The sequence below is a fragment of the Eulemur rufifrons genome, chromosome 7, assembly GCF_041146395.1.
Source record: "Eulemur rufifrons isolate Redbay chromosome 7, OSU_ERuf_1, whole genome shotgun sequence".
In the NCBI taxonomy this organism is placed as follows: domain Eukaryota; kingdom Metazoa; phylum Chordata; class Mammalia; order Primates; family Lemuridae; genus Eulemur; species Eulemur rufifrons.
The window spans coordinates 207,798,175-207,870,263 of NC_090989.1; the positions used below are offsets into that span (position 1 = coordinate 207,798,175).

The 72,089-nt window shown below is 41.9% G+C and overlaps 1 protein-coding gene across 1 annotated transcript; it reads right to left on the reverse strand.

Moving 5' to 3' along the window:
* Positions 1-847: 847 nt before the first annotated feature.
* PRXL2C (peroxiredoxin like 2C) lies at positions 848-32,461 on the reverse strand. The gene is given in 8 exon segments (XM_069472105.1): positions 848-972; positions 3,231-3,362; positions 7,176-7,268; positions 7,271-7,277; positions 7,435-7,488; positions 9,862-9,930; positions 10,312-10,785; positions 32,321-32,461. Coding segments are annotated over 8 exon segments (1,095 nt in total).
* Positions 32,462-72,089: the final 39,628 nt, after the last annotated feature.

The window sequence follows — 72,089 nt, forward strand, 5'->3', positions numbered from 1 at the left end:
GTGTTTTGGACATTGGCTAAATGTGAGAGGGCTAAATGTGAGAAGTTTGGTTTGTCATACTTCCTGAATAAAGTAATTAGATCAGAAACACGAACTGCAGCCTATATAATTTGCCCTTTTGTAGAGGTTGTTATGACATACAATTGTCATATCATGTTTAAAGACCTTTTCCTCGCTCCAAATTCTCAATCATGCTCATTGCAGAGCAGGTGGGAAATATAGAAAAGTATGGAAAAGAAAATAAAAACACCTGTAATCTTACCACATAGAGATACCTACTAATAATATTCTTGTGTGTTTATTTTCTTTCTTCTAAGTACATAAAAATATATACACATATAAAAATATAGTTATATTGTTTATAGAATTTGGTATCTTGCTTTATTCACTGAATAAAATGGTCTTGAGTTGCTCTCTCTTCCCTTTACATATTCTTCACAAGAATTTATATTAATTGCCAAATAAAAAAATCTTTCATTGAATGGTAATATACTATAATGTAAAATAATTTAAAGAATGGTATTTATAATTTTATAGCTATTACTTATATTTTGTATATTTAGTTTGTATTTTTAGTTTTATTTTGCACATTTTATATATTTATATTTATTTTGTTATTTTGTACACAATTTTAAAAGCTTTAAAATTACAAATATATACCACATTTTTGAAAACTGATGCCTCTCAGCACACAGTTCAGCTGGTACCTGGTCTCGTTATGTTTTCATAACCCCTCAATGGCTAGGAAGGGCCTCCAAGTTAGACATTGTATACAATGATACTATAACCCAGCAGTTAGGGTTACATTCCTGAGGCTGCATTTGAAAGCAACAGATTCCCTATTAAGTCACACATGGATAACTGAAGGTCTGCTTGTAAAGTTCACATACTGAACTCCTACAAGCTGTAAAACAGAGTTTATGGGTCTGTGATCCAACCTATTCCTATTGTATATAAAATGGACATTGTTACCTACAAGAGTAAGAATGAAAGGCTGAAGCGTATTAAGTATTAGTCATTAGATTTATTGCTTACTAGAATCAAGGAAGCTTTCCAACTTTCAATTAGTCCAAAGGGAAAAATTAATTACCTCAAGTACATTATATTCCCTCTATAATGCCATAATAATTTTTAATCAACTAAACCATGACAGGACTTATGGTTAAATAAGAGTGATACTTAATGTTTTATGAGATCCAAGGGGCAAGATTCTTAAATTGTAACCTTCTGTTAGGTTTTATTAAATATAATTAAATAAAACATCCTGTCAGAAAGGCAGAATACGGAACTAAGATAGATATGAAGTTGGAAAATCACATCTGTTTCATAAATATAATAATGGAATAAATCACTTGGTTCAAAAAAATTCATTCCCAAATATTGATTTAACAGGCTATCTGTATCATAATCATAGCCCCAAAGAGGCTCAAAACTAAAGTATTAAGACAATCAGTTACAATACACTTGGATGTCCACAATCTTTTATCTGCTCAAATAAAATATGTCATAATTTATCTGGTTTCTGTTTACTTTGATTCTTGGACTTGAGTGCAGAATTTTAGCTTAAAACATTAGACAAAGTAAGTATTACAAGAAGCATGTTTTCTGCATTGTAGTCATCTGCCATCTACAGTAATCACCAGGTTTAATATCATAAATTAGCTCAGTATCAATAAGGCAAAATGAAATACTGGGTTAACCATGATGTGTGTAAATAAGTACACCGAGCTCTTTTCCTTAGCAGAGCTATATTTTTTTCCAGTGGGTACTATCAAACTGTTCTCCCTAATAAGTACAGCTGGCCCTCGGTACCTGCAGGTCCACATCAGCAGATTCAACCAACCAGATCAAAAACATTCAGGAAAAAAAAGGATGGTTATGTCTGTACTGAACTCGTACAGACATTTTTAATCATTATTCCCTAGATAGTAGTAGTATAGTACAACAAATACATAGCATTTACATTGTGTTAGATATTGTAAGTAACCTATAGATGATTTAAAGTATATGGGCAGATGTGCATAGGTTATATGCAAATATATCATTTAACATAAAGGATTTGAGGATCACAGATTTTAGTATCTGCAGCAGGGGCAGGCGTGTCCTGGAAGCAATTCCCCATGGATACTGAGGGACAACTGTATGTTCCCAACCTGGCACACAAATGATGCTCTCCATGTGTTCTTTATTCTTATACAACTGGAGGTGTGGCCAAAGGATTCAGAGACATGGAGATGAGGAACTCAAAAAACAACCCTTCTAGGTCTGAGGATGGAAACAGTCATTCAAAAACATGGCCCAATGTCATTCTTGGCTGATTTCTAGGACTCACTCTCCTAAAACAGGGCTTCTTTTTTAGCTGATCTAACTGGTGTAAATTCATGACAGAGAGGGAAAACAAGATCTTAGCTACAGTGTTCCAACTGCAAAAAGCCAAAAAGTCATGACATTTGGTCAAAATCCTCCTTCTAAAGATTTCCTTTTAAAAATCTGGAATTTATGAAAGTAAATATTAATTTTATAGCTCTTCTAAGAGCTATGTTTACTCGAATGTGGACAATTTTGAAGAAGAAGAAGAGCCAAGAAAAATGAGCTTACAGCATAGTGATTTAGGCTTTTTGGCACTGTCTCACGTGGGTATCTGTCTCTTCCTGCAATACTTGAGCATGGCAGAGATCTAATGCTCACCGTGTAGCACAGTGGAGCCAGAGGAATCTCAGGCAGTCCAGACTGATCAATAATGCTGCCAACAGTATGTGACTTACAGCTGGCCCTCGATCTCATTCTCACTGAATGAGCTGTCCCTGGCACTGGCTTACTTTCTGACACTGAACAAGTCTCCTAGTTTTGTTAGGTATAAAAACTAGATAATCTTATTGACAAAAGAAAAGCACGTGATGATTTTCCCCTATTCAGAAATGTTCATCTCCACTGAACTTTTTAAGGAGTGTTATAACGATATACAAATCAACAATCTACGGTTGACTTTCCCTATCCCAAATACCTGAAAAATCACTCAGGCTCAGAATGACAGGTACATTCATCAGATAGACATCAACATACACAAAGGCCTTTGAAAACAAAAGGTGCCCCCCACAAAGCACAGTATCCTGACTGCTGTGTTGAGTTATCCATTTGTACATGGTCTCTATTTTATGAAGACAGTGGTGGACTCTGGACTCGTAAAAGGTACAAAAATTGTACAGCTGAACCTGGGCTTTGATGTTTACCTGGGCCTAAAATGAGGGTTCCGCCTTGCTGAGCTGGGTCTCCTTGAAAATCAAAGAGAGGGCCAGTCGCTGCCCGCCACAGGCTCCAAAGGCTTCCTGAGAGTAGATTTGACTTTATGTAGGGGCTCTGTCCTGAAATATTGAAAATTGTCTTTATTTTTTTGAGACAGGGTCTCACTCTGTTGCCCAGGCTAGAGTGCAGTGGCATCATCATAGCTTACTGTAGCCTCGAATTCCTGGGCTCAAGGGATCTTCCTACCTCAGCCTCTTGAGTGGCTGGGACTACAGGTGTGTGCCACCATGTCGGGCTAATTTTTCTGTTTTTTTGCAAAGACATGTTCTTGCCGTTGCCCAAGCTGGTCTCGAACTCCTGCGCTCAAGCAATCCTCCCAACTCAGCCTTCCTGAGTGCTAGGATTACTAGTGTGAGCCACTGCGCCTGGCCAAAAATTGTCTTTAGATGTTATCATTTTATATTTCTTGAGATACTAAGAAGATAATGTATTTCTAGAAAACATTATCTTTCTTGTGTCTCACCTTACTTTCTACTTGTCCTTTTTTTTTTTTTTTTCTTTGAAGAATGATTTCTCAACCTTTCACTATTGACATTTTGGCCTAGATCATTTTTTTATCCTGTGCAGTGGGGGTGTTCAGCAGCATCCTTGCCTTCTACACCAACTAAATACCAGCAGTACCATTTACCAAATGTCTCCAGACAATGCCCAATGTCCTCTGGGAGAAGAGGGTAAATATCCCAGTTGAGAACTACTGCTTTAAAGGAAGTGATGATAGACTCATTAATTTCTGCCACAGAAAAATGTCAGATATAGACTTCTCAAATTAGTAGTGCTTTCCATTTTAATTCCCCACTTAGGCTCTTTAGTCTCTTACCTACTAATAGGTAGCTATACTCCTTTTCAAGACACATGGTGGCACAGACTATTACATATTGGTCAAAACCTGTTTCCTCTTTCTGGGCCCAAATCTAAACTGTATTATCCAGTCTTCCCTGCAGTTGGGTAAGGCACGAGACTGTGTGCTGAATGATGAGTGAAACTATGTATGCTGCTTCCAGGCAAGCTCCTAAAACCCTCCCACAGTGATTCTCCATGTTCCTTCCACATTCTTGGAAGGCTTGGGTTGAAAATGGCAAGGGCCTGGGTCCCAGAATTGCTGCCGGGAGAAAAGGCACCCAAACAGATATACCCTTCTTGAAATTTAAAGTAAAAAGAGATCCACTTCTACCACATCATGCTTCTGAGACCTTGGGGTTTAGCTGTAACAACAGGTATCACAGCGACCTTTCCATATTTCCTTGGCTGTCAGTTTTCTGTTTCTGTTCTCACAGTGACTGATCCTTCACTTCCACTCCCTTTAAGCAAAGAAGCTCAGTCTCTTTACTCTTCTTGTAACTTATTTTTCTCCTATCCCCACCTTTTATGTCTTGCTTTTAGCTTTTTATTTCAATGACTGTGCAGCCTGTGACTTGCCGGATTTCCTAATATTTCCAAATACCTATTATTTCCCTTCATCTCTCCAGCTCTTCTATTTCTCTCAGGTTTACATTATAATGAATATGCATCTTACCAAGAAACAAATACAGGCTCACTAGCTTAGAGACATGAGTAAAGTATTCAATTTTACTGTGTTATAGGATTCTACATCTAAAATACATGTTCAGAAATCCAAACTATCTCCATATGTCCAAAGAAAGGGTCAGTTAATATTTCAGAAATTTTAGAAATTCAACTGAAGAAGATTCCACAGCCTAGAACTGAATAATTTTTGTTGTCAAGAACAATCTAATTTTGAATTTAGTTCTTATGTGTAAAACTCATGTTGTTTTTCAGTCTTCTACAAGCCCATTACTCCCCTGCACCTAACAGCTTTATTTTCTTATTCTTTGTCTATATAAAATGGGTACCACCGATTTTAAATTACAATTGTACAATATATTTTTAGTGCCTTAGTTTTGTATTCTGAGACTGATTCTGAAATTTATGCTATTTTATGCTTGATGCCTTTTCAGGGAGGAACCTTAAAAAAACTATTCTATGAGAATATAATATTTTGTTTGGCAATACAGTGCTTTTACACAGGTCAAAGCAGTTAAAAAGATTTGAATATATCCTCTCATAATTATAAGTATATATTCGGTTTAGAAGTCATCTGTTTTCTTTGCAATTCTGAATTTTTTTTTTTTCGTGGCAATGAATGGTGAGGTGTTACTAAACTGAAACTCACAGTTTATATCTAAGGTGCTAAATGAAAATAGACCTTATATATGCTGAAACTCTGTTATAGCACATGAAAATAGTGTACCAAAAAGTAAGGTTCACCATCTGTACTGCTGCAATCTCCCATACTGAAGAGAGAGAGAGAAAAAAGAGCAAACTATGTTAATGCCAGCTCATCATTAGTTCTAATTAGGTTTAGATTGTTTTCTTTAAAAACATCAGTAAAAGGATCATGGAAGTCTCCCTCATGAACAGCTCCCTGATCCATGCCCTCCTCTCCATCTCCACCTGAGGCTGTGTCATTTCTTTCTGTCCTATTACTGTCCTACTACCCTGCCGTGAGCATCCCTGGCTCTGGTCTAACCAATCCCTCCTCTACACAGGTTAGACGACTGTCTCACTTCTCTGCTTCAAACACTTGTATGACTTGTATGACTCCCTTCTGAATCAATCCCAACTCCTTGGCATGTCACCCCAGGCTTGACATGAACTGGCCACAACCTATCCCTGGCTCATACCAATTCCCCAACTGGCTCCTAGACTCTAGCCAGGGACCTGCACTTTTCTAGAGGAGTCACATTTTTTCATGCCTCTGTACTTTTGCACATGCTACTTTCTGTCCCAAGCATCCTTCCCCACCCTCACTTCACCCAGCTAACTGCTGTAAGAGTGAGCTAAGACTTCATCTCCTCTGAGAAGCCTTTCCAGATCCTTCTCTCCACTTGCATTTTTAACATAGGTGTTCCCAGTACATGTTCTCCTCCACCATAAGCTGTTCAACTGTATTGTAATTGGCTGTTCCTGTCTGTCTCTCAGAGTAGATTATGGGCTCTGCATGGCAGGGACTGTGTATTGTATCACTGTCCTCCCAGGAGCACCCAACACAGTGAGTGTCACAGGCAAGAACTTGATAATATTTGTTGAGAATGACTGATTTGAGTTTGAGTGGAATTCTCTTATCTGGCATTTCAGAAACACACACACATACACAGTGCAACTAACGTTTTGTAAGCTCTATTAATTACAAGGAATTATGGTAAGGGCAGGGAACATAGACAGTATAAAGATGAAATATCAAACTCTTCAACTAACTATAGTACCTGGCCACGTTAAGTGCAGTAATAGAGTATATAATGAAGTACAAGGTGCTATTAAAGTAAATGACGAAAGCATTTACTTCTGCTTGAAGAGAGATTAGGAGCCCCTTTGAGTTGGGTGATTTCAAATAAGTTGGATTTCCTCAATTGATGGAGATGGAGGATTTAAAGCCATGGGGTTGAGGTATAAAAATACATAAACTTAATATTGTTTTCCTTTTAATTACAAAAGTGAAATGTACTCATGAAAAATACAAAAGCCAATTTTCTCACTCCCATCCTTAGGGTAAACACTATAGTATCTTTTAAAACCTTTTTCATTACACACACACACACACTGTAGGTCTTTACGAAAATTGTGTTTGTTTTCATAAAAATTGTATACTGAAAACATTGTTCTGCAATGTGTTTTTTCCTTCAATAGTACTTTGCCAACAGCCTTTCACGTCATTACACTTAGAAAATGAATCTTCTGGAGTCTAGTCTACCTGGAACACTTATTAGAATCATAAAAAGCAGACTGATTTATGAATTTACCATGTTTCCCTATGAATATATATGCAAATGTGAAAATAGACCAGCATTTTCTACTTGAGACATATTATATCTTACCTGAGGAGGCAATTTCTTCACCTTTTTTCATTCCCAATCTTTTATAAATTTATCTCTCAAGATCAACATAGATGTCATGAAAATACCCAGTTTGCAAAAAGGCTGAAAAGAGAGAATAGTTGTAATTTTTATAAGAACAAATGAGAGAAAAGCAATGATCATGTAACTTTCACCAATTTAGCCTACATTTAGTGGTTCAAATAATGCAATTTTTACATATAAAACATTCCACTAATTTCCCAACTTACTAGGTATTTACCTCAATATAATGACAGGATGACTGTCTAATCACTATAAGGGTGACATTTGCTCCCTTAGGAGAAAAAAAAGGATATGAACAAATTATTAGAAATTATGTATGTTTATACAACTGCTCCTGTTCCAACTTTTCTGTTTTATTCTAATGCCACCTACAGGCTTCTAGAAGAATGGAATAAACAGCAAAATTGTCAAAGCAAAAAAATGTATATTAAAATGTTTGATTAATTCAGATGATTTTTTTACTAAGTAAGAATTTCAAGACTAAAACACAAGACCTAAAACTATGAAACTACTAAAAGAAAACATAGAGGAAAATCTACCTGACATTTGTGTGGGCAATGATTTCTTGGTATGGCCTTAAAAGCATAAGCAACAAAAGCAAAAATAGACAAATGGGACTACATCAAACCCAAAAGCTCCTGCACAGCCAAGGAAACAGTCAACAGAGTGAAGAGACAACCCACAGATTCGGAGAAAATATTTGCAAACTGTGTATCTGATAAGGGACAAATATCCAAAATACATAAGGAATTCAACTCAATAGCAAGAAAATAACCTGATTAAAAAATGAACAAAGGACATGAATAGACATTTTTCAAAAGACATAAAAATGGCCAACAGATAGATGAGAAAATGCTCAACATCCCTAACCATCAGCAAAATGCAAATTAAAACCACAATGAGATATCACCTCACACCTGTTAAAATGGCAATTATCAAAAGATGACAGATAACAAGTGTTGGTGAGGATGTGAAGAAACGGGAACCCTTGTACACTGTTGGTGGGAATGTAAATTAGTACAGCCATTATAGAGAATAGTATGGTAGTTCCTCAAAAAATTAAAAAATAGAACTACCATATGATCCAGCAATCCTACTACTGGAATTTATCCAAAGGAAATTAAATCAGTATATTGAAGAGATATGTGCACTCCCATGTTTATTGTAGCATTATCCACAATAGCCAAGGTACAGAAGCAAACTAAGTGTCCACTAATGGATGAATGGACAAAGAAAATGTGGTATCACAATGAAATATTATTCAGCTGTAAAAAATCTGGGGTTATTTGTGACAACCTGGATGAACCTGGATGAACCTGGAGGACATTATGCTAGATGAAATTAGCCAGGCACAGAAAGACAAATACTGCATGATCTCACAGGTAGAATATAAAAAAGTGTAACTGACTGAAATAGAAAAATGATGGTTACCAGAGTCTGGGGGAGGAAAGAAGGGGAATGAGGAGATGTTGTTTAAATTGTACAAAGTTTCCATTAGAAAAGAGGAATGACTTCTAGAGATCTATTATTGCACAGCATAGTAACTACAATTAATAATGTATATTTCAAAATTGCTAAAAGATGAAATTTTACATCTTCTCACCACAAAAAAGTATGTGAGGTGATGGATATATTAGCTTGACTTAATCATTCTACAATGTAAATGTATATAAAACATTACATTGTACTCTATAAATATATAATTTATTATCTGGCCATTTTAAAAAAGAGAATAAAAGAACATGCAGAAGAACAGTCAAAAAATTTTTTTTCAAAATGACATAGTCAATAATTCTCAGCTGAGCTCGGTGGCTCATGCCTGTGATCCCAGCACTTTGCGAGGCTGAGGGGGAAGGATTGCTTGAGCCCGGGAGTTGGAGGCTATGGTGAGCTATGACCACGCCAATGTAGTGGAGCCTGGGTGAGAGATCCAGACCTTGTTTCTAAAAATTAAACAAAACCAAACCAAATACCTCTGTATATTTCCCCCAAAGGTATACATTAAAAAAACTATAAACGATAAAAGTAGGGTTACTTATTCAGTCACCAATTTTTTTTCTTCACATCTCAATTTATAAGGACTGCTGAAAACAGATCTTAATTTTACAAAAGCTGCTCAATGCCTTCACTGAAAAAGCTCACCTGGGGACAACCCTATCTATGCCTGAAGAAAAAAACATATGTGGATGTCCTAGGGACATGAAACTTGAAGCGTATTAACAAAGGCAAAATTGTACCTTTAAGATATATCAGTATTTTCCTACAATGAATAAATATTTGGAATGTAACAAAAAATAAAGGGAAGAAAATATCAATAATTTCCAGCATTTGCTTTTGGGCATTATCATCCAACATTTGAGAATTGGCAAGTTACCCGGCAACATCAAAATTATTATTATGGTTGTCAGTACATTTGCAAACAAGCAGCGACGAATAAATGAGGGCAGAAACAGATCTCTAACGTGTGTCTACCTTTTTGGAGATGGTGGAGAGACGTGCCGGGGGGTAATTTAGGTGTGCGAGTGCCAGTGCTGGAAGCCCTGTACGGGGCACCTCACTCCCTGCACTTCTTACAAATGACAAGCCACTCTCACACGGTCACCCCGAAGAGGGGCACTCTGCTGCTGGCTCTCAGGAAACTTACTTGCATGAAACTCTTGGGGATTTTGGCCAGATCTCCCACGTATTCCTTGCAGATGTAACACAGGAAATGCTGAAATCCAACGAGGCAAAAACCGGCAAGTTAGCAACGTAGCACCTTCAGGGTCCAGAAGCAACCACGTACTCCCATATGCGTGGGGCGAATAAACTCAACACCCAAGGAGGTGGGAAAAGGTAGCGGGCGGCACCCCGTCCTTGCCACGCCGCCTCGCCAGCTGGGAAAACCGCCTTGGCTAGGAGGGTTGTTTTCCCATTCCGGTTAAAGGAAGCCAAAGGAGCGGCTCACATTCCAGAAGCCTTTCGTGGAGAAGGAAGGGCCAGGCCGGGCCAACACCCATTCTCGGGCCAGACCCTCCAGGGGACCCGAAGTGCTCCTGGAGCCCAGGCTGTGGCAGCAAGCTCTAGCCCAGCAAGCTCCAGGCGGCCCGGCCACCCGCGCGAACACCATGGTGGCCCAGCGCTCCCGCAACAGCGCGCCGAACGGCACCTGCTTCCCGGAGGCGTCCTGCACCGGCAGCTCGGCCACGGCGGCTGCCAAAGGCTGCCCCTGCTCAGCGTTGAGACTGGGGCCGCAAGGCCGCAGACCTGCTCGGCGACCATCGCAGAGTCCATTCCTGCCGGGCCCAGGTGTTGGGGGGGGCCCCCACTCACCCCCGACCCCCGCACGGAGGGGCGGGGCTATGGGCGGGGCCGCGCAGATGGGGGGAGGGGGTATCCGGGGCCTGGCGCGCGTCTGTCTCCCGTGGTCTGCGCCGGCCTCAGCGGGGCTGGAGCGAGGACTCCGCGGGTTCCGGGACTCGGCTCTCAGGGCTGCGGGGAGAGAGGGGTCTGTCCAGGACGAGAAAGGGGTTATTGAAGAAAGCAGCCCCCGCCCTCCACAGCCGCCTGGACCAGCGTTAGCTCTTACCTGTTCAAGAGAAGCAGTTACCAAGCAAATGAAAAGGACTTTTCTACCCAGAACAGCCACATCTATGATCCAGTAAATTTGTTTTTCCTTCTACCTTCTATTCTGTTCTCATCCTTAATTCTAGTACTCAATTTTTTTGGAGGTATCATTAGCATACACTGTAACATACAGATCTTACTGTAGAGTTCAATTAAAATTTTCCAACACTTTATCATTAAAAGTTTTAAACGTGTAAAAAGTTGCAAGGATTTTACAGTGAACATTGTTTTAACTACCACCTAGATTTCACCATTAATATTTTTCTGTACTTCATCACGTTATCTGTCCTGCTGTCCACAGATGAAGTTTAGCTGATTGCTCACCTCTGTCATTCACACCCCAGTCAGAATATGGAGCGTTTTCATCACTTGAGAAAATTCCCACAGTTCTGCTTTTAAACAGTGGGAACAATCAATCTATTTTAGAAACGTACTTCAGGTGCTTCACGAGTCCATGTTTACTTTCAAAACGTTTCCAGCTAAGACTGTCAGGCTCTTCAAGTGAGACCCTCCAGCAGGCGGAGGTGTGTACGTGTAAAAGCGGGGCTGGGAACCATGTCTATGGAATTAGGTGGCTTAGCATCTGTTCTGTGGAAATCCCATGCTTCCTATTCCAACTCTTTTTTTCCTAGGGCAGCCCGTAGAAATAGGAAAATTTGGGAATTTTCTCAGCTTTTGAGAGACTCAACTGGCCCTGGATTTGGAAGTTGGTCTTTCACCTGGGTATCTCATGGGTGGTGACCCTGTGTCCAAGATTTTCCAGGGCAGGATCAGATAACATTGATAAGTTCTTTGTCTTCATGAGTTCATGTGCCCTTGAATCTCCATTTGGGGTTTAGAAAATACGATCCTTTGTCTATGGCGTTTGTCTAGATGAGGCAGAGTGCTAGTCAGGTATATGTGACCCATGTGACTCTACCACAAGGTGCAGGAGAGGCTGATCCTGCATGATCTGGCTTCCAATTGTGTGAAGGTTACTGCGCATGCATTAAATGCTCGAAGTTTGAGAAGCCCTGCAATGGGTTTAGAAACTTTTAAGGATAGTTTCTAATCAAAATAGTTTCTGAATCAAGATACCCTCTAGGTGCCCTGGGCTGACACAGTGAACTCACAGGGGGTATTTTAAATATTTGAAGAAAACAGAGGGTTATCTGACAGATATATCTTGCATGTGAGCTAGAGGAAGTTCACAGTTTCAACATTAGACTCCACTACATTTCTCTGGATGACATATCTTTGCAAAGCTGGATTTTCAACAGATGTGAAAAGCTGGAACCACATAAAAAATCAATATGGAAGAAGAAATGAGGGTGGGGTGTCCAGTCTGATTCCAAGGTTTGAGTTGTACAGTGTCCAATCAGCACATGCATTCATCAGTAAGTAATTAGGGTTATTTAGGATTGAAATACAAATAATTTTTCTTTTAATTTATAAATACAGTCACATGTTGTCTAATCATGGGGAAACTTCCTGAGAAATGGGTCATTAGGTTATTTCATTGTTGCACTAACATCAAAGAGGATTCAAACAAGTCTAAATAGTATAGCCTAGCCTATGTGGTGTGGCCTATTGCTCTTCGGCTACAAACCTGTACAGCATGTGACTGTCCTGAATACTGTAGGCGACTGTAACACAGTGGTAAGTATTTGTGTATCTAAACATAGAAAAGGTACAGTAAAAATATGGTATCTATGATCATATGTGGACAACTGTTGCCCAAATGTCATTATACAGTGCATGACTGTACTATATTTTCAAATAGCTACTAAGTTGTTAGAATATAAATACTTATTGTTTGGACCTAACTTCTTAATAAAGGAAACTGATAGGTACTTCTTTTGGCCTAGGGGTACTGTGAATGAACTACTGAGACACTAAGGGCATTAGGAAGCAAGAAAGTTTGGGAACCTCTGAATTAGACGGTAAGCTCCTGCCTTCTGAATCAGTGTAATGTCTTCACAGACTGGCACAGGCCGGTCACACGACAGGCAGCCTGCGTGAGTAGTGTTGGTTGGTGAATGCGTGGAACGGGAGAGGAATGGTGGTGCTAAGACAGCCCTTACCAGCCAGTGTGAATGGAGTATGAACAGACAGGGAGTCACAGTGTCTCCACAGGACTGTCATTTCCCTCTGGCTGAAAAAAGCAGGGCAGAGCCCACAGGACACATTCAATGTGCTGGCCGGCCAGCGACGCGGGCTCACGGCGCACTGGTTACTACCTCATCAGGAGTCCAGTGAGACAGAACACCCGCACGCACAGAAAGTTACATGGAGGGGATTTATTACATATGGACAGACAGCAAGGCGCAACAGAAGCCTAGGGTGCATCATGAGTGGGTCCCTCTAGGCTCGGGAAAGCAGCCGAGGGTGGATGGAGTCTCATCTGTGTGTGCCCCACTTGCACTGCAGCTGAGGGAGCCTGGACAGCAGCCTGTCCTGAGCTTTATAGGGCTTATATCCGGGGGTATGTGGCACACTGAGCCAAAGCACTGAAGGACATCCTCTTTCTAGGGAACTGGATCAGAGCCTGGGCTATTCTGGCCGGTCCCTCCCCATCTCAGGATGTTGCATTCCCAGCACATTCTATGGTTCGTTCTTTCTTTCTTTCTTATCTTTTCTTTTCTTTTCTTTCTTTTTTTTGGAGACAGGGTCTTGCTGTATCACTCAGCCTGAGGTGCAATCATAGCTCACTGCAACCTCAAGCTCCTGGGCTCAAGCAATCCTCCTGTCTCAGCCTCCCGGGTAGCTGGGACAACAGGTGCATGCCACCACAGCTGGCTAAATTTTCTATTTTTAGTAGAGATGGGGTCTCACTCTTGCTCGGCTAGTCTCGAGCTCCTGAACTCAAGCAATCCTCCCACCTTGGCCTCCCAAAGTGCTAGGATTACAGGGGTGAGCCACTGCGCTGGGCCTGTTAATTCTTGACAACTACAAGTGAGAAAGGGGAGAGAACTGGGTTGGTCCAAGGCCTCTCACAGAACTGTCTGGCACAACCTACCACCCACCCTATTTCAGTCAAATTGCTCTAGACAGGAGCCTTACCCAACTGTGGATGCCCAGATTTCCCTGGCTTTGTTGACAGCCCCTGACTCTGACCCCACTTTCACACTGGCCTCCCAACAGCTGGTCACAGCTCCCCAAAGCTTCCTGGTTGAACCTGGGAGCAACCAGGCCGGCTCCCATCTCTTATATGCTCCTCTCTGAGATCTGGAGAGAAGGACCTAGGTATACAGCTGGTCCTTCTTTTTTTTTTTTTTTCTTTTTTTTTATTATTTTTTTATCATTAATAACAATTTAATTTTACAGAATCAAAGAGTCTAACAGTATATCTTGTTAGATACAGTATGTCCTCATAATGTATACATTATTTCTTGTACAATGATATGAAATAATATGGGAAATATTCATGATAAATTATTAAGTGAACAATGCAAGTTAAAAACAACAGTTTCATATTTTTTCCCCACCCCCCCTTTCCCGAGTCAGCACCTTCAAGTGTTACCACTCCCCAAACGGTGCACAATGCACTCATTGTGTAGGCATACCCCCATCCCCTCCCCCACCCCCCACCTCAGTCTGATATCCAATTGGTGTCGTTCCCAGATTTGTATTTAGGTGATGATCAGGGAAACCAATTTTCTGGTGAGTACATGTGATGCTTGTTTTTCCATTCTTGGGATACTTCACTTAATATAATGGGTTCCAACTCTCTCCAGGAGAACCATAGAGATGTCGTATCTTCATCATTCCTTATAGCTGAGTAATATTCCATGGTATACATATACCACAGTTTACTAATCCAATCATGTATTGATGGGCATTTGGGTTGTTTCCACATCTTTGCTATTGTGAATTGTGCTGCTATAAACATTCGGGTACATGTGTCTTTGTTACAGAATGACCTTTTTTCCTTTGGGTATATGCCCAGTAATGGGATTGCTGGGTCAAATGGCAGGTCTACTTGAATCTGTTTAAGATACCTCCATAATGCTTTCCACAGGGGTTGCACTAGTTTGCAGTCCCACCAGCAGTGTATGAGTGTTCCTGTCTCTCCACACCCACGCCAACATGTGTTGTTTTGGGTTTTTTTGATAAAGGCCATTCTCACTGGGGTTAAGTGATATCTCATTGTGGTTTTGATTTGCATTTCCCTGATGATTAGAGATGTTGAACACTTTTTCATATGTTTGTTAGCCATTTTTATATCTTCTTTTGAAAAATTTCTATTCATGTCCTTTGCCCACTTTTTGATAGGGTTGCTTGATTTTTTCTTGCTGATTTTCCTGAGTTCTAAATAGATTCTTGTTATCAGTCCTTTATCTGATGTGTAGTATGCAAAATTTTTTTCCCATTCTGTAGGTGGTCTGTTTATTCTCTGGACTGTTTCTTTGGCTGTGCAGAAGCTTTTTAATTTAATCATGTCCCATTCATTTATTTTTGTTGCTGCTGTGATTGCCTTGGGGGTCTTCTTCACAAATTCTTTGCCTAGGCCAATGTCTGTAAGAGTCTTTCCTACATTTTCTTCTAGAATTCTGATTGTATCACGCCTAAGGTTTAAGTCTGTTATCCACAGCCGGTCCTTCTTAAACATGACCCGAGTACACCCAGAAGCAGCAGGGGCTATTGAGCCTCAGAGCTCTTATCCCTGCGTAGACTGAGGGCAGGTATGTTATTAGTTCATGAAGTATTCCAGCCCAGTTTGACCTCCCAACTTCTGGTTATGGTGCACTGCACGCTTTTTTGTAAAGTGCTTGTTACAATTGTGATTAAATATTTATTTCCTGTAGGTTACCTTAAGTAGACTATAAGCTTCCTGAAAACAAGGTCCATGTCTACATTGTTCTTTTTTTTTTTTTTTTGAGACAGAGTCTCACTCTGTTGCCCAGGCTAGAGTGAGTGCCGTGGCGTCAGTCTAGCTCACAGCAACCTCAAACTCCTGGGCTTAAGTGATCCTACTGCCTCAGCCTCCCGAGTAGCTGGGACTACAGGCATGTGCCACCATGCCCGGCTAATTTTCTTTTTGTATATATATATTTTAGTTGTCCATATAATTTCTTTCTATTTTTAGTAGAGACGGGGTCTCACTCTTGCTCAGGCTGGTCTCGAACTCCTGACCTCGAGCGATCCACCCGCCTCGGCCTCCCAGAGTGCTAGGATTACAGGCGTGAGCCACTGCGCCCGGCCTACATTGTTCTTTACATCTCCTGAGTCTACCACAGAGCCTGGTACATAGAAAGTGAATGGATGAATTTCTTTTTGCTTTAAGTTTTCCTCTTGTACTGCTTCCTCTACTTGTCCTCCTCCTCTACCTGCCTTTCATTTTCTCTTTCCTTCTCCACCACTATGTCTCTGGCATGCCTGCATCGCTCACAGACCTTACTGACTTCTGTGGCCGTCCCTCGATCTGAAAACAGTGCATTGCTGATTTGTTCATCTCTGCTGCTGTCACTAATGAGCCTTGGTTTTCCTGAAATGAGTGATGCAGCTCCCAAGAGGTTAATTTGCCACGAAGTTACTTAGGGTGAGGGGATGTGAGTGTAAAATATCCCTTATCAGTATTTTGGATAGACCCTTGCCCAGAGAAAAGCAGAGGTCAAGGGTTTCATTGTCTCATTTTGGTCTGGATGTTTCATCTGGTTACTCTCCAATATATTTGTATTTCAGAGTATTAACCACTGTGTACTGTCGTCAGTGTTCTTAGGCATATGAACTGTGCTTCGTGTCAGTGCTTTAATCCCCATACTCAGGATGCAACATGCAGTACCATTCGTATAGTTCACAGATATTTACTTAGCAACTTCCATGTACCAGACATTGTGTTAGAAACTAGAAAGATTAAGATAGCTAAGATAAGTCTAAGACAAGGAGCGTATAGTCTAGTTGGGGATATAAGCTCAGAATAAATAGTTGTGACGAAGAGCAATAAATAATACAGAAGTATAAATAGGTAGACTGAGAACTTGTGCCAACTATGATGCTTTTGGATTCTAATAACAAGGAAAACTTCACTAAAATCATCTTGTATCATAAAAATATTTATTAACTAATGTAACAGAAATTCCAGAGACAGGCCAGGTTCTCAGTGTAGAATAATCAGGGCTACTTTCCTCAGCTATTGTCTTGGCTCTGCCCTCCTTTGTGCTGGCGCTGCACTCAGGCTGCCTCCCGCGTGATCACAGGATGGTTCCCAGAAGCACAGAGCAGCGGTTCCCAGTTAAGGTCAAATGAAGAGACCTGCAACATCTCCAGACCCCAGGGCCCCCACTACACCTCTCCTCATTGACCAAAATTGGCTTAGACCTGCCCTTCCCTGAACCAATCTCTGACAAAGGGATGAAATATCCATGATACATTTAAACTGATTCTTTGGACACAATGGACATGGGAAATAAACCAAAGTGACCATAACAAGGGTACAAAGAGTGACCAATTTTCCAAAGATGACATTACTAATGACAAAAATAAATTTAAAAAAAATCATCCAATCAGAGATGAACTCAACCGGTTGAAAATCTTCAAGCAGGATGATTAATTTTCATGTAGTTGTGCTAATTATCAATATATGCATCTCAGTTGCAAATCCACCCTTCATTTCCTGCTCTGTGGTAATGGAGCATTTCTCCTTTGCAGTGAACACAATGTTACGTATCGTGTTAACTGTATTAACCATGTGTTTCTGAAGTTTTCACATCTGGGGACTTGCTGACTCTGGAGGGACTGGTCCTCGCAGGGCTAGTCAATTCCTAGAGCTGGTAAAAGGCATGACTCACCAGAGAGCATGTCTTTCCTGGGCAACTAACCAATCCAGAGCCCATACACCACAACCACCTCCTTTTTGGGCTTTTATACTAAGGGCAATTCCCTTGCCCTAATCAACCCAGGGCCAAATAACCAGGCAGCCTCTATACCCTGAAGCCCACTGAAATTATTCAAACTATTAATATCTAACTCTAAACCTGTTTAGCCTGACTCTCCCATTCCTTCCCACAAAATCCACAATAAACACTCTTGCCAATGTTCTCCTTTTCCTCCCTCTGCCTCCTGACCAACCCTGGTGCTCCACCGTGTGCCCAGCATGCCACAGGCTGCCTTCTTTTCTTGGGAACTGTGACTAACAAACTATCTTTGCAATGGCTATCGTTTCTTAATCTGTTGGCCTTACCACACTTGAATAAGAATAAAACCCACTTTGGGAGGCTGAAGTGGGAGGATCACTTGAGGCCAGGAGTTCTAGACCAGCCTGGGCAACATAGTGAGACCCTGTCTCTACTCAAAAAATTTAAAAATTAGCTGAGTGTGGTGGTGTGTGTCTGTATTCCTAACTACTTGGTAGGCTGAGGTGGGAGGATTGCTTGAGCCCAGCAGTTAGAGGCTGCAGTGAGCTGTGACAGCACCACTGCACTCCAGCCTGGGTGACAGAGCGACTCATCTCTACAAAAAATTTAAAAATTAGCTGGGCATGGGGGAGCGCACCTGCAGTGCTAGCTACCCTGGAGGCTGAGGCAGGAGGATCACTGGAGCCCAGGAACTCGAGGCTGCAGGGGTGCATGTGTGGGGATATCCAGAGCTGCTCTGTCCCTGCTGTGTGCCCAGCTGTGTGTGGTGTCTGAACTTGCTGCCCCAGTGACCACCTTGCTGTAGCCCTCCCAGTCTGGCCACCATGCACCCTCCGCCTCATGCCATGCTGCTGGGATAGGGGCTCCTGATGCCCTGACTGCCTCTGTTTGCCCACTTGCCAGCCTCAGCCCCCCTGCACCCCAGGGATGATTTCCACGGCCCTCCCAGTGTGAACACTGGACAATCCAGGTCTGGCACCACCCAGTGGGCTCCTGCCGAGCCCATTCCCTCCACAAGCCTGCCAGGCAGCCCCTGCCCTCCTGCATGCAGCCTAGCAAGATATTTCCTACTTGCCTTCACTGTGGACTCACTCGGGCAACCCAGAAAATTTCTTCATCATATGGTGAAGGGATGAATCTACATGTTCTCAAAAGAAACCTGAATCTCAGCCCTGGGGAGACACAGCCAAATGTGTTCCCTCCCTGGGTGCTTTCCCTCAGGCCTAGGGTACTCTTTAGAGTTATCTTTTCACCTTGATAGTCACTGCCCACTTATAGTCAATAGTTGTTTGTATTAATTTTCCCATTCAAATTACTGTTTGTCTTCTGTCTCTTAATTCAAGCCCAACTAATACGGCAGGTTTGTATTTGAGATTAAAGATCTCAGGATGTGTCTGAGACTAATATCTTTGCCGAACTGTAATAAATGCTCTGCAAACAAAATCTCTCTTTTACATAACATGGATTAGGGTGTTTAGTAAATAAGAACAATCATCTTTTGCCAAATGGAACGAGTTTATTGCAAATTGTTCTCTTAAAATACATTTGTGGTATTTGCTGTATATTGTTTAGTAATATGCAGCTAAAATTTTTGTTGATTTGCAATGAATTGATTTTAAATGTTCTATAGCCACACAAAAATACCAGTAAAAAAGAACATTTTTACTTTCTTTAAAATTTTCCAATCCAACATTCAGTGTTTCTTTATGCATTCAGTAAACGGATGAATAAGTAATGTCTTATCTGCTATGTAAGGATGAATCTGATATGGAAGATGGGATTTAGGAAACATTCTCATTTCATATTGAATTATAACCTACTTCTTGAGATTTTTGGGAAAACTATAGATAAAAAGAAATAGTAATGATGAGTTTATTGTTCACTCATTCATCTGTTCATTCGGTCAGCACTGCTTTAAGCACCTACTATGTATTGATGCCAGGGCCAATCCATGCATAGACCGATCTCTGTGACCGGGAAGTTGGAGTTTATGAGAAGACTGTAATCCCACAGTAAACACTTGGTTAGATGATGTGGATCTGAGTGAGAATGAGAGGTGCACAACTGGGCAAATAAAATACTTTTCAGTAAGAAGCCAACTTGGGGGTAGGTTATATAATTGTTAACAATGAATGATCACAATGATGCTGGAACACTCTCTTTTTAAAAAAATGTTTGATCTTAGGATGGTAAGACTACTTAACCTAAGATCTACCTTCTTCATAAGTTTTTAAGTGTACAATACATTCTTGTTGGCTATAGGTACAATATTACCCAGCAGATGTCTAGAGCTTGTCCATCTTGCTAAATTGACACTTTATGCCTGTTCGTTTTAGTAACTTCCCATTTCCCCTTCCTCCCTAGCCACTGGCAACCACAACCCCACTCTTAGAGTCTACGAATTTGACTTATTTATATACCTCATATAAATGGACTTACGCAGTGTTTATCTTTCTGTGCCTGCGTTATTTCACGTAATGTCCTCAAGGTTCATGCATGTAGTCACGTATTCAGAATTTCCTTCTATTTAAAGGCTAGTGTTTCATTGTATGTATATACATTTTCTTTATCCATTCATCTGTGTACATTTATGTTGTTTCCACATCTAGGCTATTGTAAATAACGGTGCAGTGAACACGGGGGTGCTAATCTCTTTTTGGAATCCTGACTTCAAGTCACTTGGATAGATGCACAGAAATGAGACTGCTTGGGTCATATGTGGTCTACTTTTAATTTCTTGAGCATCCTCTGCAGTGTTCCACAGCAGCTGCATCATTTTACATTCCAACCAACAGTATGCAAAGGTTCCAATTTCTGCACATCCTCCCCAACATGTTTTTCATCTCCAAATAATAGCCATCCTGAACACAGGTAAAAGTGACACCTCATTGTGGTTTGCATTTCCCTGGTGACGACTGATGCTAGCATTTATTCACATACCTGATGGCCGTTTGTATGACTTCATTGGAGAAATGTCTACTCAAGTCTTTAGCCCATTTTAAAATCACGTTGTTAGTTTTTTGTTATGGAGTTGTGGGAGTTACTTACATATTTTGGAGATTGACCCTTTATTGTATGTGTGGTTTACAAATATTTTCTCCGATTCCATGGGCTGCCTTTCACTCTCTTGATTGTTTCCTTGTTGTGCTGTGCAGATGCTTCTTAGTTTGATGTAATTACAATTGTTTGTTTTTGTTGTTCCTGTTGCCTGTGCTTTTGGTGTCATATCCCTGAAATCCTGCTAAGACCAATGTCATGAAGCTTCCCCCTTATGTTTTCTTCTATGAGTTTTATAGTTTCATATCTTATGTTTAAATCTTTAATCCATCTTGAGTTCATTTTTGTGTATGGTGTATTATAAGGGTCCAATTTCATTCTTCTTCATGTGGATATCCAGTTTTCCCAGCAAAATTTCTTGAAGAAACTATCTTTTCCCCATTATGTATTCTTGGCACCCTTGTTGAAGATCAGGTATGTGCCAAAATTTATTTCTGGGCTCTCTATTCTGTTCTGTTGGCCTATGTAGCCTTATGCCAGTAGCCTACTGTTTGGATTATTGTAGCTTTGTAATATATTTTGAAATCGGGACATATGATAACCTCTAGTTTGGTTATTATTGGTTTTTTGTGTTTTCATATAAATTGCAGAATTGTTTCAATTTCTGTAAAAAATGCCATTGGGATTTTGACAGAGATTATATTGAATCTGTAGATTGTGTTGAGTAGTATGTATAGACTAATATTAAGTCTTCCAATTCATGAACAAGGGATATCTTTTCATTGGTTTGTGTCCTTTTTTTTTTTTTTTTTTTTTTTGAGACAGGTGTCATTCTGTTGCCCTGGCTAAAGTACAGTGGCATCATCATTGCTCACTACAACCTCAAACTCCTGGCCTCAAGCAATCCTCCTTCTTTGGCCTCCCAAAGCGCTAGGATTGCAGGGTTGAGCCACCATGCCTGGCCTTTGTTTGTGTCATCTTTCTTTCATCAGTGTTTTCTAGTTTTCAGTGTACTAGTCTTTCACTTCTTTAGTTAAGCTTACTCTTAAGTGTTTTATTCTTTGTGGTACTATATTAAATGGGATTGTTTTCCTAATTTTCTTTTCAGATAGTTCATTGTTAATGTATAGAAGTACAACTGATTTTTGTATGTATGTTGATTTTTTATCCTACAGCTTTACTGAATTTATTAGTTCTAACAGTTTTTTTTTAAATGAAATCTTAGGGTTTTCTACACACAAGATCATATTGTTTATAGACAGAGACAATGTTACTTCTTCCTTTCCAATTTGAATGTTATTTTTTTTCTTGTCTAATTGCTCTGGCTAGGACTACGTTGAATAGTCCTGGCAAGAGCGTATATTCTTCTTTGATTTCTGATCTTAGGAGAAAAGCTTTTAATTTTTCATCCTTGACTATGCTGTTAACTGTGACCTTTTTATATATGGTATTTATTATGCTGCCAGAGTTTCCTTCTATTCCTATTTTGTTGAGTGTTTTTTATCATGAAAGATTGTTGAATTTTTATCAAAAGCTTTTTCTACAGCTATTTGAGATAACCATGTGATTTTTATATTTTACTCTGTTAATGTGCTGTATCACATTAAGTGATTTTTCATGTTTTCATCCATAATTCAATATGATTTGTTTTTTGAGGCACTGTACCTGGGCTAGAGCGCAGTGGCATCAGCCTAGCTCACAGCAACTTCAAACTCCTAGGCTCAAGCGATCCCCTTGCTTCAGTCTTCCGAGTAGCTGGGAATACAGGCATGCACCACCATACCGGGCTAAGTTTTACTATTTTTAGTACAGATGGGGTCTCAGTCTTGCTCAGGCTGGTCTTGAACTCCTGAGCTCAACCAATCCTCCCGCTTTGGCCTCCCATAGTGCTAGAATTACAGGCGTGAGCCACCACGCCTGGCCCTTCAATATGATTTTTATCCTTGCATCCTAGGGATAAATCCCACTTGGTAATGGTGTATGATCTTTTTAATGTGCTAATTTGATTTGCTAGTATTTTGTTGAGGTTTTCTGCATCAACATTCATTAGGAATACTGGCCTGTAGTTTTCTTGTGTCTGGCTTTGGTATTAGGATAATTCTGGCCTCATAGGATGAGTTTGAAAGTGTTACTCCCTCTTCAGTTTTATGGAAGATCTTTAAGAAGATTGATATTAATTCTCCTTTAAGTGTTTGGTAGAATTACACAGGGAAACCATCTGGTCCTGGGCCTTCTGTTGTTAGGGGATATTTGATTACTGATTCAATCTCCATACTAGTTATAGGTCTCCACAGTAGTTATAGATCCAATTTTCTATTTCTCCATGATTGAGTCTTGGTTTTATCTTTCTAGGAAATTATCCATTTCTTCTAAGCTACCCACTTTGTTGGTATATAATTTTTCATAGTCGCTTATGATCCTTTTTATTTCTATGATATCATTTGTAATGTGTTCTCTTTCATTTCTGATCTTATTTTAATCTTCTCTATATTTTCTTAATTATATTAGCTAAGGGCTTGTTAATTTTTTTTTTTTTTTTGGAGACAGAGTCTCACTCTGTTGCCCAGGCTAGAGTGCTGTGGCGTCAGCCTAGCTCACAGCATCCTCAAACTCCTGGGCTCAAGCGATCCTCCTGCCTCAGCCTCCTGAGTGGCTGGGACTACAGGCATGCACCACCATGCCTGACTAATTTTTTCTATATATATTTTTAGCTGTCCATATAATTTCTTTCTATTTTTAGTAGAGACAGGTTCTCGCTCTTGCTCAGGCTGGAGGGCTTGTTAATTTTATCTTCTCAAAAAACAACTCTAATTTTCATTGATGTTTCTATTGTTTTTTTATTTTCTGATTCATCTATTTATGTTCTAATATTAGTTATTTCCAACCTTCTGATAACTCTGGACTTAGTTTGTTCTTCTTTTTCTCATTCATTGAGGTGTAAAGTTAGGTGGTTTATTTGAAGTATTTCTTCTTTTGTAATGTAGGCATTTATTGTATAATAATAAACTTCCCTCTTAATACTGCTTTGGCTTTAAATTTTGGTATGTTGTGGTTTCATTTTTTGTTTGTTGTTGAGGTATTTTCCAATTTTCTTTTTGATTTATTCTGTGGCTCCATGGTTGTTCAAGAACGTATTGTGTAATTTCCACAAATTTGTGATTGTTCTAGTTTTCCCTCCGTTATTGATATCTGGTTTCACTCCACTGTGTCAGTAAAGATACTTTGCATGATTTCAATTTTTAAATTTGTTAAACTTGTTTTGTGACCTAACGTGATTAATCCTGAAGAAAGTTGTGTGTGTGCTTGAGAAGAATGTGTATTCTGCTGCTGCTGGGTGGAATGCTCTGTGTATGTCTGTTACATCTATTTGGTCTATAGTGTTTTTCAAGTCCTCTGTTTCCTTATTGATCAGTCTGGATGTTCCATCCATTATTGAAAAGGAAATATTAAAGTCTCCTACCATAATTGTACTGTTGTCTATTGAAAGAAAATGGTTTAGGCCGGGTGCGGTGACTCACACCTGTAATCCTAGCATTCTAGGAGGCCAAGGCGGGAGGATTGCTTGAACTCAGGAGTTCGAGACCAGCCTGAGCCAGAGCAGACACTGTCTCTACTAAAAATAGAAAAATTACCCATGCGTCACGTCACAGTGCGTGCCTATAGTCCCAGCTACTCAGGAGGCTGAGGCAAGAGGATCACTTGAGCCCAGGAATTTAAGGTTGCTGTAAGCTACAATGATGCCACTGCACTCTACCTAGGGCAACAGAGTAAGACTCTGTCTCAAAAAAAAAAAAAAAAAAGAAAGAAAGAGAATGTTTAATATCGCCATTTTGTTTTTTTCTGTTTTGTGTTTTCTTTTAGTCTTTAGTTCTTTTCTCTGTCCTCCTTTGTGTTTTGTTGATTTTTTTGCATTCATATGCTTTGATTCCTTTCTCTTTTTCTTTTGTGTAACTTCTGCAGGCTTTTTTTTTTTTTTTTTTTTTTTGGTAGTTACTTTGGAGCTTATATGACATAGCTTATAGTTGTAACAGTCTATTTTAAGGTGATAAGTTCAACCACATACAAAAATTGTACATTTAACTCTTCCCCCAACCCACTTTGTTATTGTTGTCATGATTTACATCTATTCATATTGAGTATCTTTTAATATGTTTTTAAATTAGGGTTATTTTTAATACTTTAGTATTTTAACTTTTATACTACAATTAAAAGTGATTTGCCACCCATCCTTACAGAAATATAGTATTATGTATTTGTCTATATATATTTATCTTTACCAATGAGTTTCATACTTTCTTATGCTATAGTATTGCTGTTTAGCAGTTTTTTATTTCAACTTGAAGAACTCCCTTTAGCATTTCTGGCAAAGCATGCCTAGTGGTGATGCACTCCTCTTTAGCTTTTGTTTGGGGAAGTCTTTATGTATCCTTAATTTTTTTTTTTTTTTTTTTTTTTTTTTTGAGACAGAGTCTTGCTCTGTTGCCTGGGCTAGAGTGCCGTGGCATCAGTCTAGCTCACAGCAACCTCAAACTCCTGGGCTCGAGCAAGCCTCCTGCCTCAGCCTCCCAAGTAGCTGGGACTACAGGCATGCGCCACCATGCCGAGCTAATTTTTTCTATATATATTTTTAGCTGTCCAGATCATTTCTTTCTATTTTTAGTAGAGACGGGGTCTCGCTTTTGCTCAGGCTGGTCTCGAACTCCTGACCTCAAGCGATCCTCCCGTCTCGGCCTCCCAGAGTGCTAGGATTACAGGCGTGAGCCACCACGCCTGGCCTGTATCCTTAATTTTTGAAGGACAGTTTTTCTCAGTATAGTACTCCTGTTCAGTAGTTATTTTCTTTCAGCACTTGAGTGCATCATCTCCTTGCCTTCTGGTCTGTAAAGTTTCTGGTGAAAAATCCATTCATAGTTTTATGGATCTTCCCTTGTGTGTAGCAAGTCACTTTTCTCTTGCTGCTTTCAAAATTCTTGCTGTCTTTGATTCTGACAATTTGATTATAATGTGTCTCACTTGAATTTCTTTGAGTTCACCTTTTGTGTTGTCCTTTGGGCTTCTTCAATCTGGATGTCTGTTTCCTTCCTCAGATTTGAGAATTTTTCAGCATTGTTTCTTTGAATAAGCTTTCTGGTCCCTTCTCTTTTTCTGCAATTCTTATAATACATAAATTAGTTCACTTGATGGTATCCCATAAGTTCCTTAAGCTTTGTTTACTCTTTTCATTCCTTTTTCTTTTGGTTCCTCTGAATTATTTCCATTCACTTGTCTTCAAGTTTGCTGATCCCTTCTGCTTGATCTAGTCTGCAGCTGAACCAATATAGTGAATTTTTCGGTTTAGTTACTATGTTCTTAGCCCAGTGATTTTTGTTTGGTACTTTTCAGTATTTTCTATTTCTTTGTTGAAGTTCTCATTTTGTTCATCCATTGCTCTTGACTTCAGTGAGCATCCTTATGATAGTTATTTTGAATTCTCTGTCAGAGAAATAATTCCATCCGAGTCACATAAATAAACTTTATATTTTAGAGCAGTATTAGGTTCACAGCAAAATCGAGTGAAAGGTATGGAGAGTTCCCATATATCCTATGCTTCCCACATGTACAACCTCCCCTATGATCAGCATCCCACACCAGAGGGGTACATTTGTTATAATTGATGGACATACACTGATACATCATTATCACTCAAAGCCCACAGATTACATTAGAGTTCCCTCTTGGTGTTGTATATTCTATGGGTTTTGACAAGTGTATAACTACATGTATCCACCATTATTGTATCATACAGAATAGTCTTATTGCCCTAATATCCTCAGTGCTCCACTTATTCATCCCTTCCTCCTTCTCCCCAACCCCTGTTCTTTGTTTGTTTGTTTGTTTTAAGAGATGGGGTCCTGCTATGTTGTCCAGGCTGGAATGCAGTGTCTATTCGTAGGCATAATCATGGCACATTATAGCCTCAAACTTCTAGCCTCAAGCAATTCTTCTGAATAGCTGGTATTACAGGCATGTACTGCTGTGGCCAGATAACCACTGTTCTCTTTACTGTCTCCATAGTTTTGTTCTTTCCAGAATGTTATTTTGTTGGAATCATACAATATATGTAGCCTTTGCTGAGTGGCTTCTTCTCTTAGTAATATGCAATTCAAGTTCCTCCATTTCTTTTTTTTTAACCACCAAAATGGTTTAATTATTCTCACTGACAAAAAGTACAACAATGCAATTGTACCATTATTTTGTTTGGTTTCTTAAATGTTACTTAAGTATGCGTTAAAAATATGTTTACATTTAAGGAATATGATACCCTGAAGAAGTCCTCTGTAGACATAATCCCTTCTCAATATATTTTTCCTGCTTTGTTTCATACATATATAACTTAATCTACAAAGTCATAAATAAAAGTCAACATTTATGGCCTGGAATTATGTGGAGCTTAACACAAATATTGTCTTCGTGATTTTATAAATAACATGTTTATTATCAATCAAATGGCTTATTACAAGTTCTTATTGTCTCCTAACCTGTTCTGCCAATAATAGACCATGCAGTGCACTTGGTAATAATGCCATGCACTGAAAAAGTCAAAATGGTCAAAAGCCTAGATTTTTTAAAAGAATAGCAGAGAACATTGCTATTTAAATATTACTAAGTCTTAGTAAAACCATTTCCTCGTGTCTGAAAAACAAGTGCTACTAAAGAGTGTTTGTACCATCATTTAAATGGTGTCTAACAAAATCTAAAATTTAAGAATCAATAAAATCAGATTAAATTCTTATCAGTCTTGTCAAAATAATTCTACTGAGATTCTGTTATAGGAACAGAATCGGTATTATCCCAAATTTTCTAAAATTTATTTTTGAATCATCACTTTGATGAGTTAAAGCTTTAAGGGTAAAAATAATGACACACAAAATGATTTGAAAAAGCCATACTTATAATTCCTGATATAGAACATTAGATTATTTAGTTGCTAATGACTGGAAATCCTTATTTCTTCAAAAAATATTAAGTATCTGTTGAAACACACCGCCTATCTAGTGATAAATAACCACCCAAGATTCATTAGATGAGCACTCAAATTAGTTTTATATAATAAAAGTAGACAGGAATTGTGCATGTTGGCCATGCTTCATTTTACACATTATTTTTTAGGCCTTCATGTATAGGGTATAAAACTTTGAAAAAACTTCTCTATTAGCATTTTCATTAGATTTAAATGATTCAAACTACCAGTAATGCTAGGCTAAGCACTGTCCTTTCCTTTAAAATCTAAGTTTCTAAAAATTTTATTTTTCAATCAATACAAAAGTGATCTGGTTCACACTATGAACTGCCCAACAAATTGTGTAAAAAACTAAATATTCTTTGTTAAATAGCTTACAAGAAATGTTTTCCATGCTCTCATTTTTAAAAAACAAGATTCTTATATACATAATGAATGTAAATCCAAACTCACAAACACAATTGCAAAAAAGCAGAAACAACCCAAGTGCCCATCAATACATGAGTGGATTAATAAAATGTGGTACATGTATACCATGGAGTACTACTCAGCCATAAAAAATGGTGAACTAATACCTCTTATATTAACCTGGATGGAGCTGGAGACCATTATTCTAAATGAAGTATTACAAGAATGGAAAAACAAACACCACATGTACTCACCATGAAATTGGAACTAATCGAACACTTATGTGCACATATGGAAATAACATTCTCGGAAATCAAGCAGGTGGAAGGGGAAGAAGGGGATGGGTAAATTCACATCTAAGGGGTACAATGCACACTATCTGGGGGATAGGCACACTTATAACTCTGACTGAAATGGTACAAAAGCAATTTATGTAACCAAAATGTTTGTACCTCTGTAATAATATTCTGAAAATAATAAAATAAATAATTTTTTAAAAATTATAATAAACCCAAATGGTAGCTGAAATCCTGTCAACCTCCAGCCCAATATGACATAAATCCACAGTTTTTATGCATAAATAATTCAAAATTAATGTTTATAATGGAAATGTCAACAAGTCACAGCTACTCCACATAACTACTGAGGGGTTCCATTCCACTGTACTTCAGTCAAGCACAGCAGATGTGCACATCTGATAGACAGCTTAAAAAATTAAAGCTATCAGAGCTATAAATAAGGGATGCATAAATATGAACATAGCAATGCCAAAGCATTAGAGCCCTTAAAGGAAAGTGAGTACGATGTGATGTAAGCTACTCTCTGTAGTAAGCCACTTTCCACTGAGTTATAAAGCTATGGTTTTATAATTCTTTGAAAAAAAATTTTCTACACTGCTGTATGCAGTAATTTCATTGTACATCCTTGACTCCAACGCAATCTTCAAACCCTCTTGCAGAGCTTGGCATATCTCATCAGAATTTCTCCAGAAAGTCAGCTCTACTACTTGCCATGCTGAGGCCGAAGAAGGCAGAAGAAGCCTCCATGTCTTTCCATGGCTCGAGAGCTAACTTCTTTTTAGCTCTGAATAATATTCCATCGTCTAAGTGTACCACAGTTTATCCATTCACCTACTGAAGGGCATTTCTGTTGTTTCTAAGTTTTGGCTATTACAAATAAAGCTGCAATAAATATCCATGTGCAGGTTTTTATGTGGATGTAAGTTTCTAACTCATTTGAATAAATACCGAGGAGTACAATTGCTGAATCATACGGTAAGTGTATGTTTAGTTTTGTAAGGACTTGCTAAACTGTCTTCCAAAGTGGCTACACCATTTTGCATTCCCACCTGCGATGAGTTTCTCTTGCTCTACATCCTCACAAGTATTTGGTATTGTCAGTACTGTACTTTGGATTTTGGCCTTTCTAGTAGGTGTATAGTGAGTTGTTATTTCAATTTGCAGTTCCCTCGTGACAAATGATGTTGAGTATCTTTTCATATGGTAACTTCCCCTCTGCATAGCTTCTTTGGTAAGGTGTCTATTCAGCTCTTTTGCCCATTTTTTAATTGGGTTTTTCATTTTCTTACTGTTGAGTTTTAATAGCTCTTTGCATATTTTGGATACAATCAGATATACCTTGTACAAATATTTTTTCCCAGTCTGTGACGTCACTTTTCATTCTCAACATTGTCTTTTGCAGAACAGAAGGACAGGGGCCAATTTTCAGGGACTCCCAATGGCAAGATTTGGGACAGTTTGAGAATCAAAGAGAATAACAACTGCATCAAATAGTTAAAAATACATGAAGGCCTAAAAAATAATGTGTAAAATGAAGCATAGCCAACATGCACAGAACAGAACAGAAGTTTTTAACTTTAATGAAGTACAATTTATCGATTATTTTCTTCATGGATCACACTTTTGGTATCATTAAACTTATTTTTTACTATCTAAACAGCATGTGATTCCTAGTTTTTTCACTAAAAAGGACTAGAAGCAAGATAACTCAATAGCAATGAATAACCCTCATGCCTAGATTATGGTTTCTAAATATGATTTTTCTTATAAACAGAAACTGAGGCTCTTTGGATACATAATTGATTTCAAGGTCTGGTCAGGAAATGTACAAAATGAGCCTGGAACATCATATCATGCCAGAAAGCAGGAAGCTGTCAGACAGTTTGAGAATCAAAGAGAATAACAACTGCATCAAATAGTTAAAAATACATGAGTTTTATAATGGTACTAAAAACGAAGCCCCAAATAAGCAGAACCTCATTGGTCACCTTTAGAAGCTGGCAGGTCATCAACTCATTATTCTGAATACTGATGAGTAAAGAGAAGGAATTAAACACTTTTCTCTCCTTTCCTGTATTTCAGAAACTTTAGAGTCATATTAATAAATACAATGTGTATACTTTTTTATAGACCCATATTTGAATAAACTAACTGTAAAAGAACATTTTTGAGACAACTGGAAACCAAAAATTGGGTTTCAGATGGATACTGAGGAATTATTATAATTTTTGTTAGGTGTAATAACAACAAGGTGTTTTTGTGTTAAAGGTCTTATCTGTGAGAGATATATGTTTAAATATTTATGGCTGTCTTAGTTTTCCGCTGCTATAATAGAATACTACCAACTGGTTAATTTATAAAGAAATTTAATTTGCTCACGGTTCTGATGGCTGGGAAGTCCAAGAATATGACACTGACATTTGGTCAGCCTCTGCTGATGGCCTTCTTGCTGTGTCATCCTAAGGCAGAGAGGCAAGGGAGTGCGTGAAACACAGAGAATCCACTACCAAAAGCCCATTTTTTAAATTTTTTAATTAAAATGCTTTAATTAAAAAGTCTGTTTTAAATAGACATTAAACCCACTCATGAGGGCAAAACCTTCATGCTCTAATCACCTCTTAAAGGCCCCACCTCTCAATACTAGGACAATGGCAATTAAATTTCAACATGCATTTTGGAGGAGACATTCAAACTATAGCAGTTGGTAAAATAATATGATGCTGGAATTTGCTTCAAATTATTCCAGTGAGGGTGGGGGGAAAGATAAAGGAAGAATAAATGAAATAAGATCAGCAAAATGATAATTTTTGAAGGTACATTATAGTTAAATGGAGGTTCATTATACTACTCTTTTGTGTATTTGGGCTTTCCTATATTAAACATTTAAAATATTGCTGCATAGTTTGTTGAATTAATAAACATATAATTTGATGTAGATAATTCCTACTATTTTATTATTAGAAATAACATTTAAGTTGCATCCTTAGGCACACACCAGTTTTGCACTGGTAGAGTATATGCACAGGATAAATTTCTGGAAGTGGGATTTCTGAGTGACAGGTTATGCTCATTGTAAATGAATTTTACTGCCAGGTTTATCATGGCAGAGGAGGTCTTGAGAGTTTCCATTTCCCCATCCCTTTGCCAGCACTGGGTATTATTAAGACAACTTCAAACGGTGCCCAGGAGTCAATTTGAGGTTATTTCAAAACTTCTAATTCTGTATGGTGCTTATATGGGATTTAAAATTGATGTCTCCATGCCCTCTTTCATTTGGGAGTCATCAATTTCAGAGATTAAATAAAGAGAATGGTGTGTTTAGATTGAAGACCCTTTGCCAGGGGGATTTCAGTGCCAAAGCTTCTGGCCTGTAAACTGGGAGCTTTTTGATTTTTGGGGAATAAATATATGACCAGAAGAGATTAACAGGCTGATGGATGGCACTGAAAACAGGCAGTTTGCTGGATGTGACCGAATTTATTATAAGCAGTGTTTTGGTAACCAGAAATTGATTGAAATTGATTTTAATTGATGCAAATTAAAAACCAGCTGCTGTTATTCTGACAGTTCTAACTAATTACTGATATCAATGGATGAAAAATTCCCTTTGACATTATTGCACTCAGGGATATATTTCATGTGAAATAAGAATCACAGTTTAAAGTTTACATTGTAAATGAAATTTAGAATTTCATTTTCAAATATAAAGGGCCATATTTAGTCATTGTTACCTCAGCAGAACAATGAACTCAAGTATCATTAAAAAGTTTTGTAGGAGGAATAGTAGCAATGCAGAAATGAGAAAGTATTGTCTAGGGAACATCAACACATAACTGAATAAGAGACTCTGAGACACAGAATGCCTGTGGCAGTTATCAATTTATTGCTTCTCAGCTCCAAATCAACTCTTCCATATATGCTCTGCGATAATGGACAGATTTCCTTTAAGCATCTCACCTTTACAGTGAGCAATATATTAAGCATTTTCAGTAGATGGTACTGGCTGGACATTGCAGGAGGAAGGGGCTCAAATAGCTGCTGCTTTTTGGGATCAATGGTGTAAGTGTGGGAACACAGGGTGCAGCTTGCCTCCGGCATGATCCCAGGATGCACATTTCCTCAGCAACATTGCAGTCATGGGCTGGGCCAGCAATAACCTCCCAGCACCTTGCTTGATATGAAAAATTGGACCTGAAAGCCCTCCTGCCTCCACCAGCAGCCCGATTCCTCACCTGTACCCTGGAGGGCTGCGCATGGCTCACCTACGCCCATCAGCACTCCCTCTGCAAAACTGTGCCAGTCAGTGCCGGTCACCTGTGCCCCCCTGGTACTCTGGCATGTTGCTTCCTGACCTTCCATTGACTGCAGACCAGATCCAGCCTGGGTAAGCCACTTCTTAGCTATCCAGTAGGCTGACCTATACCTGACTCCAGTGAGGTCTGAAACCCAGATTTGTAGGGACCCCTTCCAAGTTTGCCTTCTTGGGGTACTTGTCCTTAGCCATAGTTTCCTTATAATTTCTGGTCACACTAGAGTTTGTTTGTTTCTTAAGAGACAGGGTCTCACTCTATCGCTCAGGCTGGAGTGCAGTGGTGAGATCACAGCTCACTGCAGCCTCAGGCTCCTGGACTCAAGTGATCCTCCTGTCCCAGCCTCCCAAGTACCTGGGACTGCAGGCACAAGCCACCAGGACCAGCTAATTTTTTATTTTTGTAGAGACAAGGTCTTGTTCTGTTGTCCAGGCTGACCTTGAACTCCTGGACTTAAGTGATCCTCCTGCCTTGACCTCCGAAAGTCCTGGGATTACAGGCGTGAGGCACTGCACCTAGCCAGAGGTTTTTTGTTTGTTTGTTTGTTTTTGTTTTTTAAGAGATAGGGTCTTGCTATGTAGTCTGGGCTGAAGTGCCGTGGCTATTCACAGGTGCTGTCATTGCACACTATGGCCTTCAACTCCTGGGCCCAAGTGATCCTCCTGTCTCAGCCTCCCAAGTAGCTGGGACTACAAGCATTCGCCACCATGCTTGGCTGATGAGCGTTTAACAATGTGCTGAAGAATGATCTTTCATCTAGAAGAAACAGCAAATATTATTTATACAAATAAAGGATTTCATTAGAGAAATCATAAGAAGTGTACACTAGATGGCACTGTTTGTTTGCATATGTTATAAACAGGGCCTTTGAGAATCTGCACTTATTTTCAGTAGGAGGAGAAAATCCAAAAGCAGATTCGTGAGGAGACCTAATTCTCTAGTTCTGTTAATCATTCCCATTTTGGAAAACATACGATATTATCAAACGTCTTCACTCGGACCTGGTAGCAAAAGGGTCAAGAGTGCCTCACAGACGTCATTGTTCCTGCACAACTTGATGCCAACACTGTGCCTGAGTCACTCCAGGCCAGATTTTAGTAATAAGCCTTCCCTAGTGATACACTTGCTCACCTCTTGGAAACCGTATTTGCTCAGAACGGTGTGGCTCGTCATGGTGAACCACGTGTGGTCCTTTTCGCCCACTGTGGAAAAGCTGCTGGAGAGGCTGTTCAGGGCTGACCCCCACCCCACCCGGGAAAGATGTGATCCTTGGACAAGAAATACTCCTGAGAAGGGAGGTGGGAAGGTAGGAATTGCAAGTGCTGGGCCTCAGAAACAGCCTGTGAGAGCTGGCACCTGCCCAGTTATATATGCTCTGACAAGAATCTTCCAGACTATCCCAGGAACTATTCTGGGACTTTAGAGACCACAGTAGAGCAGTGAGGCCTTGCTGGGCATGGCAGAGGCTTGCGGGAGCATGGCTGCTCCCTAAAGATTGTTCATACTACTGAGAGTGAGCTGGGGTCTTCTAGTCTTGGGAGACCTTCTTCCTAGCAGTAGGCCACGAAGGCATGCCATCAACGTCTCTTTGCCTCCTTTTCTTGGGGCTGGACGTGAGCGTCAGAGGTGTTTGGCAGGAAGTTCCCGGGTGGCGGGGCTAAAATATGGTCCTTTCCATGCGCACACCCCAGCACTAGGACCAGAGGCCTCCTTGTGGTAAAGTGTGAGCTGAAGGCAACAGAACTGATATGTAAATCAGATTAACTGGGTTGTCACAGTCTTGACATTTATTTTCGTTTTCTCACAGATTTTAGTAAAGCGCATGTTGTAGGTCCCAGCTCAGTTTCAGCTATGTCACTGGGTTCAGTGGGAAACCAGAGATCTTCCCGTGCATGAGTGGAGAAACAGCACCTTTTGTGGTCAGCATGACGGTGGTGCAGTATTTTTTTTTTTTTTCCTAGTTAAAGAAAGTATTCCCTTATTGGGCTATACAAGATTAGAAGTTTGTACAAGTAAGTAAACAGAGATCTAGATGGAGATAAATCCCAAAGTGACACCTGGGTTATTTGAATGAACTTCTGATGCCTCCTCCCATCCCCACGTACACTGAAGCACCATCACCTGAGAGTGACTGTTCCTTACTCCCCGGAACAAGCCCAGCTAATTCCTCCTGAAGGCTGGAGCTTCCCTGGCCCACGCCAGTGTGTGCCGTGTGGCACGCAGGGCCATCCAGCTGTGTCCATCTGTGCTGAGGGGCAGTGTCTGAGGGAGCAGGTTTGGGGATCTTCAAGAGGTCTAACTGGAGCCCCCTAGAGAGTCCTAGGCCTCATTTCAGTTTGGTGAAACTTTGGTCAGTTCTGTACCTCCACAAAGATGGTATATTAATATTGGATTCCTGCTTCGACAAATTATCACAAACTTAGTGGCTTAAAATAAAACAAATTTATTCTTAGAGTTCTGGAGGTCAGAAGTCTGAAATCAGTTTCATCTGGGCTAAAGTCAGGTGTTGGCAGGGCTGGTTCCCTGCAGGCTCTGAGGGGATAATCGGTTTCCTTGCCTTCTTCAGCTTCTAGGGGCCACCTTCGGTCCTTGGCTTGAGACCCCATCCTCACATCACTGCAACCTCTCGCTTCCATCGCTGTCACATCTCCTGCTAGTCACTGTGATCTCCTGCCTTCCCCTGTAAGGACCTCTGTGATCACATCCGGCCCACCTGGATGACCGGGGATACTCTCCCCATCTCAAATCCATCCCAACTACAAGGTCCCTTTTATAAGGTAACAGTCACATGTTTGGAGGATTAGGATGTACACAGAGGTGACCACATGCTTCTCTCTGCAGGGAGCTTGTGAGACGGGCCAGTCTGGCCATCCCCAGCCCACACTTAGCTTTTGCCTTTCCCAGTCTTCTTTGCGATCAACTCATATCTTGGTGTCAATTAAGGAAAATTCCAATGATGTGGGGCAAAAAGGAGAATTTGCTCCAGAATTATGTGCCCCAGAATGCTGCCCCAGCCAGAAGGATCTGGCCCACCTCAGACTCACCTCTCTGCCCCCTTCTCCTGTCCTGTCCAGCTGCCTTCTCATCTTGGCCATGTAAGAAATCACACAGTTCCTTGGTACTTCTCACACAAAAATATTGAAATGAAACTTAAGTGAACAAATATAATTTAAGCAAAATAAAAGAATGAAATTTACCAGAAGTTAGAATAATAATTAAATTTGAATAATTGAGAGAGTATTTACGTAACTATGAAAGGACCCTTGCATACCTTTTAATGATTGAGTGCTTAGTGACACAGAAGTGTTGAATAAATGAACACACTCGTAGGAGCCCCTCGCCCCTTGGCAGGAAATTGGTTTTTGCCCAGAGTCAGCGAAACTGGACGTGCTTCTTGTGGCCAGAGATCAACAGGTCCTGCACACGATCTGTTGATGATCGATAGGTCCGCACACGGCCTGATGATCATATAACCTGTTCCCTATGACTGATAGCCAAAGGCCTGTGGTCTTGCAAACAAACCAAGGCGTCTCATTGTCTGCATACAGTGATGAGGTCAGGAGGTTGAGATACAAACATTCACCTCCCTTAGGCAATCACTCTTAACGAATGGAACAGGTTACATCAAGGCATCAAAGAAAGTCACGCACCAGAAAGTAGCTGCGGACTGAGAGTAGACTGGCACATTACAGTGCTGCAGCCTTGAACCATCTTCGCGTATTTTTTGTGTGTCTGTTTGTTTCTTTATGTTTATGTGTTCATCCCCCGTTCTGTAATCGGGCCGTGACAACACTAATAAAGACAATCCTGAGAGCTTGTGCAAATGTATGTGGACAGGGACGAATATCAGCAAAGCTGAGTGAATGAATGAATCAGTGCAGCCTGAATGAATGACCATATGAATCCCAGGATACACTGCTCTTTAGGCACTTTCTCTCCCCTTTTCTCCATTTTAGAATCCCACGATCAAGGCTTTGGCAGGATGTCTCCCCCCCCCCCCCCTTTTTTTGCCTTTCCTGCTCTTTAATCAAATTATACTTATATCCAATTCAGTGACATTTATTTTTTCATTCACTAACAACTGACTGATTCCACATCTCTGGTGCATAACATAGAGGGCTTCACCCTAGAGGCTGGAAGACCCCCTTCTCCTTTTCCATTACAAGAAAGTACCAAATATATTCCCCGTGTTCCACCCTAAACTCCTGTGGGTATAAATGGAAGTGGTGAGTGGGCAGTGAGACTCCTCTGGAGAAGTGGCCGCTGCCACAGAATAGAGCAGCCTCTTACCCACTGAGGTGGACTGAATGTTTATGTTCCCCCCAAATTCTTATGTTGAAACCTAATTACCAAGGTGATGGTATTAGTGGGACCTTTGGGAAGTGATTGGGTCATGAGGGCTGAGCCTTCATCAAAGGTATTAGTATATTATAAAAGAGGCCCTGGAGAGCTACCTCACCCCTTCCGTCACATGAGGACACAGCTAGAAGGTGCCACCTATGAACCAGAAGGCAAGCCCTCACCAAACACCGAATCTGCTAATCCTTGATACTGTACATCGCAGCCTCCAGAACTGAGACATAAATTTCTGTTGTTTATATAGAAATAAATAAATAAATGGACACCCCCCCCCCCCCCCGCCACACACACACCCAGTATATGGAATTTTCTTATAGCAGCCCAAATGGTCTAAGACACCCACCAAAATTGTGATGTTCTTTTCTCTGCCTCACCAACCTCCTCCTTCCTAAAAAAAGGATCTGGGAGCCCAGGAAGAGTCTAGCACTTTTCACTCTGATGCATTGCCTAGGAGCTGCAATCTTAAGGTCTTACCTCCCCCTCCTCCTCCTGCAGCATATTCGTACCCACTCCTGCCCAACATAACCAGTTCCCTCCAGCAGCAACCCTTCTTGCTTCTGTGTCACCAGCTCCAAGCGAGGGCTTTTTAGGGCTGAGTTACTTAGTCGTGAGGAGATCCTGACTCTGAGACACCATTTCTCCCCAGTTCAATAAAATTTCAAATGCAGAAGCAAATATGCATATTTTTCATTTGTAGAAAATATTTAAAGAATAAAAACATAGAGGGCCAGTGAAAACAGTGTCATGATAATACATGTGAGGGGTGAGGAGGGTACACAGAAGCTCACTGAAATTTTCGCTACACAACAGTGGCAGGGGTTTCACCACTAGGTGGGATTCTCAGGGAAACATTTCATTCCTGAGCCTCTAAGAGTCCTGGCGTGGGTTCAGTGAAGGCAGGAGATGGCAGTGGAGATGGGCCCCTGGGCTCCTGGGAGACACCACTGTCTGTGGCCCGATGTGAGGGTGATCTAAAAAGACCAAAAGGCCACTCCTGATGCCGTCTTTCCAGATGTCAGACTCATCCCTTCCTTGGGAATAGAGATTCCTCTCCTTTCTTTGACCCCTGTCACGCACTACCCCAAGCTCCCCCGCACTGGCTTCCCGTTTACTCAAGGCTAAGTGACAGGATGTGTTAGGCTACTCTTAATATCCAGATGTCATAATTCTGTCTATTTCTACAAAACCCATTGCTGGGACTTTGATAGACTTGCATTAAACTTGTATATCAATTTGGGGACCATTCACATCTTTATTCTGCTGAGTCTTATAATCCATAAATATGGTTAAGCCTCTTCCTTTATTTAGCTAATCTTTGATATCTTTTCTCAGCACTTTGTAGTTTTCAGCATACAAGTCCTATACATCTTTTGCTAAATTTACTCCAAAGTACTTCATTTTTTTTTGAAATTATAAATTGTATTTTATTTTTAATTTCTGTTATGTGTTGTTAGTATATAGAAAAGTTCCAGTAGTCTTCCTGTAGATTCCTTGGGATTTTCTATGTTGTTTCTTTGTCAATCAGAGAAAATACAAACCTTCATGACATTCTAAAAAAGGTTAATGCACTTCATGAGCAGGGAACTTCTGGTAGATTTGACTGGTGGGATTTTAAACTCTATGTGTTTAAAATGGCCATGGTTCTCTTGGTTAACACCTCTTTTAGGACCCCTAATGGCTCTGCTTTTCCTACTCATTTTCGGACCATGCATTGTCCACTGTCTGTTAACATTCATACAAAACGGAGAATTCAAGCTCTAGCTATTTCTCTCTAGTGAAACTTCCATCCTGCCTCTACTCTCACTTTTAAGACCATGAGTTTTCAACCCCTCACACTTAATGGACTCTCAGGTAGGGACAGCACCACAACCCTAAGTCAGCAGGAAGCAGTTACAGAAGAACAGATCTTTGTCCAAGTACCCCAGTTTCTGAGTTCATTAATAAGAATATTCTAACCAAAGACAGGGGAGGGGGGATGAAATGATGGCCTTGCTAATAACCTCAGGGATCTTAACTCACTGTCTTTTAGATTAATCACATGAGTCTTAACCACCCTCGGAGATTGTTTTTAACAGCATTCAAAAGGAGCCGAGCAGACAGAAAGGAAGTGTAAATCCTCCTCTTTTACACTAGTCAGACCAGTTCAGCCAGGCTACTGATAAGCCAGTCTCCAGGAGAAGAAAAAAAGAGAAGAAAAAACACCCTAACATCTCACAGCTTTCTCCTGATAATCAGTCTACAGCAATAAGTTTTTCTTTACCCCTTTACAACGCCCCCCAGTAAAAAGTCCAAGCTGCTTGGCTCGGCGCCAGCACTCTGCAGGAAATTAGCTACGCTCCCAGCAAAGATTGGGTCCCGTTGGTGGGGGTTGGCAGGAGTTGTCATAAGGGATAAGGAAAGTAATAGAAAATAGAAAATAATAGAATATAGAAATAAAAGAATGCACAGAGATGAAAGTACAGTTTTATAAAGTAGAGATTTTATAAAAGTTGGGGGAATCGGGAGACACCCCCCCCAGCATTTCCGTGAGCTGTGAGGCCCCAATGAAGTTTCATATCAGTATTTATTGGTCCAGTGACTGGTTGCCAGGGGTAACAGATTTACATAATAACCGGTAGTTCATTTTAGGTTAAAAGTCTCCCAAAAAGTTTCTAGAGATCCCTTAATTAACTCTATCTATGTGAGCAAATGGTTACAAAATCTTTCTAAGACAACTTCTAAGTCCTAAGATAAAACTGTCACTTAGCATAAAGGCTAAACAGAAATATGGTGGCTCTATATTTCTTTATCTAGATTTTGTTGATTGAGACAGGTAGTCAGGAGTGAAGTAGGAACTGTCGCTTAGGCTAATTGCTTTTTTTTTTTTTTAATTTCAGCTTATGATGGGGGTACAAAAGTTCAGGTTACATATGTTGCCCATGTACCGCCCATCCCTCCCAAGGCAGAGCTCCAAGCGTACCCATTCCCCAGACAGTGCGCATCGCACTCATCATGTAGTTATACCCCCATCCTCTCTCCCCCAATCCCCATCTCCCCGGGTCAGCACCTTCAAGCGTGACCATTCCCCAGACAGTGCGCAACGCACTGATCATGTAGGCATACACCCATCCCCTCCCCCCACCCCCCACCAGTCTGATATCCAATTGGTATCATTCCCTTTTAGCCGCAGGTGTCTGTCTCTGGCAGGCGGGCACTGTTTGATCAGTTCTTACCTTGTGGCCTCCTGCCAAGCTTTGTGTACAGAGACAGGTGAAAGCTGACAGGTCTGAGACACAGCCTGGCCGTGGAAAGCTGCTACTGATCAGTGAGATGCCTTCCTGAGGTGAGTCAGCTTTTGATACGTGATTCCTTCAGGGCAAAGCCCTGCAAAACTCCTGAAATCTTACATGTCTCTATGGGGCAACATTTCTATAGCGCAACACTATCCTTTGTAGAATAATGAAAACAATGTTTTCCAGCAAAAACTGGAATAGGTAATATAAATCTAAGGATGCTAAAACACACATACACGTGTGTATATGAACACACATATATGTGTAACTGAAGTTCAATGTTAGGCACGGAGCATGCAGTCATATTTTTCTACCTTCTCTTTTACACATCTTTGAAACAGGTAATGTTTAGGGACAGTTTTTATTATTTTGAATAATTCAAAAGTAATTTTGAAACAGGGAAAATGCATGTGGTTATTTATCACTACTCTATTTTGCATATGATTATTAATAACCAACTGGTTGTCTAGACTTTTCGGCATATTAGATGTTCAAGTGGGTGAGGGGTAGTTGCTTATTTTTTTTGAAGAGCAGATTTACCATAATAGAGGTAGCTCTTGCAAGTTGCATATGTAAATTATTTTAAACACATATCTTTTTTGGTAATAAATTTTAAATAAATTTGTGTCATGTTAGAAAGAATATTTTGAAGTAAAGTTGCTTTTTAATTTGTATTCTGTGAACACCTAAATATTACTTTCAAGAATTTCAAAAGTTACAAGGATATTCATATTTGACTTATAAGTGACTTAGATTTAATAATATAGAAGTTTCTTTGCACCATTAAATTAAACATTTTAATACTATTTTACTTTTATAGATTTTCCTCAAAACATTATATTGGCTATTTGAAAGAGTTAAGGTTTACACTAGTGCAACAAAAATACACAAGTATTTTTTGGGGCACAGGGCAAATCTCTGAGATCTCCATCTTGTGCTCCAAAGAATGGATATGAGGTCTCTGTGTCATGCCTCCTGGTGTGGGTCTTTCTCAGAGCTCTCTGTAGAAGGTCTCTCACTGTGGGTCTTTGATAGAGGTATCTGTGGGATCTCTCAGTGTGGGTCTCTATCACATGTTGCTGTGGAGGTCTTTGGGGTGTGTCTCTGTCAGAGAGCTCTGTGGAAGATCTCAGGGTAGATCTCTGTCAGAGGTTTCTCTGGGGATTTCTCAGTGTGGCTCTCTGATAGAGGTTTCTGTGGGAGACTGTGTCAGAGGTCTCTGTGTAGGTCTCTGTTAGAGCACACTATGGATCTCTCTGTCAGAGGTCTCTGAAGGTGTCTGTTGGAGTCTCTGTCAGAGGTCTCTGTGGGAGTCTTGGTGAGTGTTTTCTAGAGGACTCTGTGGGGAACTCTGTCATAGATCCCTGTGGGGCCTCTGCCAGAATTCTCTGTGGGGATCTCTGTCAGTGGTCTGTGTGGGTGTCTCTGTCAGAGGTCTGTGTCAGAGGTCTCTGGAAGTCTCTATGAGTATCTCTGTCAGAGCTCTCTCTAGGTCTCTTTAAGGGTCTCTATTATGTCACTGTGGGTGTCACTATCAGAGTTCTTTATGGGGGTCTCTGTCAAAGGTCCTGTGGGAGTCTCTGTCAGGTATTTCTGTGGGGGCCTCTCAATGTTGGTCATTTTCAGAGATCTCTGAGGTCTCTGTGTGGGTGTCTGTCAGAGGTCTCTGTAGAAGTCTCTCAGTTGGGGTCTCAGAGGACTCTGTACCTGTCTCTGTCAGAGTTCTCTTTCTCGGCTCTGTCAGTGGGCTCTGCAGGTGTCTTTTTCCAGATATCTCTAGGGGGGTGTCTCTCATTGTGAGCCTCTGTCAGAGGTCTCTGTAGGGGTTTCTGTCAGACTTCTCTGGGGGAATTTTGGTGGGGGAGGTCTCTGCCAGATGTCTCTGTCATTGTCTTTGTAGGGATCTCTCAGTAGGGTCTCTGTCAGAGGTCTTTGTGTGTGTGCATCTGTCAGAGGTCTCTGTGGGGGCTTCTCTGTGGGGGTCTCTCTCTGACATCACTGATCAGCCCCAGTCTTCCCGGGGTCCTGGGCCCCCCTCGCTGCTGGGCCCCCTGGAGCCTGCCCCAACCCTGGCCGAGAAAGGCCCAGCTCCATGAGCAGCCTGGGTGCTGGCCCTGCTCCACCAGATTTCACTCCCCACTGCCAGCAGCCCTGGGGCCACGTGTCTGTAATGGTCACCAGGCTGTGATTCCATAGGTACCAAGAACTGGCTTTTCTGCTGGCCATCCAGTTGTCCTCTCTGGAATTCCAGAGGTGATGGTATAGGCTGGTCACATACGCAGTGGGAAAAGCCACCTTCCTGCAACAGCTTTGTGCCCCCTGGTCCGGCCCCTCACCATGAGGCCGCTGCCCAACCACCTTGGCCTACAGGTGCACCGGGTGGTCACCGCTTAGGGTGTGTTTGCACTCTGCTGCCCTCCTGGCTCCCACCTCTCCGATTCTTCTTTTCCCACACCCCACCCTTGTCCTTTGTGCCACCACCAGATGGCTCCTGTGCATGCAGTCACGCTGGAGGGGAAGGTGGGTAGCCTTGGAGTGTGGATGCAACCCTGGCACCTCCTTCTGTACCCAGTCACACTGGTCCTGTTTTGGCCACAGCTCTCAAAGGGAGGAAGGGATCAGGCCAGGAGGGAAATGCTCCTGTCACCAAGGTGGAGCCCAGAGGGACTGGCAGAGCCCATTTCTTCAGACAGGGAGGGACTGTGAAGGGTCCTCTGATTCCACCTAAGAGCCATGGGGGCCAGATCTCTCTGCTGAACCCAAGGCCAGCACCCCCAGACCCAAAGCTTCCCAGCCCACTTCAGAGCTTGTCAGTCCCCGCATTCCTGGAGCCTGAGGGGAATTTCTTCCGTAAGTTGCACAAAGCTCACCGCAGAGGGAAAGTGGAGAAAGATGGGGTGAGCCAGGTCCCGGGGTGGGGTCTCCATAGGGTTTGCCAGTCCTGCTAGTTTTGAAGGCTCTTTTTAATGACTGGGTTATGAAAACAAGGTGCAGTGAGGGACCCCAAGGTGATGGTGGGTTTGCAAGCCTCTTTCAGCCTGCTCCATGCCCCCCTCTTCTAGAAGCTACACTAAGGGAGAGTGAACTCTCACCCCTTTCCTGTGTCCCAGCACCCCATGGACAGAAGCCACCACCTCTGATGACAAAAACACATCAATTGGGAAGTGATAGAAACCATTAGCATATAGAGGATGAGCTACCATGAGAAAAAACAGGTTTTCTCTGCAAGTATCCAGTTTATTATGGGAGACATAGGTCTTCTGGATCCTGGGGAACAGAAACTGTAGATCATTGGGAGTTTTTGCTGGTCCCCAGTGATCCTGAACTCACGTGCACGTTAACAGTTATGGAGTTTGGTGAGGGGGCAGAGAGAAAACCAGTCAGGGTGAGAGCTGACTTTCCTGTTACCACCTCTCTTGGACCTTCCCAAGGATGTTTCTCCCTGGAAATTGGCAGCCTTGACTATGGAGTTGTCCCCAAATTCACCGATGTCCATGGAGGGAAGGGTGGAGAGTGCAAGTAGTGGGGGTTGAGCCTCGAGATTTATGGGCTCCAGGGACCGGAGGTTTGAACCCCACCTGTACCTCACCCGAAACCGTATAATATGTACTTCTAGCATCTGTTGAGTGCAAGGATCGAGGAAGGAAAGCCCCTGGGAGGTGTTTACACGGCATTTCTGACCCCGCTGGGGTGCCAGGTTTCTGGGTGTTGTGAGGGTGTCAGACTTGGGAACAGCATGGCGGGCAATAAGCCAGGACCGCCGTACGCGCACAGGGACCATGCCCTCGCGGATCTCCGTCAACTTCCACTCCAAGTGAGATTTCAGAGTTTTTTCAAGCTGCTGCTTCTCTGGGCCCCTGGGTAAGTAACTTCCTGCTTTATACCCCTGGGGCCCAATCAAGTCACCATCTGTCTTCTCTTCCTCCTCCAGAACCTTCACTGAGGTATTTCTTGAACCTGTGCATGGCTCTTCTGGGACCCTCTCCAGCTCTTGCCCTAGATCCCTGCTTGGGCCCTTGTCTTCTCTGACACCTGTGGAGCCCGTCCAAGAGAATCTTCCAGAGTGTCTGGACCCCATCTTCTGTTCATCCTCACTGCTTTCACCTGCAGACTCAGGAGGTTGGGAGGGAAGGGAGGCCCTGTGCTTGTCTTCTGCCCCACATGGACCCCTCCCTGGGAATTCACCATGAGGACTGGACAGCTGCTCTGGTTTGTCTTGCATGTTCAAGAAGGGGCGTGGGGTTGTGGTGTCCTGCTCCTCACCCAGTGACTTTAACATATTCCCCAGAGAACCCCAGGGGTAATCTGGGCTCATTTGTTTCAGAAGTGACCCTTCCTTTTCCTTCTCCTTCCTCAGCTTCAATGCTGCTCGCTTCGTGATGAATATTTTCAGGAGCTTCTGGACATCAGGGTTGAGGGAAGTGGGGTCACCAGCCTCCATCTGCCTATATGTGGGGTCTCCCCAGAACCAAGCCTCTGGTGGGTGGTGGAGAAGAGGCTCTTGCTGGGATTTGCTGTGTGGCAAGGTGGGGGAGAACAGGGCCTTGGCAGCTGCCCACCACCGGGAGAGGAACAAAATGGTGCATTCAAAGCCTGAGATGGCCCACACGGGAGGCACCAAACGAGAGTAACCTGGAGGTGAGCTCTCTGGGATGGTGCCTGGGGGAATTCTCTTCAAGTCAGATTGGTCTCCTTGAGGTTGTACTGACAGGGTGGAGGCCACAGGCAGATGGTGCTCGGTCAGGGGAGCCGGGGAAGCCAATGGGGACAAGGTGGCAGGAGAAGCATCTTCCACATGCTTCCCACGTGGCCGGTGGGCTCTGGCAGGCACTGGTTTGCACACCTCCCCAGGGGGGTCTGGACATGAGAGCTGAGGAAAGCTCCGCTTGTCAGGGAGCTTCACCTGGAAGCTACAGGAGACAGGAGGCACAAGCTATAGCAGGGGTGGGTGGCCCATGGGCCAGGCAGGGGTGGGCACCTGTGGACCATGGCCCCTCCTCTGGCCCCTCCTCTGCCCCCATGATGACTTCACAAAGCTCTGCCTCTCCCCAGCCCCAGGGTTGTAGTCACATCCCATCCCCATCCCATGCTCTCCCACTCCCAGGTTGGCTTCAGGCCCTGGGGTGGCATCCCAGACCCTAGTAGGAAGGAGGACAGGGAGAGAACGGGAGAGTCCCTCACCTCTGCAGAAGCAAAGTCAGGTCCCAAGCCACCTTCAGGTCCCTCAGGCAATCTCTGAAAGCTGGAAATTAGGAGCCAGGTTACAGGGCAAGGGAGGGGCCTGGGGACCTTGTAAGTGGCTGAGTCCCTCTGGGGCAGACCATAGGGGTTTAGGCCCTGGAGCACACACAGCAGTGTCCAAGACCCTGTGACCCCAGCAGTGACAGCAAGAAGTGCGGTGGGCAGGGCTTTATCATGTACGCACTGCCCCCACATCCATCTCTCAGGGTCTCACACCCTCCCTGTGGGGGAGAAGACAGGGGTCACCTTGAAGAGGAGCCAGCCTTAGCCAGGTCGAGCAGCCATCCACAGTGGGGCCTGGAGGCCCCACCTCCACATCCAGGTTGTTATGGGTCCCCTGCCCCCTCCACACCCTCCTGGGCAGCACCCCTTCCTGGCCCACCTGGTCCCCTTCCCAGAGTGGGATCTGAGAAGAACCTTGGGTTCTGATTTCCTTCCCAGGAGCGCCCCCACTGGTCCAGGCCACTGCAGCTGACCTCTTCAGAGACTCGTCCGTCAGGGACAGTGAAGCTAAGCCCCCAACATGGGTGGCAGAGCCTTACCTTTCAGAGCACTGCTGTTGTCACTGCTCTTGGGCCTCCCAGTCATCTCCACTGGATGCTGAGAGACAAGAAAGATTGAGGGACTGGGACCAGTCGTCAGTCACCCCCCGACAGGCTGCAGACATTCAGTGCTCATGGAGGACGTGACCTTCTGCATCTGGCTAATGGACCCCTGCCTTCTTTTCTTTCCTTTTACTCATTTTTTAAGTGGAAAAATGCAAAGAGGGATTTTCTATGGGAGAACTATGGGTTTCCTTTGTCACTGTTCTTCTTGTGAACTAAAACTAAATCTTAAGCCCCCCAGCCAACTGAATGGACCCCCTCTTGGCCAAAGGGACCCCAGAAAAACCTTAAAACTGAGTTGGTGGCCACAAGGAGAAGGGAGGTCAGACAGGCTTCATTATGCCCCCTCCCTGTTGGAGTTAGTCATTGTAACAATAAGCTACTAAATCATTACCAGGCCTAAGGCCATGCAAGACAAAGGTCACACCACACCTGCTGGCCCTCAATTTACTCAACAGATCACTTGAGTCAGGTATATATCCCTGGATTGTCTCTGATTAACAGACTTCCTTATCTTAACGTGAAATATTCCAAGGCTTTAGACAAAGCTTCTTATCTCTAACCAATTACAAATCAAAGAATCTTTGAACCCACTTATAACCTGTGAGACCCCACTTTGAGATGTCCTGACTTTTAGGGCCAAACCAATGTATGCCTTCCATGTATTTATTTATGATTTTACATGTCATTCCTGTCTCCATGAATGTATAAAACCAAACTCTAATCTGGCTACCTTGGGCACACGTTCTTAGAACCTCTTGAGGCCATGTGCTCCGGACCGTGGTCACACACATTCAGCTCAGAATAAACCTCTTCAAATTATTTTACAGAGTTTGTGTTCTTTCGCATTAACGCTCTGCTCGAGAAATTCACCGACTCAGACCTACAGGCACCTCTGAGCTGTCAGGATTCTGCTTCCTGAGGAGGCCAGAGGCCGCTCCAGCGCCTGATGGGAGGCTCTCAGGGGCTCAGCACAGCCCCCAGATCACCCCACACAGAGGAAAGGCTGGGCGGAGGCACCAGCCATGGGAAGGCGACTGACGGCTGATGAGACCAGGGCCCAGGGTCGTCCTCCCACACAGATCTCAGCTCTCTCATAATCCCGTCCTCGCCCCTGAGTCCCAGCATTTGATTTTGTCCTGATGGGTTCTGTACCCGCACAGGGGGTCTGAGAGCTTCAGCTAGAAATCTTCTGCCACTCTAACCCTGCCCTGCCCTGCCTGGGCCCAGAAAGATGAGGAGATCCCACCTCAGGAGTCTCTAGTGTATGTGGAAAAGTGGAAATAATAATAAAGAGAAAAGAGAGAATCATTCTCTGTTGGGCCGAGGGTTCCTTACCTTCCTGATGCTTCTTTTCTGCCCAGGCGGTGGTGAGGATGGATCACTCTGGCGGCAGAGTATGAACAGGAGAAAGAGCCCCATTCCACAAATAAAGACCAGGAAGACATTTGATACCCAGGAAGTGCATCTGGTGCCCACCCAAGGGGAAGTAACGCTTTTCAGAGGCGGATTATTCTCCATCTTCTGAATCGCACTGTCGCCCTAAAGCAACTGAGCCCTGGGTGTTGCCTTTGGGCCTTTTGACTAGGGCCCCGGTCTGCATCACAGAGCTGTGGCCCCTCATCACAAAGGGCTCCTGAGGGTGGGGTTGATGATGTGGGGAGGAGGCTGAATCACAGCCCCTCCCCCACCACCCTGCTCTGCAGATCCCTCCACCCCCTGGGCCTTCTGGATCCTCCTTCAGAATCCACCTGCTCAATCTGTCTGAGATAGACCCTAGTCAATGTTCTATTCTTTCCCCCCAAAACCCGGACATTACCTGATTCCTTTTATCTCCTGGAGATATTGGCTTGAGCCCTCCAATTTCATAGGCTTTGAAAGTTTGAAATTCTCCCAGGAATTGTGCTCATTTTCTAGCGATTTTTACTCTGAAAATCTCCTCTCTCCTCATAATTTTCCCACGTGATAGGTTTTCTATTTTCATTGATTCAGAAGTAGAAATGAACTTTAGTTTATACTTAATTTTGTGAAATTTGAATATATTAGTTGTTATTGTTTATATTCACCTTTGCTATCTTTACTCATGGTCTGACACAAAAATTAAAATTAAGTGATTTATTACTTAAAATTCATAAAACTATGTTAATAAACATATAAATAAACTCCCAAATGATTTTTTTTAGTTAGTAACAATTCTCAGTTATAAAAGCTGCGCAAAGACTTATGGAACTTGCTGTAACACACACTCACACACATATTTGACCAACTAATTCATTATTTTCAAATTGCAAGAATTAACCATTTCCTCCTTTTCTTTAAATCTACACTTTGGAATGAAAATGGAGCCCAAATAGCCAAAGCAATCTTGAGCAAAATGAACAAATCTGCAGGTATTGCATTACCAGACTTCAAATTATACGATGAGGCTACAGTAACCAAAGCAGCATGATATTGGTACAAAAATACAGACATAGACCAATGGAAGAGACCAGAGAACCCAGATGTAAAACCATCTACCTACAATGAACTGATGTTTGACAAAGCAGACAACACATACAGTGGGGAATGAAGCCATATTCAATAAATGATGCTGGGAAAATTTCATAGTCACATGCAGGAGAATGAAAAAGGACCTCTATCTCTTGCCACTCCAAAAAATTAATTGAAGATGGATAAAAGACTTAAATGTAAAACATGAAACCATAAAAATTTTTCAAATGCTATCTTGATCCCATTTTTGCTTACTCTGCCCAAAATACAGTCCCCACTCTCCAGAGTTTTGGAACATATGTGCTACACACATAAACCAGGAATGAGTTAGGGTGAGTTGAAGTACTGATCTTTAAAGTGGAGAGTAGTGTGGGGAACTGAAGCCTGGGTTTCAATCTGGTTTTAAGAAGCACTTTCTGCTATCTCAAATGTCTTCTACAAGAATTCTTTTCTTCAGAGTGTGCCCTGACTTTCTCCTCCTGTCCCCAGGAGACCCTTGGAGCTTCAAGTGCATCCTGTATTTTGAGTTTTATAAGAAATTTCTTCCTAACACCATTAGATATCCCTTTGGCAGCAGGAACTCATGATTAGAGATTGCACTTGTTCATTTCTACATAGTAAATTTTTCTTAATACTTGAAATATAGCCTTGAAAATGATATATATTCTCTGTTGGTCATAAGTTTTACAAGCTTTGATGGGAGTGAGACCATTAGAGTTTATTAGGCTAGATTGTCTTATCATGATCGTACATGTTCAAGGGCACAGCTTCTGAAGCTACTGTTGCTTTATCTGTGTACAGTCTCTTTATCCTTCATGATATTGTCACTGGGGAGGACAACAGTCCCCAGTGTGGTCAACTAGATTAACTGGGGAGCATGGAAGTCACAATCAGGACCACTGGGATCATTGGGAAACATAGTGAGTCCTAAGTTCTACTTCATTTGCAGGGGACTGGAGACTGAGACGTGGCTCTCATCTTTACCTACAAAGTCAGGCTTGGGCATGCAAGGAGTTACCTTCCAACAGGACTCCTACTGGGCCACTGGTATGTCAGCAGGTAGATCTGTCAGTGAGGAACAGGAACAGGAGAACAGAGAGAACTGGCAACATTCACCCCACATTTAGATAAAACATGTGTTTTACCTATCCTCTTTCTGGATAAACAGGAGCACTCTGTGCTTCTGGTGGGTTCTCTGTGACTGCAGTCTTTTGTGTGCATGTCTTCATCCATATGCCTGTCCTCCACAGACTTGACTTTGCTGATACAATCTTAACTTCTGTTCATCCAACTGCTCATCCTGTCTGCCTACTGCAGAGTTGGCGAGTGTCCCCAGTGCCAGCCCCTCCACTATTGCTGCTGCAGATGGCATGAGCCTCAAGGCACTTTCCTGACTTCCCACACTTCTCAACACTGCTGTTGTCAGAACAGGTCCCTGGGGGTTTTTGTGGGATGTGACACTTCAGAAGAGCTGTGGATCTCTTTTGTCAGTTCATGTCTTACTACAAGTAAGTGCTATTCCTCATACTGCCTGTGAGACATTTTTTCCTATATTTCATAAGCCCCTGGTCCTTGGGCATCTCTGGAGTCTTGGGAGTCCTCCTGGGCTCTGCTGCAGACTGGAGTCACAATTTTGGTCTCCAACACTATGATCCCCCAAACCCTGATCCATAGAGCAGTACTGGTCAGTGGCCTTTTAGGAACCAGACCACACAGCAAGAGGTGAGTGGCAGGTGAGGGAATGAAGCTTCGTCTGTATTTACAGCTGCATCACTGCCTGAGCTCTGCCTTCCCATCATCTTTGGAAATAGTTTCTTCCAAGAAACCAGTCTCTGTGCCAAAATGGTTGGGGACTGCTGTTCCAACACATTTCCACTGCTGGGAAGCAGAGGAAAGAAGATAAAAACATCCGGAGGAAGAAAGATGGTGGAGTGGTGGTGACGGCCTGGATCTGCGCTCCCGGGAAGGAAGGCATCAATCCGGACCTGCCACAACGCTAGAGGACCGCTCCCACAGAGGAACAGCGGTGTGAATCCACGGAGAATCAGCGTGGGACAAACAGAGCGAGTGAGGTCTGAGGTGAATGAAAATTAGGAACGCGGGACAGACACTAGCCAGCGGAGCGCGGGTCGGATACACTCGCCCCCAGCCGGGGTGGGTGCAGCCTCTCGGGAAAGCGGCTTGCCCTCCGCTCCCAATTGAATAGAGCCCTGACCCAGGCCAGCGCAGAATCACAGAGATACGTGGCGCATTGCAGACAGGAAGCTTTTTTGCGAAATTACCTTAGAACCTGGGGGATCTCAGCTGAGACAGCGCTTGGCGAGGAGGGACGGATCTACACCAGGGCAGAAAAACACAAAAGATTCCCGGACAGCAAATAGCGTGGTACCCCGTGCTGCCTTTTTCTGCAGTTCTCCAGCCGGTCACCCCCGGTGCGCGTCCTTGCTCGCCAGCCCCCGGGCAGTGGCGGTCTCTGCCTGCCGGGGAGCCGGTCCCCTCCAGCCCTGGAGCTCTGCAGGCACCATCTTGAAAGCGAGGGCAAAACCGCTCGGGAGCCATAAAGTGCCGAGCGGCTCTCTCTGCCCGGCGCCCTCCGCTGGTCTCTGAACCAACGCCAGGAGTGCGGGATATGCCGGGGCGCTCGGGGTGAAGGGGCAGAGCTGCGCTAAGGCATTAAAAAAAAAAAAAAAAAAAAAAACGAACAAGAAGAATAGGCACGCGAACTGTATATTTTATTCTTGGTGAATTTTTTCTGGGTTTTGTTTGTTTGTGTTTGTTTTTGTTTTGTTTTGTTTTTCTTTTCTTTTCTTTTTCTTTTCTTTTCCGGCGGCTCACGAGCCGGACATCCTCGGTGGGCACCTTTGCCCTCCGGGCCTCTGGCTGCCACGCCTTTTTGAGCGCGGAGGTTGGATCCCCACCACCCTCTGAGCTGTGCGGGCGCGCAGACGCCATCTTGAAACCCACTGCGAAACCGCCCGGGACCCAGCTGGGCGGGCGTGAAGGGGCGGAGCTGCGCTAAGGCGTAAAAACAAAAACATTTAATGGCCGCTCCGGACCCAGCCAAGCGGAAGTGAAGGGGCGGAGCTGTGCTAAGGCGTAAAAGAAACAAACAAACAAAAAACATTGAGTCGCTGAACTATATACTGCAGATTTGTGTATCTTTCTGCTTTGCGGTGTGGTGAGGTGCTATGTAGTTTGTTTTTGTTCATTTTTGTTGGTGTTTTTGGTGTTTTTGGTTTGGCTTTTTGCGTTTCTTTTCTTTTTTTTTTTTTCTTCTTTTTTTTCTTTTCTCTTTCGTTTTCTCCTCTTTCTTTTCTTTCTTTCCTTTTCTTTTTTCTTTTTTTTTCTTTCTTCTCTCTTTTCGCCTTCTAACTGGGGAGCCATGGTGAGCTTCACAATGGGCCAGGTCCCTGGCTCTGGTACATACCGGATCCTGAGCAGTCATCCCCAGTGCCTGAGATCTGCAGGCGCGCAATCGCCATTTTAGGGCCCACAGCCAAGTCACTGCGGAGCAATAGGGTACCAAGAGGCTCCCTGAACGGCCCTCTCCCCTGGTCCACGGACCTTATATAGGGTCCCCGCCCATGTGTAAACACTGAATACTTCTCCAGAAGCGAGAGTGTGGAACCTGATCCCTGGGGACATTGGGCCAAGGCAGACTTTTGCCCGTGGGAGCTACAGCAACTGGGGCGCTGAGCAAGCGAGGTCACCGTCCTCTCCCCATAGCTAGTATCTTGCCTGCAGATAGAGACAGAAACCTCCCCTATAGAGGAAGAACCAAAGGGAAACAAACAAACAAACAAAGAGAATTTTGGTCTACTATTAGTGTGGACCCCGCCTGCCTTCTGAAAGACCACAACACAGTGTCCTAACTCGCCAAAGCGGTCTTGGATCACTCCAATCCTCTAGGATTGGACCCATCAGAAGCAGTCCCCCAACGGAAACAGAAAAATCTCTAAACAATACACAACAGTCTCCCCCTCTTGCCAAAAGAAGCAACATACCTAGACTGCTTCACAGCCTAAGAATAGAGCACAAAGAGTGCTGTTAACCAGACTAAATCTATAAGTAAAGATCCAATGATAAATCTAGATGGGAAGGGCCCAGCGAAAAAACATGGAGAGCACAAAGAATCAAATGGAAAGCTCATCCCCAAAGAGAAATACCAGCTCCCAACCATTTGAAACAAACCAGACTCAAAACACCAACATGTCACAGGAAGAATTCCAATTTTGGATCATAAACAAGCTGAATAATATACAAGAATCAATGGATAAACAACACAAGGAAAACACACAAAAAAATACAGGATTTGGAGGAAAAATTCATTAAAGAAATTGAAATATTGAAGAAAAACCAAACTGAACTCCCAGAAGTGAAGAATTCACTCAGAGAGCTACAAAACACTGTGGAAAGTCTCAAGAGCAGGGTAGATCAAACAGAGGAAAGAATCTCAGAAATTGAAGATAACTCCTTCCAACTAAATAAGTCAGTCACAGAGATAGATCGAAAAAGTAAGAGAAATGATCTGAATCTTCAAGAAATGTGGGATTATGTGAAGAAACCTAACTTGAGAGTTATTGGCATTCCTGAGGGTGAAGAAGATAATAAGCAAGGGTTGGACAAGCTATTTGAAGACATAATCGAGGAAAATTTTCCAGGCCTTGCCAATACTCTAGACATACAGATTCAAGAAGCTCAAAGGACCCCTGGGAGATTCATAGCAAATAGGAAAACACCACGCCACGTAGTCATCAGGCTGACCAAAATATCCACTAAAGAGTCCCTTCTCCGAGCTGTAAGGAGAAAGAAACAAGTAACTTACAAAGGAAAACCCATCAGAATTACGCCAGATTTCTCAGGTGAAACCTTACAAGCAAGAAGAGGTTGGGGCCCCATTTTCACACTTCTGAAACAGAATAATGCCCAGCCTAGAATCTTGTACCCAGCTAAGCTAAGTTTTCTATACGAAGGAGAAATCAAGACATTCTCAGATAAACAAAGGTTGAGGGAATTCACCAAGACAAGACCAGCCCTCCAAGAAGTACTCAAAAGAGAATTACACACGGATCAGCACAAGAAAGATCCATGAACGTAAAACTACTCAAGAGCCAAAGATCAAATTCCAGATACCACAATGGCCCAGGAGAGAAAACATCACAATGAAGTTCTACCCAACAAGCTGAACAAAAAACTGTCTCACTTATCAGTTTTCTCAATAAATGTGAATGGCTTCAATTCCCCGCTCAAGAGACATAGACTGGCCCAATGGATAAAAAACACAATCCAAGTATCTGCTGTCTTCAAGAAACTCACCTAACCTGCAAAGATGCATTTAGACTGAAAATAAAAGGATGGAAATCGATATTTCAAGCAAATGGTAACCAAAAGAAAGCTGGTGTGGCAATCTTAATTTCCAATAACTTAGCTTTCAAACCAACAAAAATAATAAAAGACAAAGATGGCTACTACATACTGATTAAAGGCACATTTCAACAAGAAGCCATGACTATACTCAATATATATGCACCCAACCTAGGTGCACCTAGATTCATAAAGCAAACCCTACTAGATCTGAACCAAATGATAGATAACAATACTGTAATAGCTGGAGACTTTAACACCCCACTGACAGTACAGGACAGATCCTCTAAACAGAAAATAAACAAAGACATAATGGACCTAAATAGAATGCTAGAACAAATGGGCATGGCTGACATCTATAGGACATTCTACCCAAAGTCCACAGAATATACATTCTTCTCATCAGCTCACGGAACATTCTCTAAGATTGACCATGTCCTAGGACATAAATCATGTCTTAAAAAAATTCAAAAAAATAGAAATTATACCATGCATCTTCTCAGATCACAGCGGAATAAAAGTAACAATGATCACAAACAGAAACCCTCACTCTTACTCAAAGTCATGGAAGCTAAATAACTTTCTCCTGAATAATTATTCTATAAAAGAAGAAATCAAGATGGAAATCAAAAATTTCTTTGAATTAAATGACAATGGAGATACAACTTATCAAAATCTATGGGATGCAGCTAAAGCAGTCCTGAGAGGAAAATTCATATCCATAAATGCCCATATCAAAAAGACAGAAAACATGCAAATAGACCACCTAACGAATAGACTCAAAGAGCTGGAGAAAGAAGAACAGAACGATCCCAAACCCAGCAGAAGGCGAGAAATTACTAAGATCAAATCAGAATTAAATGAAAAGGACAACAAAGAAACTATAAGGGAAATTAATAAAACAAAAAGTTGGTTCTTTGAAAAGATAAACAAAATAGACACACCCCTGGCTAGACTAACCAAGAGCACAAAACTAAAATCTCTAATAACCTCCATTAGGAACATGAAAGGAGAAATCACAACCAACGCTACAGAGATACAAGATATCATCTATGAATTCTACAAAAATCTTTATGCACACAAACTGGAGAACGTGGAGGAAATGGACAAATTTTTAGAAACACATAGTCTTCCCAGGCTCAACCAGGAAGAAATAGAGTACCTGAACAGACCAATATCAAGAACTGAAATAGAAACAGCAATAAAAAACCTTCCCAAAAAGAAAAGCCCTGGTCCAGATGGGTTCACACCTGAATTTTATCATACATACAAAGAAGAACTGGTGTCCATCCTACATAAACTATTCTCCAATATTGAGAAGGATGGAATTCTCCCCAACACGTTCTACCAAGCCAATATAACATTGATACCAAAACCTGGAAAGGACGCAACAAAAATAGAGAATTACAGACCAATTTTCCTCATGAATATAGATGCAAAAATTTTCAATAAAATACTAGCAAATCGAATCCAAGTACTTATCAAAAAAGGAATCCACCACGACCAAGTGGGCTTCATCCCAGAGATGCAGGGGTGGTTCAACATACGTAAATCTATAAATGTAATTCACCACATAAATAGAAGCAAAAACAAAAACCATATGATACTCTCATTAGATGCAGAAAAAGCATTTGACAAAATTCAACACCCTTTTATGATAAAAACGCTTAACAAAATAGGCATTGATGGAACCTACCTAAAAATGATACGAGCCATATATGACAAACCCACAGCCAACATCATACTGAATGGGGAAAAACTGAAAGCACTCCCACTTAGAACTGGAACCAGACAGGGCTGCCCATTGTCTCCATTACTTTTCAACATAGTATTGGAAGTCCTTGCGAGAGCTATCAGGCAAGAGAGCAGAATCAAGGGAGTCCAAATAGGGAAGGAAGAGATCAAACTCTCACTTTTTGCTGATGATATGATGTTATATCTGGAAAACCCCCAGGATTCAACCATGAGACTCCTGGAATTGATTAAGAAATATAGCAAAGTCTCAGGCTACAAAATTAATATACACAAATCAGAGGCATTGATATATGCCAATAACAGTCAATCAGAAAACCAAATTAAAAACTCAATACCCTTCAAAATAGCAACAAAGAAAATAAAATATCTAGGTATATATCTAACTAAAGAGGTAAAGGACCTCTATAAGGAAAACTATGAAACACTGAGAAAAGAAATAGCAGAACTTGCAAATAGATGGAAAAATATACCATGCTCGTGGATCGGAAGAATCAACATTGTTAAAATGTCTATACTACCCAAAGTGATCTACAGATTCAATGCAATCCCTATTAAATTACCAACATCATTCTTTACCGACGTAGAGAAAATAGTTATACACTTTGTATGGAATCAAAGAAGACCCCGTATAGCAAAAGCAATTTTAAGCAACAAAAACAAAATGGGAGGTATTAATTTGCCAGACCTCAAACTATACTACAAGGCCGTGGTTCTTAAAACAGCCTGGTATTGGCACAAGTGCAGGGACACAGACCAGTGGAACACAACAGAAAATCCAAATATAGAACTATCCTCATATAGTCACCTAATTTTTGACAAAGCGGGAAAGAATATACTCTGGGGACAAGAATCCCTATTCAAAAAATGGTGCTGGGAGAATTGGTGAGCCACTTGTAGAAGACTGAAACAGGACCCACAGCTTTCACCTCTCACAAAAATCAAATCACGGTGGATAACAGACCTAAACCTTAGGCGTGATACAATCAGAATTCTAGAAGAAAATGTAGGAAAGACTCTTACAGACATTGGCCTAGGCAAAGAATTTATGAAGAAGACCCCCAAGGCAATCACAGCAGCAACAAAAATAAATGAATGAGACATGATTAAATTAAAAAGCTTCTGCACAGCCAAAGAAACAGTCCAGAGAATAAACAGACCACCTACAGAATGGGAAAAAATTTTTGCATACTACACATCAGATAAAGGACTGATAACAAGAATCTATTTAGGCCGGGCGCGGTGGCTCACGCCTGTAATCCTAGCACTCTGGGAGGCCGAGGCGGGTGGATTGCTCAAGGTCAGGAGTTCGAGACCAGCCTGAGCGAGACCCCGTCTCTACTAAAAATAGAAAGACATTATATGGACAACTAAAAATCTATATAGAAAAAATTAGCCGGGCATAGTGGCGCATGCCTGTAGTCCCAGCTACTTGGGAGGCTGAGGCAGTAGGATCGCTTAAGCCCAGGAGTCTGAGGTTGCTGTGAGCTAAGCTGACGCCACGGCACTCACTCTAGCCTGGGCAACAAAGTGAGACTCTGTCTCAACAAAAAAAAAAAAAAAAAAAAAAAAAAAAAAAAGAATCTATTTAGAACTCAGGAAAATCAGCAAGAAAAAATCAAGCAACCCTATCAAAAAGTGGGCAAATGACATGAATAGAAACTTCTCGAAAGAAGATATAAGAATGGCTAACAAACATATGAAAAAATGCTCAACATCCCTAATCATCAGAGAAATGCAAATCAAAACCACAATGAGATATCACTTAACTCCAATGAGAACGGCCTTTATCAAAAAAACCCAAAACAACGCATGTTGGCGTGGGTGTGGAGAGACAGGAACACTAATACACTGCTGGTGGGACTGCAAACTAGTGCAACCCCTGTGGAAAGCATTATGGAGGTATCTTAAACAGATTCAAGTAGACCTGCCATTTGACCCAGCAATCCCATTACTGGGCATATACCCAAAGGAAAAAAGGTCATTCTGTAACAAAGACACATGTACCCGAATGTTTATAGCAGCACAATTCACAATAGCAAAGATGTGGAAACAACCCAAGTGCCCATCAATACATGATTGGATTAGTAAGCTGTGGTATATGTATACCATGGAATATTACTCAGCTATAAGGAATGATGAAGATATGACATCTCTATGGTTCTCCTGGAGAGAGTTGGAACCCATTATATTAAGTGAAGTATCCCAAGAATGGAAAAACAAGCATCACATATACTCACCAGAAAATTGGTTTCCCTGATCATCACCTAAATACAAATCTGGGAACGACACCAATTGGACATCAGACTGAGGTGGGGGGTGGGGGAGGGGATGGGGGGTATGCCTACACAATGAGTGCATTGCGCACCGTTTGGGGAGTGGTAACACTTGAAGGTGCTGACTCGGGAAGGGGGGGTGGGGAAGGGAGGGATATATACCTACACGATGGGTGCAAGGAGCATGACCTGGGGAACAGACACACCTGGAGCTCTGACTTGGGGGGAAAGGCGGTACAGGAGCAATGTATGTAACCTGCAATTCTGTATCCCCCATAACAAGATGAAATAAAGAAAAAAAAAAAAAAGGGGGAAAAAAAAAAACATCCTCAGAAAAGGAGAATGAATTTCGTTTTGGTAGTACCACTTTTTCCCCTTATATTTTTGATCATTTTTAAGTACTTAAAACAAATATACCCACAGAGATATTTCACATGGTGAAGTTTGCTTTCCTGTAAATAACCCTCATATTGCATGCACAGTTTCAACCACACAGCCTTATCATGTTAGATGTGTATCTGTCTCATTAGAGACCTTGAGAAACACTTCATAGGATATTTTGACTGTCAGCCTTTGGGCTGCCCAATCATGCTTTCCTTATTTCTGTGTAAGAAAAGTGAGTGCGGGGACGTAGGCCAGTAGGAGAGAGCTCGGGGCATGAATTTGTTGGGAAGAACCCCCACCATGCTTGCATCTTCGTTTGGACTTAATCTAGGAATCCACTGATAGCAAAGAGCAACATTTACCGGGTACAAATTATTCATTTTATGAGTTCTTTGGTAGAATAAATGCCTAAATAACAAAATTTGTATTTATTATACAATCATACATACACAGATTGTAGAAAGATAATCTTTTACTTGATAAAAATGTAATCGTAGTTTTACCAACAGAGGTCTTGTCTAAGTTGCTCTTGTTACCCTAAACTGGGAAATTTATTTCCAATTTCTACATATTTTCTATCACAGAAAAATTTACTGCGTAGTTAACTCTCTAAATGATCACCAAAATGATGTTTAATGTCTTTATTGACAGATAAAAGAGTAACATATTTAGTCAAACAACGATTTTTTTTTTTGAAGATAGGACTCAAATTCCAGTCTGCTGCTTTCTTGCTAAATATAATCAAATGATGCAGGGATAAATTAAGAAACACACAGAGGCATATCAAGAGAGGTGGTGGGTATACAGGGAAGTTATTTTGTTTCCTTTATATTTACTTCTATGGCACTTATGAAGAATCGAGTATGGTTTTAAGTACCTTTAAGATACTAATCCTTTAATATTCAAGTTCAAAAGCAATAGTTGAAGTATGGCATAAATAATTTATATTTGTGGGATCTGAAGCAAACAGGAGTGTGACCAGCATGTCTAGAAAATAAAATTATTCTTAGCAATGAGTAAAACCATAGCCCTGCATTTTGGTGAGGCACTTTTACTGGCAAGTTCCTAGTATCTCACTTTTCACCAAAACAGTTTGTACACTCACCACTTGTGAAGATTCTATGCATTCCAACCCTGCTTTGGTGTTTTAATCAAGTTTTTCCGTCTGAATCTTCCCAGTTGTTCTGCCTCATCTTAACCATGTGTCTTAGTCCATTTCAGGCTTCTATTACAAAATACCATAAACAGGGTGACTTATAAACAACAGAAATTTATTTTTTATATGGAGGCTGAGAAGTCCAAGACCAAGGCAGTAGCAGATTCAGTGTCTGGTGAGGGCCTACTTTCTGGTTCACAGATGGTGCATTCTGGCTGTGTCCTCACCTGGTGAAAGGGCCAACTGACCTCCCTTGGGCTTTTTTTTATAAGGGCATAAATTCCGTTAATGAGGATGCCACCCTCATGACCCAATCACACCCAAGGGCCCCACCTTCTAATACCATCACCTTGGGGTTAGGATTTCAATTTATACATTTTGTGAAGGACACAAACATTCAGACAATAGCACCAGGATTCAAAGTCTGATTCCATAAAAACCTTCTTTAAGAGAATTGCAGAGAACCCTACAAAATAAGTTTCCCCACATGCATCATCCCTTTGCACCTTGTTACTTCTATTAAATCACTTATTAGCGTTTGCTTGGTGGCAGAATTGCCTGCGGTTATGTCTGACTTTGTAATAGATGACAAATATCAGGTGAGACACTCCATCTGAGACAGTGGAAATGATATTGCTTTAAATTTAACTTTTTCAAAAGGGACATTTCAGAATTCCTGTCATTTATTGCACAAAAGAATGTCGATGGAGACAATCATAACTGATTCAGTTTTTTATTTTCTCCTTGTAATTCTCAACCTTTCTAGTATTGAGCCATTGAGCATGCTTCCCAAAAACATGGGCTGTGTTAATCTGTTTGTGGGGCCAGGAAAGAATTAATCTCGTGCTTTAAATATAATTAATGGCTCAGCATTTTAGAAACCATTCCCAGCATTAAGATATTTATTTCCCACTTTAGGAAGTACAGTTACTAATATAAATTTACATTGTAAGTTTTAGCAAGTTAAATAAATATAGAAAAATAATTAGGTTGGGAAAAATGCTTAGATCTGGCCATAGGCTACTACTTATGGTTTCTATAATGTAGGGCCTCTATTTAAACTCTACAATATCCAAAATAGTATTAATATATGATATAAAATTCACTCATTTGTAATCAAACAAATATTAAAAAATACTTGAAAGAGTAAATATTAATTTAAAATGTCAAAGAATATGTCCACTCCTAATATGAATGAGAGGAGTACATCAAAAATGTTTGATGAAAATCTTATAATAATAGTAAATTTTCCCTCATATTTTTTCATAAAATCATAGTTCTTCTGTATCCCCAACTTTTACTCACAGGCCAGGGGCGTGGTGGAGTTGGTCTGTGTTCCAAGATATTAGACTTGCAATTTAAATCACAGCAAAGGGGTTTGCAAACCAGACTTTTATAAAGGTGCATGAAGTACAGGGAAATTGTTGCCTCTGCACATCAGATTGTGAATTCTGTTTACTTGTCCTTCTTTAATATTTTTTAGACCTATTAGTGCCAATACATGTTCTGTTTTTCAGCCACCACTTTTTCTGATTTTTTTAAAACAAAAAACCCTGCAGATACACTATGGAAGTGTTCAGTGCTGTGGGCAGGACAAATGTAATAGCATCCATATAAAAGAGCACTATCTTGATGGTCATTTGGCTTTATTAAATCAAAGCTTGTCTAAAACGCAGGATGGTAGCACATGGAGGAGAAGCCCCCAAACCACAAGGTCTGTGCAGATGCTGAGATACAGTCGTCGTATGAAGCAGAAACTTTAGGCTGCTCTGATCCTCCCACAGCCCTTGTCCAGCTTTGGAGTTTCCAGGTCCTTCTGTGGACCCTAAATTACTAGATGAGAAAATCCAGAATCAGCCAGACATGTTCTCAGTGTTGGCAACAACCTGCAGGCAGGCAGTGTTGTCAGTGATTTTTATCTATAAACTCTGCCAAATTATAAAATTACCCTCTGAATAAAGCAATACCCTCTGGTCTCTACTGGATTCAGTAGCCTCTTTTGGATGAGCGAGCATCTTCCAGGAAGGCTCAGACTTCTTTGTGTTTTTCCCGCTTCTTTCCAAGATGGTATTTGGACCCACGGGATAGGCTCCTGCCCTCATGGTACTGGAAGCTGAGAGGAGACCTCTTGCTATATGTTGGCTCCTTGTGTTGGTCCTCAGTTTGCTGCTGTCTGCTGAGGGGTAGTTTGGCCTTAACTCTGAATTTACTCTGCACCTGCTCCTGAAGCCTGTGGTTGACATGCCTCGTTAGTGTTTCCTTGGTAAGGTCACGTGCCCAGGAAACAGGCCATCGTATCCTGCTGAATATGTCAGACACCACTTTTTCCTGATGTTACAGCCTTTCTGATTTCCTGCTGTGAATCTCCTCTGGTTTCCAGCCTGAGGAGTCATGCCCTCACCCTTGGTTACAGGTTTAATTTGCCCTTGTCTAGTTGACCTTTTTAGATCCAGTCAGACTATCAGATCTCTTCTATGTCCCCTTTTGATGACCTGTGGGGAATTCTGGGTCACCGCACAGAGGGAAATGGTGAGTATTGGATGTGTTTGTCCTGGCCATTTAGGCTCAGAATTGGCCTATACTTCCACCCACAGCTTATCTGCTGGAGCTATTAATAGACACATAGCCCCACCCAACCACAAGGGGATGCAGAAGTATAGTCCTCCAGGTGCCTGGGAGGGGAAAACTGGGAACAATTGGGCAAAGAGTAGCAATGACTACATAGCCCCTGCAGGTGATATCCCCAAATTACAAATGGAAGCTAAGCAAAAGCGTTTCCTCCAGCTTTTCACTTGTTATTCTCACTTTTCTGATGCCTCCGGGGCTCCTTCCCTGGGCAGGTATGTGGATCACTGTCCCACAGCCTTGTCCACCTCCACTTCCTCTTCCCCACAATCCCCAGGTTCCACTTCCTCATCATCCCATGTCCATTTTTCTATTTTCTGAGTTGGCCTTCACCCTTCCTGGCTTCTATGGGGCCAGGATCCCTGGCTAACAGGATCTCCTGGAGGAAAGGAATGAAAAATAGCGGTTTATCTCTTCAGAATTACTTGTGTTTATAATCTGCACAGTTGTACATCTTATTCAGTCATAAATGAGAAATTTACTACATGAGGGTCTAAAGCCTTGCTGAACAGCTCCTATTTTTTTCTCACATGAGAAATAAGCAAAATCATCTTACAGGTTTTCAGTGCAGAACTTCAAACAACTCAGAACTGAAAAGCACCAGATCAACACAGATCTGAGAGGTGTAGGTCATGGCTCTCTTTTGCATGTTCTTTTAAAACTTGCTCTGGGATGTATATAAGAAAAGCAAAGCAACACACACAATAGCAATGGGCTTTTGTTTATTTTATGCATGAGGAGCTGCAGCAATGAATGCTGAAAGCTAAGGGACATTGAAAGGTATCCCTAGAGATTCTATAAACGAAACTTCATGGAGCCACTGGTGACCTGTCACAATGTACTTTCTTTTCCTCAATGTTACTGGCAGTTAACGAGAATCTCAAATTGACCAGTAAAGATTTGTTTTTTTAATTTATTTTTGAATTGTATATTTACAAACCATTATAGGGTATGTCTGCATTTCATAAGAAATTATTTTACAATTAGGCAGCTGGGTGTGATTTTTTTCTTATATATATACTTTCTGGGAAACTGCATATTGTCACCAGCTTAGGCTGCTGGTTGCAGGAAGCACAGCCGAAAGGGTGTCAGCATGCCTAGACAGGTCCAGAGGAAGGATTCTGCATTTTCTACATCCTCATAGCCAGAAAATCTATATGTATGTAACCAAAATTGTTTCCTAAGAGCCAGAGCCAAAGCAAATGCTTAAATTCCCCTCAGGACAGTAGACAGGTTTGTGGACAAGAGCCTGAGCGTGCCAAGCCCAGAGGGTCTGAGCAGGGTGGTCAGGGAGCATCCACAGAGCTGCCCGCCCACTGGCCCTTCTTCCCTGGGGACACTGGCAGCCTTTTAGGGGGAAAGCAGCAGGGACAGGTGCCTGCTTCTCTCACTGTCCCCCCTCTCACCCTGGGCACCAGGTGGAACCTGTAATGAGTCTCCTGTGAATTAACACGCAGTTAGATGAGGAAAGAAACAAACATAGCTAGATGAGATCACACTTGAAACACTGTAACGGGGATCTTGGAGGGAAACTCTCCTTGGCAACAAGTTCAATGTACTTATTTTGTTGCTTGACATCTAGATGCCCTGAAGATGGGTAGGTCTGTTAATTTCAAATCAGCCCAGGAGGCTTTTGCTCCCTTCTGCCCTGGTGCTTGTTAAAACCTGAAGAAGGCAGGCCCCTGTTTTCACTTTTCACCTCTGAGTAATTTCTCCCTCTGCACAAATCTGACATACTCAGGGGTACTTTGTGCCCTGTAGCCACCAGGAGCAGTGGTTATTGTCATCATTATGCATGGCCAGAGTCATCAAGGCCCCAGCTGTGAGTCTCCCATTTAGCCTTTCATCTCTCCAAGGAAGTGTCACTGCCCATGTGAAGCCAAAGGTGGGGGAAGCAGTCACAGAAGTAACTAGAGAAGCCTTCCAACACGTCTGCCAGTGTGTACACATCAGCCAGGCCAGTGACTGACCAGCAAACACTACTGAGTAATTGGTAAGCCAGATATAGTCTGAGAAGGGTAGAGAATGAAGAGGAAGCCCACTGTTCGTGTGATATACTCAGAAGAACCAAAAAAATTGTGTTTCCTCTGCTGCAGAGCAGAGACTGTGAGGCAGCCCCACCTGCAGACTGATCACAGGGTTGCATGGCCACACCTGGGGCATCAGGGGTCCTTTGCACATCACATGTGCCTGTGGCAAGTGTTGTTTTTCTTCATTTCTTATTTTCCACTCCAAAACACACAACAAAAGTACAGTCACTAGAGAATGGCAGGTGGCAGAGCCTCAGCAGTGGAATGGCTGTGGGTCACAACACGAGGTGGCCACTGTCCCTAGGACGGAGGGCAGTGAGACCTGCCTCATGAACATGTCTGTCTCCATCGCGTGGTGTGTGGGAGGAGGTTCCTGGGCGCTCAGGACATCTTCTGATCGCATCCTCATTGTAGCCTCATTGCAGCCCTGAAGCATAGTTGGCATCCTTTTCTCATGAGGGGAGGATGTTTTTGTGTTGGGTGGCCCTCCAGGCCTTAGAGCCTTATTCTGTGCAAGTTGGACCTTCTGGGCTTGGTTTGTTTGTACAAATCATGATGTTTTATTCAGCTAAGGCTTCCGTGAAGTGGCTGAGGCTGGAGGGAGGAGGGTGGCGGTGGAGAAAGACAGTCTGGTGTGGACAGTGGGAGAGCTGGGGGACACGCATCTGTCTTATGGGGGAGGCGGTAGTGACCCAGGAACAGCAATTATGTGCTGCTGGGTTCTGTCTCAGCACTTGCTCGTTCATGGGTGGTGTTCCCTGAAGAGCTGCAGTGTGGGTAATGCAGGCTGATTAGTTTAAGAACTACATTTGTCCCTCGGTATTCATGCGGGATTGATTCCAGGACCCCCACGTGGACAGCAAATTCCATGAATGCTCAAGTCCCTGATATAAAATGGTGCTTGCATATAACTTACACACATACAAACCCTCTCTAGATTATCTTTAATTCCTAATACTACGTAAGTGCTATGTAAATAGTTGTTATACTGTATTGTGTTTTTAATTTGTATGTTTTTATTGTATTGTTTTTATTTATTTAATTTTTTCAGAATATTTTTGATCAGTGGTTGGTTGAATCTACGGATGCAGGACCCACAGGTGAATAGAGAGAGCGGGCTGTGCTGACCTGCTCTGCTAGCTTGCAGCAGGGCTGCACTCAAGCTCACCCCTTCTGCCCCTGCACTGGCATGTTTTGTTCTGTTTTCTGTTACACAAGTGTGGTCTCCCACACTGTCCCCTGCTTCCTTCCCAGCAGTCCTGGGGTTGGCCTTTGTATATTTCCCATTCTCTCCATTCAACATTTGTTTAAATTTTACAAAAGGTGTCACCCACCCCAGCACGTGTGGATGGTGTGCGTGAGCAAATGCGCAGCAGCTCAGCATCATCACCTGCAGGGCCCTGGGAGTTCCTGCAACTGTGTTGTCCTGCTGACATGAATTGCCTCTTGCAATGGGGGCATCTGAAGTTTTATTGCAGTATCAGAGGACCTACTTAACAAAGTAGCTTAATTTGTATACTTGTAGCATTTCCTCACCGTAGGGAAGGGATGTGAAATGCTCAACATCGATTAATTACAGGTGTTGAAAGCTGCTTGGCAGGAATGTGGCTGTGCTATGGGAGTGGCTGGCACCAGGGCAACATGCTGCAAATGCACTGGTCCTTTTTATCTAGTTGTTTCTCTACGTGGGTTCCCATGTTCATTATATTTCCTGGATTCCAGAGGAATGAAAATGACAGAGAAAGATGGTGAAATGCAAATAAATAAATAAATAAATAATGGTACCATCGATACATTCTTTAGAACTTTAACCTTAATTAGTATGAGGAAGAATACAGGACAGTTTCTCAGAAGTTTAGGCTGATTCATCAGAAATTTCAAATGTTGGACCTCCAACTTAAAAGGATCAGCTATTCCTGAGAAACCTTACTTAGGATAATGGTCTCCATTTCCATGTAAGTTACTGCAAAAGACATTATTTCATTTCTTTTTATGGTTGAGTAGTACTCCATGGTGTGTGTGTGTGTGTGTGTGTGTGTGTGTATACACACCCCCCCACACACACACATTTTCTTTATCCACTTGTGAATTGATGGTCACTTAGTTGGTTCCACATCTTTGTTATTGTGAATTCTGCTGTGATCATTGTTCAAGTGCAAGAGTATTTTTTATAAAATGACTTCTTTTCCTTTGGGTAGATACACAGCAATGGGATTGCTGGATCAAAGGGTACGTCTACATTTATTCTTTGAAGAATCTTCATGTTTTCCATGGAAGTTGTACTAATTTGCAGTCACACCAATAGTATATAAGCATTCCTTTTTTTCTGCATCAATGCCAGCAACTATTGTTTTTTGACCTTTTCATAGTGGCCATTCTGACAGGGGTAAGGCATAAGTGGAGGCTAAACGATGGGTACACATGGGCACAGAAAGATGTAAAGGACACTGGCAACCAAGAAGGGGGTGAGGGATAGAAACTTACCCACTGAGTGCAATGAACACCATTCTGGTGACAGACACACCAAAATCCCTGACTTAAACATGATATACGTTGTTAGAATGGGAACTCATAACTTGGGATGAGAAAGGATTCTTGTTATAAAGATTAGAAGAGTTTTAAGGAAAGAAAGTTAATTTTACTTCACAAAGAGGGGGAAGGCCATGGTGTGAATGAAAGAAAGAAAGGAGAAGTGCTGGCAGGGAGTATAAGGGGTTCATGGTTTTTATAGGGGTAAAGAGAAAGAAAAAAAATGATTGCCAATAGCAAAAAGCAGCTATGAAATGGTAGCATTGTTTCTCCTTTTTTTTTTTTTTCTTCCTCTTCTCTGTGAGGCCGGCTTATCAGTCTCCTTGGGATGTGTTCTGTCAAGAGCAGGAGGGGGATGGAGCTCACACCCCTATTGTCTGCTCAGAGCTCTTAATGCTGTTGAAACAAAAAAGAACAAGTTAAGCCACACAGGTGGTTAATCTTAAAGACAATAAGTTTAGCCACAGGTGGTTAATCAAACAAGGGGCTGCCATGGTGTGATCTTTCCCTTCAAAGGGGCAATTATATGCTGTGAGTTTTCTCCTTTTTTTCTCTGTTTATTTTTTCTGTTAGATATTTTATTAGCAAGGCCATCCTTTCATAAGGTGTCCATGTAACAAAAAGATTTGTGCCCCCTTAATATTTCAAAATTTAAAAAGCCAAAAAAGAATTAAAATTTTTTGCATCTATGAGAATAAAATAAATGAATAAATAAAATGATCAGCTACATGGCAATCACCTAATTTCTGACTTTTTGAAAAAATAATTATAAAATCACAAGCATTGCACCAGGAATGTTACCGAGAACTAATTGTTAAGCCTTAGCGAGAGCCAGACAGACCTCCCATTTGTCAGTCAGTAGGTACACGGCAGATAGCGGGCCGGGCAGGCAGTGTGGGATGGGCACCAGCACTCTCACAGTAGACAAGGAGAGACTGAGAAGCGGCCACAGATTGGAGGGCAGCGAGGGACATGATGACCAAATGCAATGTGGGGTCCTGGACTAGCAAAAGGGAGTCAGTGGAAAACTGGAACAATCAAAATAAAGTCTGTGGTCTTCTCCATAACATTGCCCAGTAGATCTCTCCAACTTTCTCCAGGGGGACTGTGGTTAGTTACAATGTATCGTACGTACACTTAAAATTGCTACGAGAGTAGATTTTACCAGTTCTCTCCACACAATGTAAGTGTGTGAGATCCTGCATGTTTTAAATAGCTAGATTTGGCCATCCCACAATGTGCACAGATCCCAGCACATCAGGTTGTACACTGCAAAGTTCAACAGTAAGGTCAGCCATATGGGGAGCATTTCATTTGTCACATGCCATTATCCACAGACATTTTTTCATTTAACTCTCACACCAACCAGATTAATTTGGTGTGGCAGTAGTACCCTTTCTGCCTCACAGGGAGAAGAAACTGAATCTTAGAGCAATTAAGATGCTTGCATGAGTGTCACATATTGGATGTAGAATTTAAAAACAGACCTACTTTTTTTTTCAAATTTGGATCTTGCTTCTACTATACTATTGATGCAGTCATTTCCTTATTCCCTCATTTACCATATAAGAATTTGTTGGACATTTGCTACTTGCAGAGAACTGTGTTAGGTATAGGGTGTACAGGACAATTATAAAATTGTTCATTTTCTTGCTTGAGGTTCCACGAGACGTTATAAAAATCTACAAAACCAGTGAAGAACATGGTGGTGCCATAGGGGCTGGGGAGGGTGCCCATGGGCACAGCACACATGCAGGGCGGAAGCGGGATTTGGGGGTTCTGCTGGTGCAGGGTGTGGGGGCTTGGCACCGTGGGGTGCAGTGAGCTGTGAACAACAGTATCGTCTCCTCTTTGGTAACCCACACGCAGCAAGCAGTTTCTGAAGATGAGGCTCACCCAAGTGAGTCCATCCTAGATTAAAGGATTAAGTTCCTCCTTGGCTTCACCTCCCCATCCTAATGACATCTCACACACATCCCACTTCCACTGTTTCCTCACCCTGCCTCTTCTTTCTAGTGTTTGTATTTCCACAAAACATTTAGCACAGATGCTGTTGTATTATTTCCAACCACCTTTTTTCCTTCTTTCCATTGTTATTTCCTTGCATTTTTGTGTGTCTTGAGTCTATAAATGTGCTCACTGTTGCAATGGCTAGGACAACTGCTCTTTAGCATTTCTCCTTGATCCTATAAAGTTAGCTTCTCCTTCTCCACTTACTTTATAAACAACTTCAAGTTTACTGACTGCAAAGCAGAATGTGCTCTTTGGTGAGGATTTGCCATTAGCTTGATGTTCTTTTGTGAGGAGATGTTATTCCAGCTCCTTGGGTTAGAGGTTGGTACGAAGAAGATCAAAGCTGCAAGTCTGATCCCTGAAGGACCAGCTGGCCGTGCTGGTGTCCCAGGCCCTGTGTGCATCCCTAAATTCAGCAAACAGGAGCTGTTGGCACAAAGAGCTCCTGGCACCAAAACGCAGACAGATAGCAATCGCCACCACTTGTGGCGACAGCCACAGCACACCCTTTCATAGTAGTGGCCCTGTAGTGTGTTTATTTTTGTTATTAATAAAAATAATTGTTCAAGCACAGCCCTTTGCACTTTTATTTTTGAAATTAACTTAGTTTGATATGGTTTATAGCCAGAAGGGATAGTTATTATCTTGTCTTTTTCATTTGCATATGCTCAGCCTGTTTGTATTGAGAATAACATCCAAATTGCTTATCTTGGCATAAAATGTCGCTTACATGAAATTTCTCTCTTCAGTTTCTTTACTCCCTATGTACAATGATACTCATGATTCTTTTAAACTTGATGCATTCTCATGGTTTTCTGGACTGGCATATACTTTTCTCTACCTCAGAAACCCTTGTACCATTTAAAGACCAAGGTCAGGGTGGGGACTGTTCTTAGAGTCCCTGCTGACCCAGACCCCAAGGCCAACATCCTTCACCAGTGTGCTCTCTGCCTCCCTCACCCCTCTCTGTCAACTCCCTCTATCCCCCGTTGGCAGTCCCTACAGACTTGTTCTAGGCCTTGCATTTCACTCTGAAAAGTTCTCTCTCTGGCTTCTCATCCACTTTCATAAGCTTTCAATGACACTCACATACTATCCAATGAATCCCAAACAGTGTCAGTGACACAGGTGTCTGAAGCCCTCATGCCCAGACACTGTGCCAGGTCCATCCTTCATTATTTTCACTGTGTTGTCATTCATCATTTTGTTCTCTTTGGGCCATTCTCTTCTGCCACCTTCTTTGACACCCATGCTTATGCTCAGTGTCATTCTCAAGTGCTCCTACAGCAACTGGTCCTGTTCCCATGGATTGTATTGTGCTAGCCCCATGGCCGTGCTGTAATTTTATGTTTATTAGTCTTATGTTTATTGTTTGAATAAGGCAAGGAAGGAAGGAAGACAGGGAAAAGTAAATGGATTTTCAGGAATGTGGAGTCAGTAGGCACAGAGATGGTGAGCCCGGGGTTTGCCCATCAGCCAGGCAACCTTGGGGCACATCTAGGCCTGGTTCAAGTCAGGCATTGAGAGGAAAGTGGGTAAGGAGAGTGGGGAGAATGGAACAGAACATGTGACTGGTGGTTGTGTTTTTCAAAATTTTTTAATATTGGTAACAGTGAGAAAATGTAACTTTTATTTAATAGCATCAACATGTCAATATTTATAAACTTGTTAGCATTTTATAAAAATAAAGAATGTGTATTTTGAAATGTTTAAGGAAAACATTGAGAAAAAAGAGGCTACATATAGAACCTCCTTCTATTTAGTTCTGGTCCTACTCTGAGTAGATTTGAGAGTAGAAAATCCATTAATAGGAATATGGCAACATGGGATGAAAGTGGAGTCACCGTCACCTTTCTTGGTGAAGAAAAACCTGGATGCTAATAACGATGTGTCGTCATGTGAGAGAACACTGATCTGTGTCATCCACTCCTATTATGGCAAAGACAGAAAATAGCCAAAGCAGATCAGAGAAGTATTAGCTGAATTCAATACAGCACCTACTTAGGGAACTTCTATTCTGTGCCAGGCCCCATGCCGGGTATGACACGCAAGGCACAGTCCCTGCCCTCCAGGAGCTGAGGAGCCAGTGCAGGGGAGGGGAAATGTGGGTGCTTTGTAGCTGGGCTACATTTGGGAATAGGCTTCTGGTTCTCAATTTATATCAGATTGTGAATAGAAGACATATTTTAATTTGTCTGAGAATAAAAAGGATAAATTTCTCTAAACTTTAATCATATAGTGTTAAGGTTTTTATTTAATATTAAGTAGAAAAATAATAATAGTAATCCTAAAATCATATGAAACAGGGCATCCTCTCATACTTTTGGATATAAGAGGCTATATTTTAATGTTATTTTAATTTCTCTAATCTCTATTAAGTTATGCCTGATACCCTGAGAACAAAGAAAAAAGAAGCAAAGAGGACTAAGAAATTCAAAACAAGTATACAGAAAGGGAGGTGTTAACTAAAGAAGATAAGCCTATGCAGTGCACACCTCAGAAAGCCAAGCCAGTGAGGGCAGCTGTCGACCTGGGGAGGGAGAAGATTCTCAGGCTACCAGTGGAAAAATGGAAGAGACAGGATGACAAAGACTTAAGAGAAAAATGTTGTTTTATTTGTGGAAGAGAAGGGCATATTAAAAAGGAATGCCCACAGTTTAAAGGCTCTCCAGGTAGGGACACCTATCACACTTTGATGTTTGCACTAATATCTCAAGGGAAATCTCCTTTTTAGAATTATTGACTATTTTTATTATATTCATTTCTTCAAAAATTTAGTTACTCAAAAAAGATTTTGTTTTTAAGAAAGTGAAATGCCCCCCCCCCCTTAATTCTGATCCTCTGTACATGTTAAACACTTATTCCTGGGTTTATTTAGAGTGTTATGAAAGTCATTTGATGGGCTATTCTAAGATTATCAGGGAAAAGAAAGTGTAATCATCCCTAGTACCTGAACAACGGAGCCTCAGTAACCAGAAAACGAGCTACAACTTAAGCTTTGCTACTCAGTATGTGCACTTTTGAAATCAAATCACTGGCCAGCCAACGGGGGAGGCAGTAGCCCAGGTTAACTGAGGACACTAGACCGTGTTTGCAGGCTCACAGTGAGCCACTGGTAGTTTTGTCTGTATGCACGCAGGCGCGTGCACTGGAAAGGGAATAGAAGGAGTATGCTGCACGGTTAACACTGCTTATATCTGCAGAGGGGAATTATGGAGGATTTTTTTCTTTAGATCTTATTTTCATTTTCTACAAGTAAGCGTGATTATTCTTATGATGAGGAAAATATATATTATCAGTAGTTCAAAATCATGCACAAA